The sequence below is a fragment of the Coptis chinensis genome, chromosome 3, assembly GCF_015680905.1.
Source record: "Coptis chinensis isolate HL-2020 chromosome 3, ASM1568090v1, whole genome shotgun sequence".
NCBI classification, from domain to species: domain Eukaryota; kingdom Viridiplantae; phylum Streptophyta; class Magnoliopsida; order Ranunculales; family Ranunculaceae; genus Coptis; species Coptis chinensis.
This window is the reverse complement of record NC_141458.1, coordinates 47,980,476-48,052,564: the sequence shown is the minus strand read 5'-3', so window position 1 is coordinate 48,052,564 and position 72,089 is coordinate 47,980,476. Positions and strand designations below refer to the sequence as shown.

General features: G+C 38.3%; 4 protein-coding genes across 4 annotated transcripts; all 4 read right to left on the bottom strand.

Moving 5' to 3' along the window:
- Positions 1-26,735: 26,735 nt before the first annotated feature.
- On the bottom strand, positions 26,736-27,278 carry LOC147509840 (uncharacterized). Its single transcript, XM_086597932.1, has one exon. It carries the CDS (start codon positions 27,276-27,278, stop codon positions 26,736-26,738), a length of 543 nt encoding a protein of 180 aa, XP_086454058.1.
- Positions 27,279-27,805: 527 nt separating this feature from the next.
- On the bottom strand, positions 27,806-28,858 carry LOC147509839 (uncharacterized). The gene has a single exon (XM_086597931.1). The coding sequence runs from the start codon at positions 28,856-28,858 to the stop codon at positions 27,806-27,808; it is 1,053 nt and encodes a 350-aa protein (XP_086454057.1).
- An 8,033-nt stretch (positions 28,859-36,891) lies between these two features.
- LOC147509838 (uncharacterized) lies at positions 36,892-39,955 on the bottom strand. Its single transcript, XM_086599256.1, has 4 exons — positions 37,812-39,955; positions 37,458-37,696; positions 37,134-37,343; positions 36,892-36,986 (listed from the first exon to the last, which is right to left on the bottom strand). The coding sequence occupies exon 1, from the start codon at positions 39,604-39,606 to the stop codon at positions 38,821-38,823; it is 786 nt and encodes a 261-aa protein (XP_086455382.1). The 5' UTR covers positions 39,607-39,955; the 3' UTR covers positions 36,892-36,986; positions 37,134-37,343; positions 37,458-37,696; positions 37,812-38,820.
- Positions 39,956-56,682: 16,727 nt separating this feature from the next.
- Positions 56,683-57,297, bottom strand: LOC147509837 (uncharacterized). Its single transcript, XM_086597930.1, has one exon. It carries the CDS (start codon positions 57,295-57,297, stop codon positions 56,683-56,685), a length of 615 nt encoding a protein of 204 aa, XP_086454056.1.
- Positions 57,298-72,089: the final 14,792 nt, after the last annotated feature.

Sequence of the window (72,089 nt, the reverse complement as noted above, 5' to 3'; positions counted from 1 at the left end):
TTAGCCTTTCATAAACCGCAAATCCTTTATCCTGTTACAAAAACAAAACAAAATAATAATAATAAAAAAAATCAGCCTACCTATTCTTTGATTGAGTCTGAGAATAGAGATGAAGAATAGAAAAGAGAAAGACCATTGAAATCAGGAATTTTTTAGTCGCTTCAGATAAGAAAAGAAAGTTTCCATCAAAATAAAAATAAAAATAAAATAAATAAATAAAAGAAAATAAAGAGTTAAAACTCCGAAAAATAGAATCAAAGAAGTCAAAAGCCAAAGAAAAAGAAAAAAAATATGTCTAAAGATGGAAACAAAGTGTAGAAGCAAAAGTAAAGAACAAGGCTTTCTGTAGTTACATAATATAAATACTCTATTATCTCAGACTTGTCTTTTTTGAATATCCATTTCCTTCCTTATTAAACCATCTCCTAATCCCCGCAACACCTAATAAAGACCTCTAGCTCAATTAGGAATAGGTTAGGGCGATAGTAAGTGGCATATGTGTTTGATCGACTTCGGTTTTCTTGTGTGTCATTGAGAGTGTAAGGTAAAGTGTGCCCACTGCATACTGGGGTAGCGAAACTTAAGCGAAAAAATCAGAGTGGTTTTTGTCTTGACATTTATGTGAGGACCTACTTAAGGACGCTATTCCGAGTTTTCAGAAATGGACCTGCTAGTGCATTCCATAGTATTACTCATTGTATATATGTTTATTCGTAGATGATTGATTATTATGCATATATTAGTTTAGGTTTCGACTTGATTATTCTGTATTCATTGCTAGTGAGATGTATAGATAGTTGAGGCATAAATAAGGAAACAATAGTTTTATTTCTTAGTCGTTGTAGTATAGATAAAGTTTGTGAGTACCTTCACTAGAAAACTCTCACGAGGCTATAACTCGTCCACTAGGGAATTCTTAGTGATTTAAGGCCTTGTTGCATATGGTCAATGCAATCACACTCGGTGAAACGAGAGTAGTTAGAACTCCATTTTTGGTCACTTATTCTAATTTCTCATATTTGCTTGAGGACAAGCAAAATGCTGTTTGGGGTTGGTTTGATAAGAGCCCAAAATTGTAGTTTTAACCCCTTAACAATAATACTTTTAGACCAATTATGTGAGTAATAAATAAGAGTTAATGATGATTACGTGTTTTTATGTATTTCAGGCATTGAAGTAAGTTATGTGCAAAAATGTGTCGCTTTGGCGAGATAAAGGAGCAAGGGTTGGTTGCTAAGAAGTTCTATGATTAAAGACCAAGATTCAAGGAGAAAAAGCCTTTGTAAACCCTGGTCAAGGCTGAAAAGTCAAAATCAACGCGGGCAGAAACAACACACAAAAGTCAGCAAAAATTCCAAAGATCGTATCTTTGGGCTCAGACTTTGGAATCGGGCCTACCTTATGTCAAAACGACCAGCTTGGAATCAGCTTTCCGATGGTCCAAGACTTGACCCAATCAGAGGAGTAAAAGTGGATGAAAAGCCTATTGAAGTTAGATCTAGTTGTAAAGGGCTTTGTGGACTGAAGAGATTGGGTTCTGGGCTCGATTTTCCAGCCCAAAATATATCGCCTCAGCCCATGCACGAAAATGTGGATCTGGTCTCCTCCATTTCAACACACAAGACTTAGCTCTTAAGAAATAATTAGCTTAGGTAGAAAGTAGCCATTTGAGCATAGGTTTTAGATCTAGATTTAGATTTGAAATTAATTAGTTTTCATTTTACCTTGTTTTAAATTCAGTTATTGAATTATTGTTATTGCTATTCATTAGATCAATAAAGTTAATTAGTTCTTGATAATCTAATTTCATTTTCATTAAATCATTATAGTTTCAATTCATAGATTTAGTTATTTATCATTATTAGTGTCAATTAAATCTAGCAATTTTAGATTTCCATTCGAGTTTAATGACTTTATAATCTTTATATGATGTCTTGTTTAAATTAAATTGGAAATGATAGTTTAATGACTCTAGGCTAAACCTCCATTAGAGGGGGTTGAAGAAGCCTTGATGAAAACTTGATTTCGATTAGCGTAGAATAGTCATGATTTTTCATTCCATTCTAGAAAATGATTAGTTCACCATGAGAATGAGTTTGGTTGTTTCACATGCTAGATGTTAGTTGGTAGAGATTACCATGAACAACTAGGGATTAGAAAGAACCAATTGTTATGCGAAAGTAGTTCAATTCGGATTACGACGATTCTTCGTTAGTAAATTAAGTCGAGTTAAGGCGGAATCAATCCCCCCTAATTCTTTATTTAGATTCAAACCTTAGTATTTCTGTCATTTCATTATTCATATCTTGTTTAATATTTGAATTGACATCGTAGTATAATTTCTTAAAACTCTCATTAACTTTGGATAGATTGATAATCTTAGGAAATACGAATTCTAAAGAACTAGGAGTGGGAGGAATCTTTTACTCCAACTCTATTTCGATAGAATCGAAAATATAAATCTTTGATATACACACTCAAGTCTAGCTTTAGTTTTACTTGTTTATGCATAATTGTATTCGTAGGTAAAACTATCATTATTCGTATTATCACTTAACTGTGCTTTTTGGAATAGAAGTCAATGGGAGCTTAGGATCTCTCCCCACGATGAGTGCAATTCCCTTTCCCTGCCGCCTTACCATACAAAAATCAGATTATGTCCGAGTTGGTGGAGTTTTGGAAGCCTTTGTCAAAGAACACGGCTCAGCTGATCCTGCAACTTTGTTTGTTTTAGTCAATATTATTTATGAACAAAACCATGCATGATCTTTAGAAAACAAAAATATTCTTATTTGTGCTCAACTTTTGCACTTCTTTGCTGAATGCAACTTTGCTCGTGCTCTATGGTTTGGGCTAAACCTCAGCAACGCTAAAAATCATGTTACTCAGGTTGATCCGTGTCTTGCATTCTCTAAGGACAAAGTAATGATACCCCATTTCTAGAGATTTTATTTGCTTCTACATGTGGTATATATGGCTAGAATGAAATAAATATAGGTTCCAGGAAACCTCCTAATTCTATATCTTATCAACTTGAGTTAGAAAGTTACACATTAGTTAATTCATCAGAAAACTACTACTTTTCCAGCTTTATACTACTGCTGTATCCTGGATTTCACCACCTGCTGGCTGCTTAATTCAATCTGGATTGCTCTTCTATTGGCAATCCACGACTTGCTGGCGTGGAGCTCTCAGATATGCTTTTGGACGATTATAACAGGTTTTAATTAACTTTGGCATAGAGGATCGGATCTTCAGTTGCTTCTTTGATTATTCGTACAGTATCTCAACAAATTAAACAACAGGATGTAACTCTTGAACAAGAGTCACAACATATGATTCATCGTGTTAGTAGTCGTTGTTCATGGGAGACCCACTGATATATTTTAAGATAAAAGAGCTTATTCAAATCCAACTTCTCGCGTGCACTGGATATAGCTTGATAGTAAATTGTGTCATTTACGTATTAGCAAAAATTCCGTAATCCAACAGGCAAATGATTCAAAATGGTGGAGGAATCCAAGTTTAAATCGTAATCCAACTTTTCTTATACCCGTTTAGTTGTTATCAATGGGACCTGTAACTCCAAGAACTTTGCCTGCACGCCCATTTCTTTGGGTGAGCTTATCCAAGAAATAGAAACTGTAATACTTTACCATGGCTAGGTAACGACCATCAATTCAGCCAATTTAAGGCTCAATTAAAAGGGAAGTTTCTTGGAAACTAATGAATGGACCATCTAAAGTGATATCATTTTCAGTTGAGAATAGATTGTCTCACTGCTATCAAAAAAATTTGCTTTGTAAAATGGTCTAATCCATCAATTCCCATTAACTTGACTGAAAAATAAGTCTACAAGTAGGCGAGAAACAACAAGAAACAGCAAGACATCATAGAAATCAGGTATAACTGTTTCGCTTCTTCGACTAATCAAACATCCGTGGAAGAGGTCTGACTGCCATGAATGCATCCACAACCTAGAAGGAAGAACAAAAATAAGATAATAAGATGCATGACAAACGTTGTTTCACCTGATTAAGAAAATTAGTACTACAACGAATAATTAGACGAAACTACAACACTAAACTTCCTTCCTTCTTTCACTACCCATCTCTACTTGCACGAGCTGAGGGCCTAATCATTTTGATAATCCAATAGAATGTAACAGTGGCTGTCTATGTCTCTATGAAAGAATTTCGTAATTCCATGGTTACATAACCTAACGACAAAACAAAACAAAACAAAACATACTCATTGTGGATTTATCTATATACTGAGTTACTGACTGTATACTACACAGTGATTGACTGAGTTATGGACTTTTGAATGGATTCCGTAAACGGGTAGGTGTGTTGCACATTCAATTCCAGGGTTTAGGCCAAAGTTTTAAATACAAAGGGTACCGAAAAGTTGGACAACCACTTTCTTTTTGCTCTTCACAAAAAGGGTAAATAGGTAATTTACAGCATTCCCAGGGCTATAAAACTCAACGTCTTCAAAAAACAAACCGAGACACAGTTTTGCGGTTTCCCAATTAAAAAAAAAATAAACAGTTCGTTCGTCTTCTCCGTTCCTGATATTCCCAATTAAAACCCGTTCCGCGAAGAGTGACCAACGAATCATGCTATTGGGAGTGGCTACTTTTTCCCTCTCCATTTTTCTCTTTGTGTAGATCTGTTCTTCTGCACAGGAGGCTTCCAACCAGTAAGATCACGATTCTAAATGTTTTCAGGCCTTTTTGTAGAAAACACGTTCAATTATCTGATTTTCATTTGCAGGTAATCACAGAACAACTTTTGCTTCTTCTTCAAAACATTATTAGTCGATCAGAAAAATTCCGAAACAAGTCGATTATTCAGGTGGCATTCTTTGCTTCGTTATAAATGCAAGTAAGCAAATAAAACTCTTCGATACAATTATCTGTTTCCAATTTGTAGGAAACCACACTAAATTCTTTGCACAGTTTCAACACCGTTTCTAGATTTTACAAAGAAAAATAAATCATCCTCTAATCCCTAACTACTTCTCCCTCTAATTAGTCTCTCCCCCTCCATACTCTCCATTACCTCTGCAACCGCAATGGAAGTAAGGTTCCTATTTCCTAATTTCACTTTTACTTTTAGTCTGAATTTAATCTTAAACAGCTTATTGTATGTTGCCTTCCTCTATTTTATTTTCATGCGTGATTTGAACCATTAATACCGAAAGGACTTCGTATCTACTAATTCTTCATGAATCCCTCTTGCTCCATCTTAATGTTTGATTTCCATAGGATGTGATGAATGACACCATATGAATGCGTTTATCAAAATGCTTATGTGGTTTAGATATAACATTTCATTTTAATTTACCTGTGTCTAAGCATCCCTTTTTTTTTTTCTTTCTAGATAACATTGGAACTTTGATTTTGAAAGTTAAATCACCGGTGTGAAGTTACTTGCTTATACTTTTCTCAACTCAAAGAGATGACCAAAGACTTTACAGTTTACACACACTCTTTTCCATTATGCCCTTCAATCTATTTAAATGTGTTTTCAATGTTTTCTGGGTTTTCCGCAATTGTAGTTTTAGGGATTTCAAAATTCAAGCTTTATAGTAATAAACGTATGTATCTAACCAAGATTTATTGCTATTTAAATGTTAATTTTCTATTACAATCTACAATTTGAATATTTGATTTGCTCTTTCTACCTTATTTTCTTAATTCAGTTTTCTATTTTTTCAACTTAATTTTGTGTCTTCCAAGTATACTTTTGAGTATTTCACAGTGATAACAAATATACTTATTTTTATTTCTTTTTGTTTTCTTGTCTTCATATTTTGGGAATAATCGATTTTATGGTTCCTTATCAACAAAATTATAAGAGTGTTTACTATCATTAAAAAATTGCTTTTGTTAGCTAGCGACAATTTCTTTCTCTGTCCAACCTACTTACTTATTTAAACCGACCAAAATATTTAAAACGACAAAAAAAAAGAGCTGATGGATTCGCTAAATCATTTTGAAGACAATGATAAAAAAAAGGTTATTCTTATTGCATATTTTTTAGATATTTTATTCTCCAGTGTAGAATAATAATTATGTTGCACACCATGATATAATATTCTTATATCTTACAGATAGTATACTCATATGAATCCAACAATGTTCCTCAATCATATATAAATGCTCGACAAGATAATTACACAACAAACAACACAAATGTTGATGAAATACCTATTTTTTTGGTAAATTAGTTTGTGGCATATGCACTAATATTGACTAAATTACAGGCGGTTAAATACCTCTTCAAATATCGGACAAAGAACACAACTAGCGTATTGAAGTGTTATTTTCTTATTGAAGTTTTTTGTCAGACTTTGACCTATATTAATCTAAAACATATTACATAATATATCCATTCAAACAAATGTAATATGTTACTATTCTAATTTACATGCGTTCATTCCTTTGATTTTCTCCACCCCAATTTCCTTTCCTAGAACGTGCAATGCACGTAATAATACTAATACTACCTTAAGAAAAAAAAATACTACCTTAAGAACCGGGTGATCTTGGACACATCCATACAAATACTCCCATACCCCATAACTAGCTTAAGTTTTTGCCATACTGCAATAACTGCTACAATCCAATAATATCTCCCAAATTAATTTGGGGTATTTCCAATAGGGGCAAAAAAGTTAAAAAAAAAAAAAAAAAAATAACAACACCTCTTTTTGGTACCCATCTATTTTGAGTGAAAGTTTCTTTTCACATTCTTCTTCTTCCCCTGCTTTATCTTCTACATGAAGGGGGAAAAAATACCCTTCCGAGCCTTGCAAACACAAATCTAGTCCCATGCTTGAAAAGGAAAAAATAAACTTGAACTTGAACCACCAAGTACTAGCTTCGATCCTATCATTTATTAAACTTGAACTTACTTTTAAATTACGAATTGAAGGCATCTCCTTTAGTGTTTCTAACATTTGTCTTACAGCAACTCTAAAGTGAGAGGCGGTATGTTGTAGTAGTATCACATATTCCTCAAGGTGGTATGTTGTCATGAAACCATGTGGGTGTACTATAGTGAGAGGCGGAACAAGTGCACAATAGTAACATACATGTAATTGATTATTTTGGGTAGCTATAAAACTTAACGGAATGCAGAGTTACGAACTTAATTAAGCACTAAATCTCTCCAACCTTATTCATGCTTCCATAAGTTTTTCTGAGGAATGATGATGCACAAATGCCCTCAAGCTGCTTAGTACTTGTGTCGGCTTTACTGCTTTAGTTTTGGTGAAAAGACTAGAAGTAGCGTGTGCTCTTCTACTACTTTTTGTTATGGCATAAAAAATGGGGAAAAAAGTTTGTACTTTCATTTTCTTTTTTGTTACTCTATTTTTAGTTTTGCCTGATTACATTTATCATATCATCGATCATTGCGTGAGCCAAGCGTAGTATGACAAGTGATTGACAACGCTTTGGGTGGTGGATTAAATACTAAAACCCTGTCCTATTATCCCGATTCCTCGATCCATTTTGAATCATCGTCTTGCTTCTTCTTGATGAACACCCTCTGACCCTCTTCAATTCTATGTATATATGTTTAAGCACGCACACATATAAAAATACCACTCAATAGCTCCTAATCTCCTATTCCCCTTGTCTATGGTGATTAAACTTGAAACTATTCAATTGTCCTCTGTAGAAAGAAAGAGGTAATGTGTATGTGGTGGTTGCGATCAAAGATATTACAGATTATCCTTCTTGTTATTTGCTATATAATGTACTATCCAATTTGACAAAAGAACTTATCCTATAATGAAATAAGCACAGAGTAATTCTTTAGAAACTAATAGTTTATCTACAGAAAACAATTAGTATGTTAAAAAGATAACAACTAAAACTAATCTGGATAAACATATTGTAGGTTTTGCATATTGATTGGAACCGATCCAGCCCATGATCAGCTCCCAAATGTGCATTTATTATTCTTACATTACTACATTACAGCCCTTCTTACGCTTAATGAAAAGTCAACTCATAGCTTTTATTGTCTTTTCCAGGTTACAGAGAAATTCAGACCACTTTTCATAAAAGTTGCGTCTTAGCACCAAATGGAGCCTTAATTACACTTATTATGAAGACTAGAAGCTGCTATGAAAAAGTGTTGAAAAAATCAAAGTCAAAGTCAAAGGTCAAAGGTCAAGGACTCATAACCAAATAGCGAAAACTAAAAGTCCTCAACTCAGAAGACTAGAGATAGATGTCCTTAACTCAAAAGATGGCTTTCTCTAAAACCTATCTTGATCAAGAAGAAATCAAAAAGCAAAAGGAAAAAGCAAAAACATAAATTAAAGGGTGAGGTGTCTCAAATGTAATGGAGAATGGCAAATCAGTCAATTGCATAAAGTAGGGGTATAAGAACTAAAAGTTAAGGAGAGAGAATGCACCTAGATTTATTCTAGTGTCATGTAGGATTTATTTTCTAGTCTTTTTTTTCATTCAAGTCATTTACTTTATTATTATTTATTTCAATATTGTTATTTGCTTTTGTTATTCAATCAATCAATCTTCTTTCTTGTTGTTCTTTCTTTCAATCAATCATTTCAATCCTTTTCTTTCAATTTTGTGTTCTTTCAATCATTAAAACAACTTAAGCTTTTCAATGTTCTTCATAAACTAGTTAATCAATACAAGTGCTAAACTAAGATTCTACCTTCCTTTCTTCTAAAACTCCCGAATCATTTAAGCTCCCAACAATTTATGGTGAACCACATCAACAACTTTGAGATACTCATAACTAGTCTACATCAGCCCACCTACCCAAATTTTCTTTCAAAACCATTTCCCATCACACTGCTACTTTTGGCCATCTAATAGACTGCCAATCTCGCCAAATCGGAGGTAGAGGAGCAATATCCTTTAGCACAACTGGCACAAAATGTCCTTCGTTTATGTGGCAAATGACGATTATCCGGAACATTTCTTCTGGATCTGTCCTCAACAGAAAGTACGTGACAATCGAATTTTAGCGGCATTATGGTGACAAAAATATAATTAAAAGCACTTGCGACTAAAGAACCTATGTTCAGGAGATCAAGCCACTCTTTCTCATTCATTGTAGAAGACTTGGTACACTTTAAGTTTATTTTGTGGTTTTCAAACCCGTCATGGCCGTATAGCTTTGTATAGTAATCTGCATACTACTACATAAACTCTTCCAGCATAAGACCCCTTACAGTCCGCCATGCTAAATCATTTGTATATCCTTAGTAGTGTAGCTATGGATCTATAACCACAATGCCCATCCAGGGTTACCTCAACCAAATCTTCAATCATATTGCAGATCAAAGGATTAAAGTCAGGCAAAATATTTCCCTACTTATGCTCGATTTCTCCATCTTTTAGAATTACCTCCGACCTAGTATTTTTTTTTATGCTTTTCTTCATTTTATTTTTGGGCTCGTTAAGGAGTTCTTGAAAGCTAAACGAGTCAAGGTGAAGTGATCAACTCACTTCAGGATGAATATCTTCATTAAAATCAGGTAGTCTGTGCATATGTTGGTTAAAGAATTGGGACATGCAGCTGCTTCACCAATGTTAGCTAGAATGAACATTTTGGTCGTTGCTTGTGCCTTGAGCAATATTTGTATCACCTTGTTCTTCATAAAAGAAATGAGTATGAAACAAGTTAAAATGTTAGGCAAAAGTGAAATAAGACCATGCCAACTGAAGAAAAGAACAACCCTTCGTCTTAAAAACAGTTTAATATGCAATCCTAACAAGTGAAAATTCAATTCTAGATAGAGAATGTGTATACACATATATCTCAATCCAAGACATCCATCATCAGACACTATGAAGAAACATATTGATATTGATATTAATATTCCTAAATGTATATATACATATATGACAAACCTTTCTTGTTTCTGTTTCTCTTTTTTGAAGTCCCATGTGTTGTGCTTGTGCACTTCTTTTTAGTTTGCTCCTGTACAACCTGCTCAATATCTTACTAAAATTAATTAAACAAGCTTAATTGGGCTTTACAATAGACATAATGTGTTAACCAAAATTCTACCTCCTTTTAATTACAGTTTTTCTCTCTTTTACAACCTCTCTCTCCTTCCTTTCTTCCTTTCTCTCTCCAACTCCCTACTATTTATATCTTTTTCACTTTATTCCTGTCCGACGATCTTCTTTTCAATCCCTCGACTGCTATCCGTCCACCTATCGCTTTATGGTTCGCGGCCTAGATACTGTGCAACATGTTCCTATTATACTATTTTGCATCCCTTTGTATCACCGAAACCCTCCTGGCCCCCAGGTCCATATGGAGTCCATGCCCCTTTATGGTTTCACGGAATGTATCCAGTCCCCCCTCTCCTTTCTATCTAATTCTACCTCAGGCAAGAAGACATGTCATCTTGATGGTTATAGGAATTAGGCTGATACAGATGCCCCCTCTCAGTCCCCGAAACTTCATGGAGAATCCCATTCGGGGCCAAGATACCCTCTGCCAACTTGATCCGCGGTACCCGATCGTTATACCCTTTTCATGCCGGCATGTGCCCTTTCTTGATTGGCACGTGTTCACCCTGACTTAGCTCGCGTGCTTCACCCATCACCACGCATCATGATTACCTGTAGAACCTGACTCCTCCTTTCCTGGCCACCATGCATCACTTATCCTTTGGCCTATCTCCTTTGGCTCTTCAGCTTTCGCACCCTGGAAATTACCCCCGTACCCCTGGCACTTCGAATCCCACTAAAACTCTTCCTTTTCTCTCCAACTCCAGTTCATTTCCTCATTCATTCGAATTTAGCCTCAACCTCTCCTTCATACCTTCTCTATTCCTCTCAATCCTCCCGCTCCTCTCCTCTTTCCCGGTGATATCTCCCCCTACTTCGCTCAAGTTTTCAAAGCCTCCTTCCCCTTTGCCCGCTGCTACACCGAAAGTCAGGTTCATTCTCCTCTTTCTTTTTCTCTTTCCACTCTTTTCTATACACTGTTTGCTATTCTCTGGTGATCTTTGGTTCCTCACACTTGCCTCTTTGGATCCATCACCTTTCGGTGCCCACCTCTCGCACTGTTTGCATTATGTCGGCTTCCGAGTCGGTGAGCTCATCCGCCATCAGATCTGCTAGTTTAGGGACCCCAACTTGTAGGTCTAGTAGCCCCATCGCTGATAGGCCTGAGTTCGCAAACTCAGAGGATAGCCCTTCCACTGTCCCCTCCACCTCAGGGAGACCGTTTAAACTTCCTCCATCTCCCTCCTATTACCACAAACCTAATCTAACTGCGGTCAAGGTGGCATATGGCATCCTTGATGTTGTTGTCCTAGAACATGTGTCAGGAGTTACTCACTTCCCTCACCTTGTCAAGCCTCACGGGAAGTCTGCTTATTACAGTAGGTCAAATAGTGGCTGGCCTGAGCTTTCCCTTGTCACTACTAGATGTGGAGGTATACAATCATTTCAACATTCCGCCATGTCAAAGTATTGGCAATTTATGGCATGTTATGTATGCCGCTAACTTCTATAACAAAACCTACTCCCCCAAAATCTAACTCCGTGACGTAATCGCCCACTATTACATAAAGAAGAGCACCAAGTTTGGGAGTATAGGCTACCAATCCTACTGTAGTGATAAGAGCCCAAAACTGTAGTTTTAACCCTTAATAATTATACTGTTAGACCAATTATGTGAATAATAAGTAAGAGTTAATACTGATTACGTGTTTTTATGCATTTTAGGCTTCAAAGTCCATTATGTGCAGAAATGTGCCACTTTAGCGAGATAAATGAGCAAAAGTCAGCAGAACTTCCGAATACCATATCTTTGGACTCAGACCTCGGATTGAGGCCTACCTTATGTCAAAACGACCGGCTCGGAAAGAGCTTTGCAATGGTCCAAGCCTTGACCCAATCAGAGGAGCAGAAGTGGACGAAAAGTCTGTGGAAGCCAACTGCAGCTGAAGAGGCCTTTTTGGACTGAAAGAATTGGGTTTTGGGCCTGATTCTATGGCCCAAAACATGGCTCCAAGCCCATGCACGATTTTTGGATCTGAATGTATAAGAACAAAAGCTTAACTCATTGTTAATGGCAGTTAGGTTAGGTAGATAGCTTAGAATAGAAAGTAACCATTAAAATAGCTTCTAGATCTAGATTTAATTGTTTTATTTAATTAGTTTCAAATCCTTTATTAGATTAAACCTTTGGATCTTGTTCTTCATTTGATTAGATCAATAAAGTAGTATTTTTTATCAATTTTGATTTTGTCATTTCCATTTCTAGATCTAATTTCAATTCTTGTTCTTATTTCATTTTAGTCATTAATTTAGATTTCATTATTGTTTAAATTAGTAAATTTTAATGCTTATTATTATGTGTAGTTTTAATTTAAATGGAAATGATTGATTGGAATGATTCAAGGCTAAACCTCCATTAGAGGGGTTGAGAAGCCTTGATGAAAGCTTGATTCCGTTTATCGTAGAAAGTCGTCGTAATTTCTATTCCACCCCGGAAATAATTAGTTCACCATGAGAATGGGTTTAATTGTTCACATGCTAGTTATTAATTGGTAGAAATGCCATGTGTAATTAGGGATTAGGAAGAACCGATTGTTCGTGCGTAGCAGTTCAATTCGGATTATTTGACGACTTCGCCGCTAGTGGATTAAGTTGAGTTAAGGTGGAATCAATCCCCTCTAACTCCTTAACATCGAATCAACGTAGCATTCCCATAGTTGTCTGATAATCGACTAGTTGCATCTTGTGGGTAGTTGCACCATAGTTTAGTTGCCCCTTCGTAAAGCTCTCATTGACTTTAAGTAGAGTATTGAGACTAGAAAACAAGCATACGGAAGGACTAAGAGTGGAACGAACTTCCTACTCCACTTTATCTCATAGGATTGAGAGTAGAAGAATTATTGATAATTGAGACTCGTAAAAGTCTAGTTGTAGTTTACTTACGTTGTGAATTCATCGTTCATTTCGTAGGTAGACTATTCATTTTACTTTTATCAAATGGCGCCGCTGCCATCTTAGTTTCACTTTCGTATTGTTTTCATAGTGTTAGTACTGTTTTTAAAGTCCCATTTCACCCACCCACCCTTGTTTGAATCATACTGTGGCTGTCCATTTTAGAGTTGAAAAATTCCGAGCAAAATTTACAGCGATGAAGGCCAAGGCTCCTTGAGTAGCGACCAGCCCTATGTTCTTGGACGAATCGCCGACCGCCCCATGTGGGGAGCGACCACCGCCCTAAAAACACACTGTAAATTGAAAATACCTCGAGGCCTTGGCCCTATCTTGAAATATGGCATACGCGGTTAAATTTTTCGATTTCGGCGGGTTTGATTCAAACTTTGATCTTTCATACTTTTCAGTGTTCTAACCTGCTATATACACTGAACAAGCGTAAACAAGACGCTATTCATAAGCGAAGCAAGGACGCAATCAGGTATTCCTTTCTTCCAAACCTCGCGATCTCTTAGAGTTAGAGGTTTTATACTAGTATATCGAATTGTTTGGAGTGTTGCATGTTTAGTTAAGCTCGACTTAGTCTTGCATGAGATTAAGGTGCGGTAGAACAAAACACCTAACGTAAATACACAACAACAAAGAACAAACAAATCTATCTAGTATACCACACACTACACCTCTAGCTACTATTTTACACACACCACCCGATATAATGGGGAAGAAAGAGAGACTCCTCTCTCGGACTTCTACAAAGCCTTGGCGATAGCCCCAAATCTTGCATCGTTCTAGCAGGACCACCGGGGATTTGAGAATCCCTCCAAATATTTTTAATTTGTTACCCGTTTTTCATGGTTTAGACCATGAAAACCTTATCATTATCGTAGGATTGAACAAGTCTTAACAACATTCCACCATCCTACGGTTGGTGCGGAACAAATTAAATTAAGGGTATTCCCTTTCACCTTAGCCGATAAGGCGGCGTCTTGGTTAGCGCCCAAGCGCCTAATTCTCCGTGGACTCGTGGGCTAAACTTGTTCATTGTTTATGGAACATTTTACCCACCCCCTAAAGACGGATGAGATGCTTTCCAAGATTCATTTCTTTTCGACAAAATCCTCATGAATCATTTTCGGAGGCTTGGAATCGTTTCACCGATCCGCTTATAGGGTGTCCACACCATAACCTAGCAAAAGACACGTTAGTTCGTGCCTTTTCAAAGGACTTCAACATCACCATAAAGAAGTCCTTGACATAATGAATGGGGGTAGTTTCTTAAGTAAAGGAGCCTAGGAGGCTTATAAATTTTAGAGGACCAAACTAAGTTTAAATAATAATTGGGGGTAGTGATAGTATCCCCGCTCCTCTAGTTCTACTAATACAGTTAAGGCCGGCCGGTATGTTTGAAATTAAACACGATTCGAGCTTAAAACTCTAATCGAATCACTCACTAAAAAGGTAGAGGCCATTTACGTACAACAAAAGCCTATCCCCGTCATGAATGTAAATTCAAACCCATGTAGTTTCGTTTGAGTCCCCGAGCATCCCGACTCCCACCGTCCTATAGCCTATGAACATGCTTCTTCCATTAATAGTGAACCTAACGCCTGAGAGACAAAATCCCAACCGGTTGGAGAAATAACCAACAAGTCACACCTCAAGGGTACAATAATCAATATGTAGGTTAGCTAACGCGGCTTTAACCAAGCTCCCACTACGACAAGGCGAGTGGTCGGGTAATTTTAATAATTATAACAACCAAGTGCAACCTCGACAAGGTCAAGCACAAGGTCAAGGTAATTATAATAATTATAATGCTAATAGAGGTATCATTAGGTCAATAATAATTATCAGAATCCACCTATAAATAATTCACACGGAAATAGTTCCATCCACACCACCCGTGACTGACTACTACACCCACACAACCGGATCGCCTTTGACACCTTCATACAAGTGAGCCAAAAACTTTTCCAAACTATGGTTCAATCTAACCAACGGCCTTCTACAATCCGTTAATAATTTAACCCAACAGGTTGGTTCAAGATAAAGCCCAAACCAAAGGTGTGTTGCCAAGTCACGCAATACATAATCCTAAAACAATAAACACAGCCTTTGAGGTAACGGATAATACTAGTAATGAATTTGAAAATGTAGGTGAGATAAATGCCATCACCACTCTCCGTTCTGGCAGAGTGGTTGATAACAAGGTAACTATGCCTATAGTTACCCCACCAGTAGCCCCTACACCTACTACTTTACTAAATACCGACATAGAAACTGAAGAGCCTACCACGGTAGAGGTACCACTTACAACACAACCTAAGAAACAGAAAGCCACGGTTAAACATCCAGGTGATACCATTGCTAAATATAGACAGAAACCACCATTTCCACAAAAATTAGCCATGTTAACTAGGGATACAAATTACGAGGAGATTAGGGACGTTTTCAAGAATCTAACTATAAACCTTCCCTTCCTCGAAGCTATTAAAAGCTACCACATCATGCTAAGTTTCTTAAGGAATTGTGTACTACTAGCTAAAGACAAATATACCAAAAGACGCTTTTTAACGAACAATTCCCAACCTTATCGAACATAATGGAATTGTTAAGTACAAGGACCCCCGGTCGATCCCTCTATCAGACAATGCACCTTAGGAGATTCCTATACGACGACGCGTTATTAGACACGGGGCTAGTGTTAACTTACTCCCATTTTATTTGTATAGACAAATAGGTCTAGACAAGATGCAACCCACTAAAATGGCGTTGCAATTAGGTGATCGGTCTATTAAGTATCCTAAGGGTGTAGTCGAAAATGTGCTAGTAAAAGTTCGGAGATTTCTACTATCCGGCTGATTTTGTAGTCCTCGATACGAAAGTCGCTAAACGACTCTGTCCGATTATTTTAGGCGTCCTTTCACGGCAACCGCCAATGCGCTCATTAATTGCCGTGATGGTTCAATGTCCATGTCTTTTGGCCATCTTCTTTGTTGAAGTCAATGTTTTTAAAACAAGGACACAGTTACCCGATTCGTCTATGGATGGAGAGGTTAGCATGATCGAGAGCTTTGCTCGAGATTATTTCAACAACACGTTCCCTGATAGTCATATGCCCAAAATTCTTTCCTTTGGAAAGTCAGACTCCAACATTTTCATTCCTACACTAGTCGATACACGTATTATTGATGAGGATGGGATAGAGGATTTTCTCAAAGATGTAGAGGACTACCATAGTAATGTGGATATGACCAATCTAGATGAGGAAGTCGATGAGTTTCTTCGAGTAGGTGACAATTCACCCTATCAAGAACTAACTTGCACAACATCCACCTCGATTCCCCTCCTTCCACCCTTTCAAAGGAATCTCGAGTTTGCACTCGATCATTTTGTTTCTCTTGTTCTTCATAATTTTTTAAATCCTCCTAGCAAACAGATACTTCAGAAGGACAAACTATTTGACACCTTCATTTTCAGAATTGAGACAGTCCCTACACACACAATGAATGAGTTCGGTGCTAAAACCACATCCTCATTGTGTACAAGCTGTCTTTCTAGAACTTATCCATATCTACCATATTCTCCACAACCATTCACTTTTCCACACTCATTTACTAGAACACCCACTCATTGAAAAATGAAAAATAAGGTGCATGATAGGTTACACAATAGGGTAATCCAACTTCGCTTTCATTTCACTAGGTTGAGTCATAGGAAAACTTGGCGCTTGATTGTGTTTGGATATGTTTTCTGTGATATTTATTTATGAAATGATCCACAACTATTTCGGTTGTTGATATATGATCAACTGCATGTTCATACATATATTTTAGATAAAGTCTCGAGTATCTGACTATAAACGACTCAACTTCTGTGTTTGGTGCATTTCCTTTCACTTTAATATATTGGTGAGTGCACCATTAAGGTAACCGGGCCCTCCCTATGGAGTGTGTGGCTGTAAGTACCGGATCCTAAGTCCACGGTTCACATAGTTCACGTTTTCCACTCTTGCATGTTTTTCTCGGATTTTTGAGTCATGTTTCTCTATGGTGTGAATTATGTCTTTATTGCTTATCGTTTTTCCTTCTAAAAATAAAATAAAAATAAAAAATAAAAAATAAAAATAAACATAGTAATCTAGGAAGTCTCGGGAATCTGACTTTAAAAGACCCACTACTAAAAACAAATTTTCTAAGCTTCGTTGTAAAAATTTGTTTGGGGGTGGGGTGTTCGTGTTTCCGTACTAAATGTTTATGTCCCATTACAGTTGCTTAGGCCGTTTTATTGTATTACGACTCGGATTGACATAATCTATTAATTTAGAGTTCATTCGTTCGCATAACTTACGTCATGCACGCACTTCGAGGCGTTTTCCACTATCTCGTATGTCATCTGAAGTCGGAATAGAGTGTTTTATGGATCATTGGATAGGAAATTCTCTCCTGATCATTTCCATATCTCATTCGCAAAAATCGGACCGGTAACGAAGCGGGAATTTTGATTTGAAGTTCGCGAAAAAAAAATCGAAAAAATCAAAAATTTCGATTTTTGGCTGGGGCCCAACCCGCCCCGACCGGTAGCTTCAGCGCCCTTTACCTTCTTCAGCAACAGTTCATCGTTTTTTCATCTTCCACCGCCATTAACAAAGCTCCAAACCTAGAAAAATAAAAATTAAAAAGGAAAATACCATAAACCCACGCCAAAAATCAAATCCTAACCCCAAATCTTCTCTAAAACCAAACCACCACAACCCCCACCGATTTAAATAACTAAAAACAACCAAAAATTCAAAAATTTGGTGCTGCGCCGCCACCACTCCACCACCACCACTGTTCTTTCAGTCGGTCAAGTCAAACCACCACCACCACATCATATTTAAACCCTCACTCCATTTCAAACACTAGATGGCTCAACAAGGCCGAATTATACCGGAGCAAGTTTTTCATCGCCGACCATTTCGGCTCCGCTTAACGGTGTGACGAAATGGCTAGTAGAGACTGGAATAGTCTCGGTACTTTCGACCGAAGCCTTCTACCACGAAGACTTGGTCCGACGGTTCTACAACACCGGGGAGTTGGAGGGGAGTAGGATTTTTGTGATGGTAAGGAAGAAGAGAAGCGGAGTTGACTACGGATTGTTATTGAGATTCTAGGCATTCGCCTAGAATCCATCCGAGGCCACCTTTACAGAGCCCCGGTTTTTGACGGGTAGAGCCATTGATGGGCGCATCGGTCATCAATGGGAGCTACAATACACAAACTCCCATTATGTTCGCCCGGGCATCCCCGGGACCAAACCGGTGGCTGAGCCCGATGGATTGGTCGGAATGTCCTAGGGAAGGACAAGGTCGGTGACATCGGTCCGACCTGCCTCCCGTCTTATGGGTACTCCAGAGCGTAAGAAATCACGATTTGTATCACGGAGTTTTTGCCGAAAGCATGATTAGGGGGTCGGAAGGTCTTTGGCACCTCTTCCCGTGTTAATCACCAAGATCATCTTTGAAGATGAAAGCAGCTCCGGCCCGATAGGATTTACATTACCCCGCACCGTAACACGCCGTATCTATAGGGAGTATGTCCAACAAGTTTGGAGGAGGGCTGAGGATAGAGAAGAAGAAGAGGATGGAGGAGCTGAGAATGAAGAGGAGGAGGATGAGGATGCCTCCAGGATGAGGAGGGCGTGACTGCTTTGATGCAGACGCCTTCCGAGGTGTTGGTTCGATGCGCGAACGCATGGCTATGCTTCATAGGGGCATCGCGTTCACTAAACACTATCTGTCACAGACCTCCCGGACTCGACGGTGCGACTATTCATCACAACCGAGATCCGCACCCGCAGAGAGGATGAGAGATGGGAGCAAAGCGAGGGCTGAGATGGAAGCCCTCCGGCCGGTTTAGAGTGGATATGCTTGCACGCTTCCCACCTCATACGGACTCTCTCGAGGACAGGACACAGCTACGAGGCATGAGTCGTCGGCCGAAGGACGGCTATCGCTTTGGACCTTCCGAGCCCGGGAGCCACCACTAGAGAGTGTGCCCTCCGCCACCAGTGGTGAAATTTTTTAGAGAGTCCGAGGATTGATAGTGGTTGTTGTTTTATTTACTTTTGTTGTTTTTATTGTAATATAACTTTTATTTCCGTAATTTGAATTTTGTAGTGGTACTCCGAATGAAATTTTAATATAAGGGCTTATTTTCATTATGCATGGTCGTTTCATATTGATCCCACCTTCCCAACTTGTTTGGGGGTGGTTTTATCAATTCAAGCATGATTTTTGTATAACCCTCGTATTAGAATTAATTGCGGAGTCAAGGTGAAAATATGGTTGTTTAGGCAGAAATAAGATCAAGTATCATTGTAGGATGAAATCTATATTAAATAGGTACATTCTATAATAAAATCAACCTAAAAGATACTGGGTTTGAATTAGAATCCAGGTTATGAGTTGTTTCCGTTTTCGAGTTTGGAAATTTTAGGATTTCCGGAAACTGCCGTAATTAGTTTTGGCAACTTTCCGATCCTTTTAGCAACTTTAAACCTATATAAACTTGATACAAACTATTCTCACAACTCACACTACACCTAAACTCTCCATCACTCACCCTTCACACCCACGATTCCCGTTTCGACTTCATTTTGCAAATCGCAGCTTCGGGAGCGCGCGCCGCTGAAGAGTGGCGCTCGCTTCAGCGCCTACACTACCGACAGAAAATTTTACTCGAAACACGCCCGCGCCCCATAGAAAGCGACGACTTCGTGCTAAAACACTGGAATTCCAAAATACTAAAAGAGCCAGCGCTTCAAGTCAAAAGCGACCACCTCTAGTTCGGAATTCCAAAAAGTCAAAAAGCGACTTCAGCGCCCTAGTTAATGGCCTTCAGCCGACTTCCGTGGACCAGAAATTTTCCAGTTTTCGCCGTAGCGTAGTATCCGGATCTTTCGCAGCTATTCCAAAGCGTAATTTTGAGATGACATCTCCAACATTGATACCGAACAGATCTTCGAAGATTTGTTCCAAAGCACTACTTACGGTGCTTGGTTTTAGCGAGGTGATCACATACGTTGGTGGGAACCTCTTATGGTAAGACCGGCTGAACTTTATTCTCCAAAGACTTGCATCTTATTTTTATTCTGCATTTTCTTTGAGAGACCGGATGGAGAACAAGTGTTCTCCATCAACATTGACGAAGAACCAATGGAAATTACCGTGTTCTTGCTAGCATTTGTTCTTGGACTTGCTATGCCCTTTGAGATACAAGACCCATGGTGCTATTGGGTTGATAATATGCATGTCTACACTTATGAGTTTTTGCACACGAGGCTTATGGGGCAGGCATTTTCCATATTGAGGACCAAGGGGACTATAACGCGTTGCCCTTGGTAGCTTTGTCCATGAACATAGGAACTGTTATGTTTTGGATTATGCTAAACATTTTAGGGGAATGGCGTTTTCTTACGTGAATGGCGCCACTTGCAGCGTTTTCCTTGCTTTAGCCACGGGGCCGCCGGTTCTATGACCTTCCTTAACTTTGATGTCTAGTTTAGCACGAGCCTATACCATGCGGCATAAGTACCTTCTTATGCCTGTTCTAATTTCACGTATTATGCTATGTTTCTTTCTTGTTTTTTGTACACGTTTCACGGATTGGATTAGGGTAGACACGGTGCGACCCACCAATAGTCTTATTCGATCTTTTCGTGCAATGACTTGGCAAGGGTGGCGGATACAACCTCACCAGGTTGCACCCTACACCCCATCAGACCAAGTGGCACTTAATAGGTTAGCAACCATAGATGATAAATGGCGTGAAGCCTGGCAAATTATCATAGCATGGCAGGACGCGAAGGAGCCTCACTTCTTTATAGAAGTGGAGGATGACGAAGATGACGAATAAATGGCGAGTGGAGGTAAGTTTTAGTTTACGTTAGTGTGCGCTTATGTCCCAAGCAATTTCATTCTTTTAACCCCATAATGGGTAGAACTCGTATAGAGTTGAGTCAGTTTTATTTCCTATATTAGTACGTTCTAACCTTCTTTTACAGATGTTCCTGAATTTCACGCGCTTCAATGGTATTTTTCCTACCCATTTTATTTAAATGCTTTGAGGACAAAGCATGCTTCTTGTTTGGGGGCATAGAAACACGTGTAATTAAGACATCTGTTAGGATATAGATAGGTATAATATGCATTTGTTTTCTAGTTAAAATTTCAAAAATTTAAAAATATAAATAAATAAGTTATGCTATACACTTAGGAATATTGGTATTGTTTCTTTCTCCATGCTTTTAACAATCTAGAAGTCTCACATAGCTTTTGCATCAGAATAATTGTTAGAAACTTAGGTTAATATGTAGGTAATAATCTTTGCATCTATCTATAAATATATTACATGAGTATCTATGATTGTTTGTGCAATAAGTTTTGAAATCTAGGCTAGAGTACTTATTCTACAAATCTGTGAGAATATAGCCTAAAGCCTTATATGAGTGAAAGACATTTGAGAAATGACACAAGGGAGAAGTAAAATCCGGATAGAGAAATCACACGTCCACTTGCTTGATCACTAAACCATATCCTAAGCGAGAATTTAGGCCCTTTTTGGATCGATATAGCCGAAATTCAAACCTATGAATTATTTTCCGCTAAGTAGCCCCTTTGAGCCTTTCATTAGCCCCTTCCATAAACCACAATTCCTTTACCACTGTTACAAAACAAAAACAAAAAACATAAATAAAAAAAAATATATATATATATATATATATATATATATATATATATAATAAAATAAATCAACCTACCCAATTTAGAATAAGTCGAGAATAGAATGAATGAAGAAAGAAGAAGAGAAAAACCTGTGTAAAAAAAAAATTAGTTAGTTGCTTGAGAAAATAAAGAAAATAAGTTTCCATCCAAGGAAAAGGAAAAAAAAAAAATAGAAATAAATAAAAACTCCAAAAAAATAGAATAAAAGGGAGTCAAAAGCCAAAGAAAAGAAAAAAAAAAAAAATATGGCTAAGGATGGAAACAAAGTGTAGAAGCAAAAAGTAAATAACAAGGTTTTCTCTAGTTACATAATATGAAGACTCTATTATCTCAGACTTGTCCTTTTAGAATATCCATTTCCTTCCTTCTTAAACCATCTCCTATCCCCCGTAACACCTAATAAAGACCTCTAGCTCAATTAGGAATAGGTTAGTGTGATAGTAAGTGGCAGATGTGTTTGATCGACTCCGACTTCTGGGTGTCATTGAGATTGTAAGGTAAAGTGTGCCCACTGTATTAATGGAATAGCTTAAAACTTGAGTGGAAAAATCAGAGTGTTGTTTCTTGACTATTATTGTGAGAACCTAGTTAAGGACGCTTATTCCGAAGTTCTCAGAAACAAACCTGCTAAACATTTTATAGTACTACTCATTGTGTATATGTTTATTATAGATGATAGATTATTATGCATATATTAGCTTAGGTTTTTGACTTGGTTATTCTTGTTCATAGCTAGTGAGATGTATAGATAATTTGGAGCATGAATAAGGAAACAATAGTTTTATTTTCTTAGTCGTTGTAGTATAGATGAAGTTTGTGAGTACCTTCACTGGAAAACTCTCACGAGGCTATAACTCGTCCACTAGGGAATTCCTAGTGGTTTAAGGCCTTGTTGCATATGGTCAATACAATCGCACTCAGCGAAACGAGATTAGGTAGAACTCCATTTTTGGTCACTTATTCTAATTTCTCATCTTTGCTTGAGGACAAGCAAAATCTTTGTTTGGGGTGGTTTGATAAGAGCCCAAAACTGTAGTTTTAACCCCTTAATAATCATCTTGTTAGACCAATTATGTGAATAATAAGTAAGAGTTAATACTGATTACGTGTTTTTATGCATTTCGGGCTTCAAAGTCCATTATGTGCGAGAAATGTGCCACTTTAGCGAGATAAAGGAGCAAAAAAGTGAGAACTTCGAATGCCATATCTTTGGACTCAGACCTCGGATTGAGGCCTACCTTATGTCAAAACGACCGGCTCGGAAAGAGCTTTGCAATGGTCCAAGCCTTGACCCAATCAGAGGAGCAGAAGTGGACGAAAAGTCTATGGAAGCCAACTGCAGCTGAAGAGGCCTTTTTGGACTGAAAGAATTGGGTTTTGGGCCTGATTCTCTGGCCCAAAACATGGCTCCAAGCCCATGCACGATTTTTGGATCTGAATGTATAAGAACAAAAGCTTAACTCATTGTTAATGGCAGTTAGGTTAGGTAGATAGCTTAGAATAGAAAGTAGCCATTAAAATAGCTTCTAGATCTAGATTTAATTGTTTTATTTAATTAGTTTCAAATCCTTTATTAGATTAAACCTTTGGATCTTGTTCTTCATTTGATTAGATCAATAAAGTAGTATTTTTTATCAATTTTGATTTTGTCATTTCCATTTCTAGATCTAATTTCAATTCTTGTTCTTATTTCATTTTAGTCATTAATTTAGATTTCATTATTGTTTAAATTAGTAAATTTTAATGCTTATTATTATGTGTAGTTTTAATTTAAATGGAAATGATTATGAATGATTCAAGGCTAAACCTCCATTAGAGGGGGTTGAGAAGCCTTGATGAAAGCTTGATTCGTTTTATCGTAGAGTCGCCGTAATTTCTATTCCACGCCAGAAATAATTAGTTCACCATGAGAATGGGTTTAATTGTTCACATGCTAGTTATTAATTGGTAGAAATGCCATGTGTAATTAGGGATTAGGAAGAACCGATTGTTCTGCGTAGCAGTTCAATTCGGATTCTGACGACTTCGTCGCTAGTGGATTAAGTTGAGTTAAGGTGGAATCAATCCCCTCTAACTCCTTAACATCGAATCAACGTAGCATTCCCATAGTTGTCTGATAATCGACTAGTTGCATCTTGTGGGTAGTTGCACCATAGTTTAGTTGCCCCTTCGTAAAGCTCTCATTGACTTTAAGTAGAGTATTGAGACTAGAAAACAAGCATACGGAAGGACTAAGAGTGGAACGAACTTCCTACTCCACTTTATCTCATAGGATTGAGAGTAGAAGAATTATTGATAATTGAGACTCGTAAAAGTCTAGTTGTAGTTTACTTACGTTGTGAATTCATCGTTCATTTCGTAGGTAGACTATTCATTTTACTTTTATCATGTAGCCGTCATCGGAAGAAGTCTTTCATTCTCCACATCACTACTTCCGACAAACTGTGGCACCACTATCCCTTGTATGTGTCCGGGAGCTTTTTGTCGGCGGACATACCTCCTGAAGTTTCTCTAAGGCATTTACATTTTCTCCAGAGTGGTAAGTGTAGTCGATCAGCTTATGCTTCTTCTTACTGTTCTCATTGTTGTCGTGCTTAATTTTCTTTGATACAGGTTGGAGACTGGGCTCGCACTCTTAACTATACACTGGTGTCTCCTCGAAATTTTTCTAGAAGCTCCGCGATTTAGGAAGTGATCAGTGCGAAGTTCTTGGTATCGACCCGGACAAAGGCACTCCTTTCCTCCTGGACCCAACTCTCAAAGACTTCGGCAAGTACCAGAGCCCTTTCTACCGTTTGCCTTCTCCTAAGGAAAGGTTACCCAAAACTTCCCCCCCTAAGACCAAGAAGAGGGGCTACACCAAGAAGAACTCCCATTCGCAATATGCAGCCAAACGAGCCGCGACCTCTCAATCACACCCTACTACCGCGGAACCTTCTTCAGGCATCCCAGAAGGTGCTCCCACCTCTTATTCTTCCCTCACTGATTGGGAAGACGATTTTGAAGTCGCTGGATCCCCTCTGCACTCCCCAGATATGGATGTTACAAAGTTGAAACTGTGGGACAGTGACTCGAAATAGGAGCCCACTGACTCTGGGGCGAAGAGTCCACCCACCAAGAAATGTAAAACTACGGGACTACCGCTGCTCCTTCTGCCCCAGCCGCCATAGTACCGCGGCCAGTGGCTCACCCACGTCGCCCAGGCAAGGATCACATATTTGTTGGGCCCAAAGTCTGGTGTCCTGAATTCAAAGCTAAGGATCGTCTGGTCACCACAAGAGATTCGGCCTTGGACAATGCCGCGGTGGCCGCCACGCTATTCTTCAGCCCCCATCTTCCCCGGGACCAGGCCTACGGTGACTCTGGGACCTTTGCCGTCCACCGTGCTGCTATCTATACTGGCTGGGAAAAGGTGTGCCTCTTTCCCCTCTTGCCCTGGTGCTTTTTGCCTGTAACATATTTAATGGTCCTTTTGTGTTAAGCTGAGCTTGGATATAGGCTACGTCATTCGTGGCCTAACCAACACTCTGGACACCCTGGATACGGTGAAGTAGGAGATCAACGTGCCTGAAGGCTAGAAAGCGAGATATGCCCGCCTGGAGAAAGATCGTGACGATGCTCGTCTCGCAGCTCTAAACTCGCACAAAGCACTCCGGACCGTGGAAGAGACTCTCCGCCAGCAGATGGTTGACCTTTAGGCCAAAGTGGAGAGTGACAAAGCAGCATGTGAGGCCGTTGCTCAGGCCGCATTTGACCAATCGCTGTAGGCCGCCTCTGACCGCTTCTGGGACCTAGACGAAAAGAAAATTACTAGGGAGCTCCAACGTCATCCAGCTGAGCTCACCGCTACTGGGAGACTCCTCCCCTCGCCCTCCTCTGCCTTTATCCCTGCTGCTGACCCATCCACTGCATCTAATCTGCCACCTGAAGAGGACCTCAACACTGTCCTTGTGGTAGATGATGCTGTGGTGGAAATATCTGAGGGCTCGCTCGTAAAGGAAGCGACTGATGATCAGAATCAGAAGGAGACAGCCGACGACCAATAGCTTGGAGTTAATTTCTCTGTTCTTGATTTGAATATGTTTTTCTTTCAAACTTTTGTACGTATACTTTGTGTCCCATATTTCTGGGTGCTCCCAGCGGGAAAGTATATATGTTTTGCTAATTAATCAGTCTGGTCTGATGCAATTTAGCTACTATTTCTTTTGAAACTCTATTTGGCCATTTTGATTAAGGCTTCAGCTAAACCCCTAACTTGTCCCCCTCGATACTAAGTATTTCAATTAGCTGTCAGCCACGAAGCCACTTGGGTGGCAACTCAGTTTGCCCTCATGTTGGACTCAGACCTCCTAGTCCGCGAAGGGCTCAACCCTCCACTGTCTCTCTCAACCGTGAAGCTGGTTGGGGGCAGCTTAGTTTTCCCCCCAGTTAGATGTGGACCTCATCATCCGTGAAGGGCTCAGCTCCCCCGCTGTCTCTCTCAGCCGTGAAGCTGGTTGGGGGTAGCTCAGTTTGCCCCCAAGTTAGATGTGGACCTCATTGTCCATGAAGGGCTCACACTCCCCCCACTGCTGTCTCTCTCAGCCGTGAAGCTGGTTGGGGGCAGCTCAGTTTTCCCCCAAGTTAGATGTGGACCTCATCGTTCACGAAGGGCTCCCCCCTGCTGTCTGCTGTCTCTCTCAGCTATGAAGCTGGTTGGGGGCAGCTCAATTTGTCCCCAAGTTGGATTTGGACCTCCTCATCCGCGAAGGGCTCACTCCCCCCCCCGGCTGTCTCTCTCAGCTGTGAAGCTGGTCGGGGGCAGCTCAGTTTGCCCCCAAGTTAAATTTGGACCTCTGGTCCTCAATTAGATTCTCCATTCATTTGCACCCAATAATGTAATAAACAATTTGGACAAAGTTTGCTCTCTATTCATTGATAAAATATGTAACACAAAACATCACTATAAAACTCGAATAACAATCTCTAGAAGCAGCTGAACTTGTCTTTATTTAACTAACGGTTCATGGCGTCGCTCATGGAACTTCTCAACATTCTGACATTCCAAGGTCTTGCGATGTCTTCTCCCATTGGAGTCTGCAACCGATAGGTTCTGGAGCTTCCCTTTTCAACCACTGTATAGGGCCCCTCCCAGTTGGGCCCCAGTTTTCCATCGCTCTCCTTCCTGGTGGCCGGGGTCACTCGCCTTAGTATGCAGTCACCCACCTGGAACTGTCGCGGCTTTACTCTCTTATCATATTGCCTCTGCAATCTTCTATGGTACTCCTCCAATCTAATGCGCGTTATGTCTCTCCTCTCTTCTGTAAGGTTCAACTCTGCGGCTAGTATGATCTCGTTCACTCCTTCTTCCACAGCCCTGGTCCTGGTGGTGGACACCACCATCTCCACTGGAATCACTGCCTCAACTCCATATGCCATGGCAAATGGCGACTCCCGAGTCGATGTTCGCGGCGTTGTTCGGTACGCCAATAGCACATGGTTCATCTCGTCTGCCCAGGCCCCCTTTCGATCCTCCAATTTTTTCTTCAGGTTATCCATTATAGTTTTATTCAAAGACTCTGCCTAGCCATTCCCCTCAGGATTGAAAGGGGCCGAGAATCCCTGCTTTACTTTGAACGCTTGGAGGAAATCTCGCACCTTACCCCCTGTAAACTGAGTCCCATTATCTGTGATTATCGTATGCGGGAGCCCAAACCTGCATATTATATTCTCCCATAGGAATTTCTTTACCTGTTCTTCCTTAACTTGTTGCAAAGCCACGCCCTCTACTCATTTGGTGAAATAGTCAGTCGCGGCAAGCATGAACTGTCGTTTGCCGCACGCCATAAGTAACCATCCAATGATATCCAGCGCCCACAGGGAGAACGGCCATGGGCTAAACACCTTATGCAGAGGCTCCACTGGAGCATGTATCAGTGTCGAGAATCTTTGGCCTTTCTCGCACCTCTTGGCATACTCGGTTGCATTTCTCTTCATGTGAGGCCAGAAATACCCCTGTGATAACAACTAGTGAGCTGTCGTTCTTCCTGCTGAGTGGCTCCCACAATCCCCCTCATGAATCTCACTCAAACCTTTTGTACCTGCTGCAGCCCCAAACATTTCAAGAGTGGTTCGCTGATATTTCGTCTGTACAGGTCCCCGTGTAGCAAAATGTACCTTTGGGACACCTGTTCCATTCTTCTTTTCTCTCGTTTATCCGTGATCTCTATTCCTGACAGAAATTTTTTTATGGGTTCCATCCACTCTGGCTCGTCCTCAGTGGCTAACCAAACCCCCTCTTCCTCGGCGATACTTGGCTTGCTATGCACCCTGATCTCAATAGATCTGCCTTCGGTCCCTGGCAGGACTGCCACAACATATGCTAATGCGTTAGCGTGTCTATTTTCACCACGGCCTAGATAAGCAAATCTGATCTTAGCAAACTTGTTGGCCTTTCTCTGTAATACCTCTAAATACTTTGCCATCCTAGGGCATCGGGCAACAAATCCTCTGTTCATTTGGCATATCACCAAGTTGGAATCAGAATAAACTATCAGTTCGCTCACACCTAGATTGGTAGCCAAATCTAACCCAACTATCACTGCTTCATACTCTAACACGTTGTTAGAAATGGCGAATCCCAGCTTCATCGATAACTCTAGACGGTTATTCTCTAGTGTAATCAATACTACTCTAATTCCATTACCGGTGTCGGTAGAGGACCCATCTGCGAAAACCCTCCACCCGTTCCGCATATCCCAAGGGTCTAACTGGTCATGGCTGGTGTCACCCTCCTGTTCCATAATCATCTCTTTCCCCCAAGTAGGGTCCTCAGCAGGGAACTCTGTCAGGAACTCCGCCATAGCTTGTGCCTTTTCTTCGGTCCTAATATGATACTCAAGGTCATATGAACTCAACATCACCGCCCATTTCAACATTCTCCCTAACTTGTTAGCCTTCAACGCCTGCTTGAGAGGCAAGTTTGTCACCACAACCACCGAGTGAGCATCGAAGTAGGGTTTTAATTTCAATGTAGAGAAAACCAAACCCAAAGCAAATTTCTCGATCCTCCTATATCTGGTTTCTGCATCTAACATTATTTTACTCTGGAAGTAAACTGGCCTCTCTGCCTTGTCCATGTAGGAACCGTTATTCAAAATGCAAATATTTCTACAAACAGCGAACACCACGCGCAACGGAATTAATGGGTGTCCACGATTTGGATAGAGAACATACCTTTTAGATCCGGTTTAGATAACTCTAAGAATCCAAGTTTTATCAAATCCGAAATCAACCCCTTGATCTTCTGTTGTATTCCTTTAGAACAGATTGGACGTTGTGTGGGCAACGATCTACTAATTCCATTCTTTCTCTCAAGATCAGAAACGAATTTAGATCTACTTTTCTTGCATCTTTTTCAGAATAATGAATAGTGAATTTCAGCCAGAGAGAAAAAGTATTCTATTTATAGGCTACAACAGGGACCATGAGGAGAAATTAGGGTTGGGCCTCCTGACGGGCTTGGGCTTCCCATGTTTGCCCAGAACACACGGCCCAAGTCGGTCAACAAATCGCTTATTCTACTAAAGACCATTGTTGCACTACCGCCCTAATCCCAAATTACTTGTCAGCGTTTATGGGATCCATATTATATGCTCGTTGATCTCCCCGTGTTTAAGATATCGAATGTCCGTTGATTAAGTCAAGTTACTAACAACTACATTAATCAACTTCTTATGTCCTTGAGTAGTACCACTCAACCTCATTGTCATGTCTGAATAAATCCACCTGTAGGGTTTACATGACAATCTTTTTGAGCTCCTCAAGGGGACATCATCAACCCGACTTCTTGCGGGACACGGATTCCTTCTATAATCAACAGCACACCTTACATATAATGTCATTACCCAATCCATCGAGTTTGTTGATTCACATATGAATCTCACTCATTGATGATTTAAAGCAATGTACAATGCATGTAAGTGCCCGTTATTATATCCGGATTAGGAGGACAAGCATCCATAATAACAGAGGCGTTTGTTCTCTTATATAGTCAGTATAAGGAGAAACAACCTCACTTGGTCCTGTTCAATAGACACAAAGTGTACTAGTGTAATCTTATAGTCAAGATAGACTAATACCAGATTATACTACAACCATACCAATGGTTTGTCCAAATCCATCTAGGTTGTGAACGATTACTTATACTTTATAAGGTACTGATGATCTTCTGTGTGTTCACACTATATCATCTACAACATAAAGTATTAGACACATACATATAACTAATAACATATATAATATGCATAACATTTGCCCATATGATTCTCATTCAAAATATAAAGAATTAAAGTTAATACAAAAGTAATGCTTTTAGTATATAACCCTATCAGTCCACCACCCTTATCAACACTGAGCTGATGGCGTACTCCGACACCCCTAAGTACAAATACAACTTCTCCCCTTGCCCGGGTCACGACATGATCAGGGCCTTTCCTAAATATAACTTCAACTCTTGGAAAGCCCTTTCGCATTCCTCGGTCCACTAAAAGTCAGTTGTCTTCCTTAAGAGCAGGTACAACGATCTACACTTGTCCGAAGATTTTGAAATGAATTTGTTGATGCCTGTAATTCTCCCTGCCAACCTCTGAACCTCCTTCACATTTTGCTGTGATTGCATTTCCTGTAAAGCCCTAATCTGATCCGGGTTTGCTTCTATTCCGCGGTATGTGACTATGTAACCCAAGAACTTTCCGGACCTCACCCCAAACGTACATTTCTAAGGATTCAACATCAGCTTGTGTTTCCTTAGTATAGAAAATGCTTCTCTCAGACTCGTCAGATGTTCCTCCTCGGTCATACTATTTTATACCATATCATATATATAGATCTCCATTCCCTTCCTAATCTTGCTCTCAAATATCTTCTCCCTTATTCTCTGAAACGTCGCCCCTGTATTCTTCAGTCCAAAAGGCATTCGGTTATAACAGTAAACTCCCCCTTCTACTATAAACGCGGTCTTCTCCTGGTCAGGCCTTTATACTAACACTTGATTGTACTCCATTGACGCGTCCATGAACGAGAAAATTCTTAACTCGGCGGTTCGATCTACCAACTCATCGATCCATGGCATTGGGTAGCAATCCTTTGTGTACTGCTGGTTGACATTCGTGAAATCGACACACATTCTTACTTTCCTATTTTTCTTCGACACTGCAACTATGTTTGAATTGAGAGCCACTCTATAAACTGGCATTGGTGGATTATTCTTGCCGCTTTCAACTTCTGTACCTTTTCCCTTATTCCTTGCGCATACTGCGGCCTTACACCCCTCATCTTTTGTCGGATGGGTCTGGCACCCTCCCTCATATGCAGCTTGTGACATGCGAACTCCTGATCCAGTCCTACCAGATCCGCTATAGACCAAGCAAAAACGTCGTTGTTCTCTTTCAGCAAGGCCGTCAACTTTGCCTTCCAATCATTCGGTAAATCGGCCCCAACTAATACAAATTTCTCTTCCTCCTCATCCCCTATGTTCATAGTCTCAATCTCATCCATTGTCTTTGCCCCCATGGGTAATTCCTCGTTTGAGATCACAGTCTGTAATTGCTATGCTAGGGACCCATCATTCTCTTGCGTACCCTTCTCGGGTGTGTAGATCAATTCTCTAACCGCCACCTGGTGAATACTTTGAGCCACGACCTGGTCCCCTCTTATCTCGTACATTCCCCCGTTAGTTGGGAAGTGGATTACTTGATAATAAGTGGATGGAATTGCCTTCATCTCATGAATCCATCTTTTTCCCAAGATTGCAGTACATTGTACTGCGAATTGGTGTCCACTATCACGAAGCGAGTGAACACCGTCACTGGTCCTGCAGTTACTGGTAGCACCAACTCCTCTATTGGTTCTGTCATGCTGCTGTTGAATCCAAACAAATTAGTCTGGGGAGGCTTCATCTACTTCCTTTCGATGCACATTTCTTCCATCGCACTCCTAAACAACAAATCCACTGAACTTCCACAATCTATTAAACCATCTTCACCATGTAATTACCCACTGCAATTGTGATCACCAATTCATCTTCGTGAGGTGAGACTACCGCTTCCAGGTCCTTTAATGTGAATTCTATCCACCCGTCCCTCATAGCGGCCCCCGATACTGGCCGCAGAATACTAGAAACCTCATTAATTTGCTGTAAGCTAGCCGTTACTACAAGAAACAGGGTCTTTGGCGACAAAAAAAATTGTCGCTGAAAATCGCATAAACGTCGCTAATACAAATTGGCGACGCTTTTTGGAGTGTCGAGTCAACGTCGCTAATGCTATAGTCGGCAATGATATGCAGCCACGCTATTTTAACGTCGCCAAATAGCCGATATTTATCGACGTTTATTACTGTCGCTATTTCTCTAATTTAAATTAAGCTAACTCATTTTGGTATTCTCATTGCGATAGCGTCGCCAAAAGATGAAATTTTGGCGACATTTTTAAAATCGTCGGTAATAAAGCATTACTACTTAAGCGTTTTTAACGTCAATAAAAGTCTAAAAATTTTGAAAATTTTAGCATTATTAGTGACGCGTTTTAATCATCGCTATAAGTCCAAAAATTAAAAACAAATATCTTATTAGCGGCGTTTTTATTGTCACTAAAAATATTAATAATTTGAAACTTTGGTTATATAAGCGGCGTTGTTATCATCGTTAAAGATCTAAAATATTTGAATTTTGTGTATTTTTAGTGACGTTGTTATCATCGTTAAAGATCTAAAATATTTGAATTTTGTGTATTTTTAGTGACGTTTCTATCGTCGAAAAAGGTAAAACAAATTAAAAAATTAGTGTTATAAGTGGCGTTTTCATCGTAGCTATTGGTTAATTGTAATCATATTCCCACACTACATCGTCACAAAAGACTATTTTGATCACTAATATCGTTTTCGATTGCCCCCCCCCCCCCTCTATTCAACAAATAAACACAACCAGAACATCAATTATCTTAAGCAACAAATTTTCAATAAATAAAAAGTGAGTTAATTCACTCCATTAGAAACAAAAGAGAGTTGCATCATCCCCTTTCATAATTTTTATTTATGAACTCATCTTAAGAAAGGTATTAACTTAAAACAAAACATTTCTAAACATCCCTCAAGTAGCTTGAGAATGAACCATCTTCACAAAATAAAAAATGATAATAAATAACATTTAGATTCCTCTAGTGTCTCTTGCAATTCCAAAACGCCATTTCTTCACAAAACTAATACCAAACCGATCCATTTTGGCATAAGATTATCTGCATACAAAGATATTATCTATTAGACCACAAAAAAAAAATTGAAACAAAAAATATAATAGTTTCATCACGTCAAAATTAAAATCCAGTGAACTATTAACAATTATGTTAAGTTTAAATTGTATCAAAATAATTTATCCATTAGACCTCTACTAGCTAGTATTCATTGAGATAAATCTAAGAACTGAATTATATACAAAACAAGAATTTCATTAATATGAAGAGGCACAAAGGTACAAGGCTAGAGGAGTCTGCAGTACGAAGTTATATACCTCCTTAGCACGGCACTAAGGAAAGCATAGACTCTAAAGACCACGAATATTAAAGAAGAGTCCTAGCCATGTTTCTATGATCTCAATCCGTATATACTTGAATGAATGCTAGAAATGTCCATCAAAATCCTTACTTTTTTTCTAATTAATTTATTCATTCTAATTTTGGAGCATCCAACTCAAAACTAATTGGTCATGAGAGAGCCCGAGGGAACTTATATACTATTATAATACGGACATGGGATTATCTGTGTATATATCTCGACATTTGAATCACATATCATAAAGTTATAGTTAAATATCTATAAGACTAGGAATGTTGTAATTGCAATGGACATGTATTATAGGTCACAACTTCACACAATAGCTCAAATTGTTCAATTAAGACCTAAGAGATACCATGAGCAACATGCTTATCTTAAAGAGTTAGTGAACTGAAAATCACCGGATCAATAGCAGTCTAGCCATCAACTCAACCGACACAAGCCCCTCTCGACGCATCGAAGTTTCAAAAAATGCGCCATCGAGGAACAAATGGTGAAATAAGCTTTTGAGTTGTATATGGACTTATAAGTAAAAGGCTGCCAAGATTATCAAAACCACAAACCGGTTGGAATTATATGTATAATAGTAGCCCTTAAAGGCGATGAGAGTGCTCGCTTCCGACTTCAGTAAAGCATATAATATTCCTTTGCTTTGTTCGTTCTTACTCCCAAGAGCACCCACCAAACCTCCCTTTGCGGTTACTTCAAAGACTTTTGAGAGAAGAAGATAGACTAGTATCCTCTGTATGTCCGCAACACGGGGTGGGAAGGACAACTATGGAAAACCAAAACTGGAGGGGACCTAGGGTAGGGAGAAACACCTGCCTAAAAACCAAAAAAGATAAGATGAAACTAAAAACCCAATTCTACAGAAAAAACAATCTTGAAAGGAACTGTGCTTAGGTCTCCACAGAACAACTTATTCGTCTTGCAAAAAAGACTGACAATAGAAGTTCATAGATTAACATCTAGGGTTCACCAACCCCAATAAAATAGGTCACCTGTCAGATAGTGAAGGTAGAGAGAATAGGCATCAAAATCGAGGGAAAACAGGTTCTATTTCTGCCATCTATAAAAAGATTTGTGAAGAACAAAGATGGGAATCGAAAAAAAAAAAAAAAAAAGATTGGAGAAAGCCGCACTATAACAAGATTTTTGAAGGTGTCATTAAACCAATCGCTAAGCATATAAAGACGATTGCCATCGAGCTTAGGCAGTTGGTCTACAACACTTGGCATATTAGTAGTTAGATCAACTGGATTTTTTGTAGCTCGGCTCTTCTCTTTGTTTCGAACTTGGAAGGTCTTCCGAATACTATTTATTTGTTTCAGCAGTTTATACCGCAGGTTGCTTTCGCCATCTGGGAGTTGTTGTCAATTTCTCTTGTTTATTAACTTAATTTTCTACGCATTATCACTACAAGTCTACAAGGTAAGAGAGTAAGACCAAGTATTCACTTGCATAAGTCGCGGAATCATCTATAAGCCAATTGGACCAATGCCATTTGAAAGTGTTTCCTCACCGACAAGTTAAACCGTTTCTTCTTCAGTTGATATATTGACTTCTCTTTTGGTTAGAGCAAGAGTCATACTCTCTAAACCCCTATAAACTAGACCCTAAGCCTAAACCCTAAACCTCTAGACACTAAACCCTAAACCAACTCATTGCATTTCATAATAGTTGGTGAAACTACTAAATAATAAAATGCATTTTGTGCACAAAATGCATATCATTACAAGCATATATACATTTTAAAATGCATTAGTATTTTAAAATAAGTTTACTATCTTTGGTGGTTTATATTTGTGCATATGCATTTAAAAATGCAAAATAGGTGGTTATAATTGTTTATTTGTAAACTTTTCTAAAAGAGGCTCCCGACAATGGGCTCGATTCAACATCACTCACAACATCCACGTAGTAGTAGCTGTTGGATATTCACTTGTAAATCTAGAGTTAGCTTCAATGGGATCATCATGGTTCATATACACTGGCTCATCTTCATTCGAGCTAGACTCAACAGATAGGGATTTAACCTCGGTAGGCATAGTACTAAAGGAATCGGTTGACCCCTTCCAAAGTAATAGATTCACTAGAAGACTCGAATATGGTGAACTTCTTCGATCAAAAACCCCTTCGATCAATAGATTCACCAGAAGACTCTGTTTATGTGTACTCCACATAAACACATGAATAGGGTGACAAGTTCTATTGAAGATGACAAGTTATCTCCCCAAGTAGCATTGAGATGAATCCGCGGGTTTGGAACCTACCCAAGATCAGTCTAACTAAAGGTTCTGACTCAGACAATATGAAAAAAATAAAAAGCTCTACCTTCCCTCATAACAAAAAGGATTACCCACCTATCATGCTAATCAACCACCAACAGGAAACCCCGCCCCAACACAGCTAACGTGAAACAAATCACCTCAAAATTACATAACATAGTCAAGTAAGGTAGACCTATATATACTGCAAGATACATACTTATAGAATAGAGTTAAATAGAACTAATCAAATCAATACTATGGAAAGTAAATCTAAATTAATTAATTTAAACATAAATAAATAAAGCCACAAACAATAGGGGTGGAAGAATTTAGTGAGGAGCTATGAACTAATAGGTCATCTACTTAAAGTTTATGTCTACCCAAATCTCAAACAATTACATACCTAAGATAAGATATGTGACTTTTATAGTAAAATTTCGAATGAGTCTCCTCTGTATTTTCAACATTTCATAAATACAATAACTTTGTCATAACCTGAAAATCACAATAATATATTTCACAAGACGGTGAAAACCCATATTCCATTTACCAAAACTGAATGGACTATATACAACCTAAAACATGATATGGAGGCTTATTCATTCCGATCAAACAACTATATCCCAATCAAGCAACACCAACACATATCAGAAAACAGTTAAATTCATAAATCATACCACATTGAAGGAGGACCACCAAGCTTCTCCATGAGATAGTCCAACTGGCGTTGTTGTTGTTGAATTTTATACCGGTGTGTTTCTTGTGTCTCTTGAGCCGCTTCCTTCCATCCACGAACTCTTCTAGTTGAGACTCTGCCTCTTACGCCCTTGCTCTCAACCGATCCACATCCGGGTGCTCATATCCACCCACACGTTTACGGGATGGGGGTGCCTCGCCATGTCCAAGACCACGTTTATAACCCAGGTCTTCGCCCAAGACTTCATCAAAAATCTCTTCTTCACCAAAGGGTTAGAACCTTCTAGTGTAGGTTGATTTTGTAATTCCACCATTCTCTCCCTGAAAAGAAAACAAATAGATATAACTATCTCACAAAAGTACGATTTAGCTAAGTTAAAGGGTAAGTAATGAAGTTAATTACATAATTATTTTCTCGGGAGAAACCCAGCCTTTTTCTCACTAAAATGAGTCTTACGATATAGTGCGATCATCCCAGCCTCTTGTTGAGTCTCGGGATCAACCGGCTGTGTCATTTTAAAAGACAGACAAAATTCCAAAGTTAGTACTAAAAAGAAAACTATTTATAATATCTAAAATTAATCAATTAAGTGTACCATGTCAAAGACGGATCCAAGACAAAAGATTTTGAACCAGAGACAATGGTTGACGACAAGGCATGGCGGCTGTATTGGTTATGCGTACTAACATCCTGGGTTAAAACAAATAAACAATGCATCATAAAAAGAACTATTATAATGTGTATAAGTACAACAACCAACCCTTTAGCACTACCACTTCCCACATTGAATTTGGCCGCCATAACCTCTTCTTTAAAAAGAGGAGTAAACTCACTTACCTTGAACTTATCTGTTTCCCACAGATCGCACCATCTCTCCCACGACTCTTGTGATACACCATCAAATGGGTGTTGACGTTTGTTCACATTATTTGGAATGCTCACGTAGTACTTGTGAAGGGCACACCTATGATCTCTGAAACGATCCCTAATATAATTATTAACAGTAGTTTCGACATGTGGTAGATGGATGTCCATGTCAAACTTTTCCTACAAAAACAAATAAAATAAAATACGCGAGAGATATCATAAAGGCGTAATTTTCAAGCACGATGCTTTAAAGAGTTTAGTAAAAGAAACAATTAATAAACAAACATCAATTACCAAAACAAGCTTGTGAAGACTTTTCCTTTGATCATCATCCACGTCTTTCCATTAATGGGCAAAAGGCGGTATTCTAAACCTAGCAATGACGCCAAGCTCAGTGATCCACTGTTGGCTCCAATTGCATACAGGCCTATCTTTCCCAATAGCAATCTCTATCCTCGGTTTTCCACCCCCTCGTGCTAAGTGGTTCTTAAGAATTAGGTTTTGGGTCTTCTTTCTAGGCTCCCATTTTTTGGCTTTCATAATTATTTAGAAGACAAAATATTTGTTAGTAAGTATTGTACCAACACTAGCAGAACCATAAAAGATTAGTATGAAGAAGAATAGTACAAAATTAAGAAAGAATTATACCAACACTAGAACCATCTTGCGCGGGCTGAGTGGCCTGAGACTGTGATGTAACACGAGTATGCAGTGGACGACCAGGTGCCATAGCTACACCAAAGAAAATTAAATAGTAATACTTTTAAACAAAAAGCAATAAAAGAAGAATAAAAAGAGTACAATATCAAAAGGCAATAGAAGAAAAGGTTCCCGAAAGTTTGAACCTGTTTAATATTTACTTCAAGCAAAGAGTAAATCACACCTATAATCAGATCATATTCATGATTCAAAGTTAATATCAAATATTAATGAATCTCTATAGAAAGGATAATCAACATGAACCCTCGAGGGTTTAAGAAGTAACTAGCAACCTACAATGTCTTTGTGAGTAATGAAAACTTCAAGTCACATCTTAACCTTTACATGTGTAAGTAATACCACACATGTTAGCACGATACAACCTCCAAATACTTGCATTAGGACAGACAAGGTCCTATCCAAATCAAGACGTGTCTTTGATTGAAAACCATGGGAGGGCATGAAATTCGACTCTATTCATCGGGGGTCAAGACACTAAAAGACGACCTGTTCCACAGCAAGTACTATATAAAGGAAAAAGGAGAATACTAATAAGAAGAGCTACTAGTAAAAAACATCAACAGAAGTAAGACAACACATAATGTTAGAACCATTATAGCTTTAACGGACTAGTCGGTGAAAGACAAAAAAAAATGACAACTAAACGAAACACAAAAATGTAGAGATACCATAACAAAGAGAGAAGCAGGTTATGAACCATCAAATGTGGCCATTAACACATGGTTAAGAACTGACAACTAGCACGAAACACAAAGTGGACACTAGAGAGTACAATACTTTTAAACAAAAGGCAATAAAAGAAGAGTAAGAAGAGTACAATATCAAAAGGCAATAAAAACGAAGCCTACAAGTATGAATGTGTGATATACATTTATAAGTATTTGAGAAATATATATTTTTATAGAAGAAAAATAACAAGCTTTTACATTGATTATGATCAATCAATATCAGTATCATTATCACTCGAAAGAATCTCCTCTTCAGTACAATATTCTATCAATGTATCATCTTCTTCAATGTCATAGTCATTGGTCATAATTGTATCGTCAGTCTGGTTAGCGTCCACAATATTGTTAAAGACCTCATTTGCATCAACCTCTTCAGCCTCATCTAGGTTCACATCATCTCTATTCATTTGCACAAGCATAACTTCATCACTTAGAATTTCATCAACTATGAGTTGCTCCTCTTGTTGATAAGTCTCAGCATTTTGATGTACTCCAATTTCTTCCTCTTTCTCTAGAACATCAAACGTGTTCCTATGAACTATCTTCTGTGCAACTTGCCAATCACCACACAATTTGGTGTCTGCCACATAGAATACTTGACTTGTTTGTGTGGCCAACACAAACGGATCATCTTTATACCACTTCCTAGACACATTAACACTAATGAAATATCTATCTACATGGATTCCTGTTTTTTTGTTACTAACATCCCACCAATCACACTTGAAAAGCCAAACTCGTTTCCCAAATATATATTCTAACTCTATAACATCCGCCAGGACACCATAAAAGTCGATATCATTTGATTGGTCATCCCCTTTAACAACCACACCACTATTTTGAGTCCGTAGAGTTTTCTCACGATCCTTGGTATGAAACCTAATTCCATTGATAATGCAACCACTATATCGAGTCACACGATGATCGAGACCGCATGATAGTGAATATAAATCATCGGTTGCCTTGGGAGATTTCTCATAGTACAGTTGTTCCATCTATCAAATGGGAAAAAAAATTAATAATAATTTAAGATCTTTTGTAATCGAGTGAACCTAACTACATGTCAACTTAATTTAACACTTACGCGAGCTCGGAACCATTCAGCAAAATGTTGTTCCTGCCTTTTTCCAAATCACGAGAGAGCTGTGCTTTTGTAGCTCAACCATATGCTCACCGCAAAATGAGTATTATTATCTTTTCGTGGATTGATTTAACACAATCTACATAACGACACATCTAATCAGAAAAGACACTTACTCTAAATATGATGATATTTCTTCTGAATTGTTTAACACATAATATCGAGCCTTGTTGAAATCCTTTGAACTCATTGTTATATAATTCGAGCTCCCAATGGTCTAACATTATGTGAGAAAACATGCAACCCCTTGGTTTGTTTCACTTGACCACCGTCGAGTTACGATCTTCACGGTTGAACCGGCGTTTCAATTCCTTGGAGATACATTGAACAAAAAGTGAGACATTCAGAGTCAATGTAAGCTTCTCGCAATGGAACCTTACGGGTGTGCCCTATTACTTAACATATTGTTTGAGAGTTTTGAGAAATCTGCGATAAAGTGTTATATAAGTAAAGTTAGATGATGAGGTATCAAAGTATGATAGTATTTTAGCACCAAAATGAGTAGAATATAGTTTATGAACATCACCTCTCAATTGGATACATCCACCGGTATTGTACAGTCCACCAACTATTGCCTCACGAGGCAAGTGGATCGCCAAGTGGACCATGACATCAAAGAATGCTGGTGGAAAAATCAATTCGAGCTTACAAAGTATCACTGCAATGTCCTTTTCCAATTTCTCGAGTAATTCTACTTTTAACGTTTTTGCAGAAAGCTCTCTAAAGAAGAATCCTAGTTCAATTAGAGCGTAAGATACGTCACTAGCCAAAACCACGGCGCAACTGGGAGAACTTCGTTGTAAAAGTACATGACAATCATGACTCTTCAGTCCATGTACTTTGTACCAGTAACATTTACACATCGAGAAATGTTTGATGCATAACCATCCGGAAACTTCACCGTTTTCAACCACTTTCAAAAAATCCTTCTTTCAGAAGAGACAATGTATAACATGCAGGAGGTACAACAAATTTATTACCCCTTGGAATTAGATGCAACTCTTGTCTAATACCCAATTCGCCAAATCCAACCGAAGCTTTTTTGAATCTTTTGTCTTCCCATCTAGGTTCAACAATGTCCCTAAAACACTTTCACAAATATTCTTCTCAGGTGCATAACATCAATGTTGTGGGGTAATTTAAGGGTACGCCAATAGGGTAATCGAAAAAATATGCTATGCTTTGTCCAGTTCAACTCAGTCTCAGTACGCTTCCTCTTCTTGTATTATGGATGCTTTCCATACCTTTGTTCCTCAACATGTTCTAACTGCTTTAACACATCTTCCCCAGTCAACTTGTTAGGAGGCAACCTGCTCCAATTGTTTCCACTGAATAACTGCCTAGCACGCTTTGTCAAAGGATGTCGTGGCTGCAAAAACCTACAATGGTTCATATAACATAACTTCCTGCCATTTTTCAAGTACATAGAACATGTATCCTTGTTGCAAGTTGGACATGCTAGTTTGCCTTTTGTAGACCAACCAGATAAATTAGCAAATGCAGGAAAGTCATTTATAGTCCATAGTAATGCAGCGTGCAACCGAAATGTTTGTTTCGTTACGACATCGTATGTATCCACACCATGTACCCACAGCTCTTTCAGTTCCTCTATTAATGGCTGTAAATACACATCAATGTCATTTCCAGGAGCTTTAGGCCCAGGGATAAGGAGAGACATGAAAATGAACGGCTCCTTCATACATTTCCAAGGGGGCATATTATATGGCATAAGCAGATACTGCTCATGTCAGAAAAAGGGTTGAACCCGTCACTTGCTAGGCCAAGACGGACATTGCGGGGATCACTAGAAAACCACTCATGTTCCTTGTCAAACTCTTTCCAAGCTTCAGAATCAGCAGGATGCCGAAGTATATTCTCCTCCCCAACTCGCTTCTCCTTGTGCCATCTCATGTCCTCAGCGGTCATCCTCGACATAAATAACCGTTGAAGTCTTGGCTTAAGTGGAAAATACCGTAATACTTTCACTGGTACTTTTTTAGTCTTACCTTCATTAATTTTATACCTCGATGCATTGCAAACAGGGCAATTTTCAAGATCCTTGTTCTCTGTCCCCCAGAAGAGCACACAATCATATTGGCATGCATGTATTGAGATATAACCTAGGCCCAAATCCCGCAGTAATTGCTTAGCCTCATAGTGAGATTTTGGGAGCCTCTCACCTGCAGGTAGTGCTGACTTAACCAACGCAAGGACCATGTCAAAAGATTTGTTGCTCCAACGATTAATTATCTTCAAATGGAACATCTTCATGAGAAAATCCAACGTGCTATATTTCTCACACCCCGGATAGAGAGGTTGGCGCGCTTCGTTTAAGAGTCTATCAAATGACATTGTATTTCCATCACTCGTATTATGATGGCCATAAATGCACCCCGTCGGGTTGCATCGGGTATGTAACTACTGCTAGCTTCCCCATGTTGGATGCCCGACGCCTGATTGTCTCTATGTGTTGATTGTCTCACATCTTCAAGCATGTCATCCAAACCATCATAGCGTACACCTTCACCACCTAAATCAGTATCATCATCGTCGTCATCACTTGTGACGCCTAAAGGTTCTCCATGGTATATCCAAGAAGTATAATCTTTATCAAAACCATTATCATACAAATGATCTTTTACTTCTTGGAAGTGTCGGTACATCCTATTATTGCATTTCTTGCATGGACAACGGCCCTACCTGCACCGCCTAAATGATTGCTAGCAAGAGCAATAAAATCCCTAATACCTTGGGCATATTGAATAGGCCTATGTGGCATATTCAACCAACTCTTATCCATATTTCTTCCTATTAAAAATTCATAAGACAATGATCATTTAACTAATAAATAATAAATAAACAGCAAACACCATGCATTTCACAACATTTTCCACATTAACCATATTTGTCTCCTTATGACTCGAGGATTTAAATGTGTGAGCCTATTTAACATATCACATTCTAAATTAAACGTAAGGTCGTGTTTGTTGGTATTTCTCACCTATTGATTTTCTAGTATGTTACAAGGTTCTAAAAGCAGGGTGTGGGACTAAAAACAAGCTATTTCCCTCTCACTACATGCCAAATATATAGGAAGCAAAAACGAGGCTGCTACGACATGTACTTCAAGGCATTGGATTCAAACTCCATTACTGAACTCATTTAAGAATAACAAATACTAGGATGCTACCAGACCTCAGATAAACTTGCAATAACTTGTTACTAATCAGACTATTACGAAACTAATTCTTAGGTGCCTACAGAAGAAAATGGGTCAATATAATCTTGTTAAGTTATGTAATGTCTTGACAATTCAGATTAACTAAAGAGACTCACAAATCCATTAAGCATATATATCTAACGAATTAATTTATCATACCCAGTAATTAAAAATGAATCCTAGTATATAATCATACATGCAAAAATCAAAACTACAAGAAATAATTTATCTTTCAACATATAAATTATGTCACAAACATAAAACATGCTTACCCCTTTCAATAGTAATCATTGAGCAAGACAAACTAAAAAAACTTTGTAAAAATATTTAAGAACAATCAAGAAAGCAATAAAAGGTGAAAGCAAAAATAAGACTTGCAAAAATTTAAGAAAAAAAAAAATCAACTCTATAAAATGTAGGCTTTTGACCAAGAACTAGAATGTTCTTTCCAAAATTGAGAACATAAAATTATGAGGGGTATGAAACCATAAAAATCAATTAAATCAAGTAGGAGATGCAACCATCGACTATGTATCAACCAAGCTAATGAAATCTACTTGATCCAAACCTATTATGTTCTTCTATCCCTAACCAAATCAATGATTTTCACTCTTGTACAAGTATGAAGTGGCTATCATATAATATTAAATTCTATTTTATAGTGATAATAAAAAGGAAATATAATAGGTGAAGAAAGTGGGTGCTATTACATGAAAATGAACTTAATTGACAATTAAAGTAGTTGATATACAACCCTTACAAGCAACTTTATAATTTAGAAATATAAACTCTTGAAGTTGTCCAAGTTTATATGCTTTAAATTCTGAAAAGCTATTCGTGACTCATTCGTAGGAACTACATGTGTAACTACTATATGTTAGTATAACAATTATATGATAAAATTTCATTTGCCCTTGGAATGCCTATGGTTGTACTCGATGATTTAATGTATGGTTGAAATTTTGTTTTATCCATAAGAAAAGGTTGCCTCATCCTTCTTTTGTCAGGGAGTTGAAAGTTTGTGATCTCCAAGAATTACGAGTGAAGTCTGCTTACAAATTTCGTGGGAATGGTTAGTTTTCACTTGTGTATCAAAACTGATCGTGATGCACAGAAAAGGGGTAGTTTGTAGGTTATTCATCAATATTATATTTTTAACAAGCTTATTATGCCTTCCTAAAACAGATTACTTCTGAATTTTTTTTCCAAACATGTAGTGAAGTTTATTTTCTTGGAGAAGTACACAAGCAAATGCTTATGTTGTGCTTCAAAATCGAGAGACAGGGAAAGGTAGAGGTTTGAGAAGCTTGGCCAATCAGACGGGAATTTGATGTCATGTGCATGAATATCGATGCAAAGTTTAGGAGATAAATGTGATCTTGCATAATCTCATTGTCTCGGGGTGTTATTAACCTTATAATCTTTCTTTGCCATTATACTTTTAGTTCTTGTAGGATGAGAGATTATTCCTAATCAGCAAACAGTGAACTGGCTCGTGCAAAGGCACCACCAGGGGAATCAAGTCACCATAGAAATACGTTCTTTCCCTGTTGTAACATGCTTGGTGACAGTCCACTTTATCTCATTCAAATTAAAACATTCCGGAGTAACTCCTTTTGCCTGTTCCTTGCAGATGACTCTATTTCTTTCTCTGTCTAAACTCGTTTTCTCCCCTATTTCTTTCTCTATCTAAAGTCTTGTACTTACTGAAGTCTTTATCTTGCAGATGACTCACGGATGCTCTCGCGATATTTTCGAGCTCAACGACGCTTTTTGTTTAAAATGAAAAGATGGTGGTGGAATTCGGGGATCCGCGACCGACCAGTCTGCGGTCCAAATATGATGACGTATGCGGGCAACTCAAAGATGCACATGCTGAGATCGACACTTTAAAGTCCAATCTCGACGCTCTGGGAAAATCCCAAGCCGCAGACTTGAAGAAACGAGTGGCTGAGAAAGAAAAGGAACTCCACACCTGCTTTATCGGTTGAAGTCTATCGTTTCTCAGAGAAATGGCAGTAGTCTGTCACTCTATCGTTTGAAGTCCATATATCTAGTTGCTTGTCCAGACACAGTTCAGTTATGCACAGATATCCTTTTACCTCTAACAAGTTTGCCGACTTTGTAAGAGGATTAATCATAGATGGAGCTTTTGTCATTCTGAATTTCTCTTTTACAACATCCATGGAGTAAATTACTGGCTCAGTTCGAAAACATGGTGCATCTAGAACATAATGACGAAATGCATGCAAACTTTGTGGTTTGTTGATGTAAAGGTTTGCACGAGAAACATATGATTGATTCTCTACGTTAAGTTTTATCTAACAGAGACATTACTGTCAAGATTCTGACCGAAAAATGATACATTCCATCGTGCGAGATCAAACCCTGTAGGGATAGGGGTGGTGAGATAGAGCAGGAAACGGTTACCAAGTTCCGTTAGCCGTGTAGTTAGCAAGCGGTACTCGGGGAATAGGCTTAGTCAGAGATTCAAAGAGTTGGGTTAGCAATCCTCCAACACCGAAGTCGGAAAGGGATAGATAAACAGAGTCGGGTCATAGTACTTTAATCGAGCCGGTGAAATGGAAGCCCTTAAATGGTATAAGCATGGAAGAAGACCTTATCTTTAGAGATTAAATCCCGCCATTCATTCAGTTGGGGTAGAGGGATTTTTCCCAACCTTGAGGTTGAGCAGTTTCCGATGAAGAAGAAAAGAACTCGACTTTGCCAAAGACATATGAGGCATACTCGGATGAGTCTTCACCAAACCGATCCTCCCTTCCATGCCATGTCTCTTTTCTCGAGATAACGATAACGAAGATAGGGAGTTGGAAAAGCTGCTAAGGGACCCACCAACACAGGAATTTAAAGAGGTGCAGGAGCCGCGTAAAAAGCCACTCGACTATCGGCTTAGAGCATGGAATGGGGTTATCTTTTTCGAGGGGAAAAGTCTTCACCGAACCGACTGGCCCACTTTCTTTCCCTACGCCAACCGCCCCGCGGGGAACGAAAGCGGGTGCAGAGCTTCGATGGGGAGAAGCATTAGCGCCCCCAAGCCCAACGGAAAAAAACAAATGGATTCCTAGGCGGGCAACTGGAATTCATTCAACAATGGGCGACGGGTAAGATTGAGCTACCCGAGGATGGGAATGAAAGAAGGGCAGCTTTCTCGGACTCCTCGAGGCCACCGAGAGACTACTGAGATAGACCAAGATCTATCACCACTTGTCCAGCGGATCGGTCAATAAAGAGGAAAAGGGCGCACCTCATCTCGACCGGCGGCCGGGAAGACTCGACTTCGAACCGGCGCGCTTAGCCCCTTTCATTGATTCGGGGACAAGTATAATTCATCAACAACTGGGCTTACCGACTCTACTTCAACCGCACTTCCCTTCGGGCAGATGGAAGTACGCCCAGATGAAGAAGTCCCGGTTCCGCCATTCCTTCAGTGGAAAGGTAGTTCGCTGAAAGGAATCGGAGACAAAAGAGCTCGCTCCAAAGAACTTTGAGTTCAACCGCTGCCCCAGCTTAAAGAGGTAAAGGAGTGGAAAGGGGCAACGCCAATGAACCGCATCTAATTGAATGGATTCTTTATAACTTGCTTCGCTTTAACCAACCCATCCTACATGAATCAAGCAAGACAAGTGGCACCGACCATCTTGATGGAGTAGCAAGAAGAATTCCTACTAGGACGAGGAAGGGAAGCCTACGCCCTAAGAGAATGGGCTCAACAGATTATTAGACCTACACCTAGGAGATACTAACCTTTTGTTTCATAAATCTTTACCATGCCAATTCAATACTCTAGGATCAAAGACTAACATATAATCCCCCGGGTGAAAAAAAGACTTCAAGTTCTTAAAAAATGTGTTCCTTGAGCGACCCGCAACTAGTGAATATAAATTTCTATAAAGCATTTTATCAAACAAGAAGGAAAGGATGTCAAACTAACACAATAATACAAAACTAGTCAAGCCTCTCTTCATAAAACAGTTCATAGGTTAATTTAAGGTTTCTAGAAGATGAACGAGAGTGTAAAGTGTACCAATTGATAATGAAGTTTGATTTACGCTGCCAATGTACAGGGAAGTTAATGCTCTCCACCTTTTGTTAGCGCAAAGGCTAATCTGAGAACTCCTATCTTTGTGTAAGAACCTGCGAAACAATGTTTTATCAGATAACCAATATTAAGGTAAGGTGGGTTCTGGTAGTTGGGATTGAAATAACCTCGATCACCTTTAGCCACCTCAAGCCAAAGGTTGGTGTATTGATTCGTATGGTTGCCGCGATTCAATATTGAGAAAGATGAGTGTGGGAGAAGGGGAGGAAAGTCGGGTTTTAAACTTGGTTATTTTCTATTTTGGAGACTTAGGTTTCCTATTTAATTTTTTCTTTGTGTTTTCAGTTTTCTTAAAACAATGGGGCGGCAACAGCTAAAAATATAGCGGGCTCGACCGAAAAAATATAGCGCCATATATAAAAAAATTTTTGTCACTAAACTAATTAGATATAAACTAAATTATAAAGTGAATTAGCGACGATATATTTTACGTGGTTGAAATCCCATTAGTAGCAATGGTTCGAAAAAACGTCGGTAATGAAATACAATCACCAACGCTAAAAAAACGTAGCTAAATAGAAAAATCAATTTACGTCGTTGACTTCGTCACCAAAATTCTATTTTCGTTCTACAAATAATGATTGCCACTTTTGGCTACGCTAAAAACGTCGACAAAAATATTTTTCAAAAGCAAGTTAGAATAGTATGGGCAACGATTAAAAACGTCGCCAAAAGTGACCATTGGCTACGATATACTGTCGTCGCTAAAACTTTTGTCGCCAAAGACCCTGTTTCTTGTAGTGCGTCCTCCTTACTTTGTCCCTGTGAGCATTCCTCCCCAATGTCTATCCACTAAAGATGACATTGATTGTTCTTAGGATCCTGGCTGCTACCGACACTCTTTCAACTAGGTGTACCTCTTTGACAAACTCCATCAGCATTCCCTTCTCTATCATTCTCTCCACCAGCCATTGCAACGCAAAAAACTCATTGGTGGTATGGTTCCTGATTTGGTGGTATGCGCAAAACTGCTTCCCTTCCAACTCCCTAGGCATGCTCCGCCGACCTTCATAATACTGCAACCCTTTTATCAGCAGCAAGATTTCCTCCAGCGGTTTGTTCAAAGGTGTGGACTCTATGTTGCGGTATGGTTTTCTTTCACGGATGTCCCTCCTAACCTGATCTATGCCTCTCTCTGCTTTGTGTGTCTATTCCCAATACGATCCCCCCTCTCTTACTGCAGCCTTGCCTCTATCTTTTCAGTCATCCTGGCCTACATTCTGTATTGATTTTTCTGACTTCCTGGGTTCCTTTGTATTTCTCTGCAACATGTCCTCGTAGTGTATGTACTTTTGACCTTCGGATACAAGGCATGCAACGTCGTGACTTTGATCTTGGACACAGATTCGTGGACTCTAGATCCTTGCTTCAACCCATGCTGGAAAGCTATGACCGCGGTATGCTTATCTAGGTTTTCCACCCTCAGCATCTCTTCCTTGAACCTACACAGAAATTCCCTAAGAGTCTCGCTGGATCTTTGTTTGACGTTAAAGAGATCCGCAATGTTGACTACCCTCCTCTTCTGGTGGATGAAATGGTCCACGAATGCTTGTTCCAACTCCTCGAACCTGCTTTTACTTCGCGACCCTAATTGATAATACCAGTCCGAAGCTCCCCCTTTCAGACTGGCAGGAAACATCATACATCGGAGTCCATCATATTTATTCTCTTGCAACAGCGGCATCTGCTGCCTGAATGGTGCAAGTAGTCTGCAGGATCACCCTTTCCGTCGTATCTCTCGAACCTTGGTTACGTAAACCTCTTAAGTACCTCAGAGTTCTAGACGGAGTCTGCTAGCGGATTCTGATTAAGCCCTGCCACCACTTTCTTCACCGCCCCTTGGTTCTCCCTTTCCATCGCACGATTTGCTTCTCGATCTTTTTCAATCATGGCTTGGACCATCTCCAGGGTAATGCCTCCCCTAGACTTGCTCCTGGTCCATGAGGGGCTTCCTCATGCTGGCCCTCCACCTCGCTATTTTCTGGCTCTCCTGTCTCCTCCTCTCCTTGTGTGGTTTCCCGTTCCCTTCTCAGACCATCATTTTTATCTCTCAGCCTCACTACCTTTTCCTGTAAGAGTCTGGTTGCTTCCGCCGCCGCATCCTGGACTTCCTTACAGCTTTTCTCTATTTTACAGCCTCTCTCTCCTTCTTTTCTTCCTTTCTCTCTCCAACCCACTACTATTTATATCTTTTTCACTTTCTTTCCTATCCGACGATCTTCTTTTCAATCCCTTGACTGCTCTCCATCTACCTGTCGCTTTAGGGTTCACGGCCTAGATACTGTGCAACATGTTCCTATTCGACTATTCTACGTCCCTTTGGGTCACCGAAACCCTCCTAGTCCCCAATTCCATATGGAGTCCTCCCCCTTTAGGGTTTCGCGGAATGTATCTAGTGCCCCCTCTCCCTTCTATCTTATTCTACCTCGGGCCAGAAGACATGTCATCTCGATGGTCAGGAATTAGGCTGATACACATAATTTAACAAACTCAAATCAAGGACCAAAAATTCTTCCACCCAAGTCCGGCCTATAATTTTTTTATTTTATTTACCTTCCTATCCTAGTCAGCAAGTTTTTCTTAAACCTTTGCTATCCACAAGTCAACAATGCCCAAGTAGGGTAGACTATAGTAACCTGATATAACTGGTGGCAAGGGAGCATCACACTAAATCTAAGTGGCACATAATGTATGCCATTATTTATATGAGCAACTGAGATAATGAGAGTATGCTCCAAGTCTGGTGGAGTTCTCAAAGGAAGGTAAGTTAACACTTGCTTCGGCGCTAGGGTGACAAGCACACAATTATAAGCACAAGCAGTTAACCAACCCATGTTAGGAAGTTCAAACCACTCAGTTGGGTTCATCATCATCGACCTTTTACACTTTAAATTTTGAATTAATTGTTCGAAAATGGTGAATCTTATCCATTCAATGTACTATTCTGCATATTCCATCAACTCGATCAACAACCTCTTCCTCACTGTAAGCCATCCAGTCCGTCACCATAGTTCAATAATCTTGCTATAGACCTGTATCCACAGTGTCCGTCCCCAAGGACATCCTCACATGAAACAATAAAGTTAAGCAATATATTTAATTCTTCTAGCAAATATGTTTGAACTGACTTCTTAGGTTGTCGACCACTTTTTTTAGGTACTTCTTCAATTGCTTGCGTTTCTCCCTGGTTCAGTCGACCTCTTTTTTTAGGTACTACTTCAATTTCTTTTCTCCCTGGTTCTTATGTGGTCTGCCTCTCATTTTAGGTACTTTTTCAATTGCTTTATTCTCCCCTTGATTCTTACGAGGCCTACCCTTCATCTTCATAACTTGTTCACTTGTTTCTTTCTCCTTTTGCGTTTGTGCATACTAAAAAACAGATCGTTTTTTTCTTGTATCATTCTGATCTTGAGTTGATACTTTCACATGTTTTTTCGAAAATGATGGTCTACTTTTGACATTGAGTTTTTCTTGAGGCTCTTGCATGTGTGTAGTTTTTGGATCAGCAAGCTCTAAACATTTCTTCATCAACATCAGTTTTTGGTGTTATGGTAGGCAGTTGAATTTCTTCTTAATTCCTTCCACCTCAGGTGAAATGTCCAACAACCCTCTTGGAAGTTCCATTGGCTCAAAATCAAGTTGCCGCCAACGACGATCTATGGACCTCAAAGGTATGTAACCATCACCAAGTTTTACCATATGTACCAATTCATGAGCACATGGAAGACCACAAGTATGCCTCAAAACACATCCACATTCCTTTTGTTTGAACGTACAAGTTCTTTTGACAACATATCAATTGCCTCCCTAGAGATAAATCCCCTAATTTCACTGTATGCCTTGTCTCGACAATAATGATGCATAATGTTGCGACTAATATTAAATGATGCTTGTATACCATTGAGCTGATTTTCAAAGAGGTTATCAATCCCATCCAAATGCTTGTATTCTCACTCTTCAAAGATGAATGTTAAGATTCTACTCTATTGCTGGTGTGAGTGCCGAAGTGCATCACTTTCAACCCAAGCCGCCACAAATTGTTCCTTGTACTTGTTCAACAACTCTTCGACGTATTGTACCACACATGTCATATGTGCATATTCATTTCTAAACACAACCATATTGTCATAATAGACATCTTTAGTAGGTGAACTGAATAAATCACCAACCATTTTGTAGAACTTTTGAAACTCCTTGCATTCTTTAGAAGAAGGTTTACAGTTAGTAATCACATTGGTTTGAATGTGCCAACGACAAAGGAGGTGTTTAGCCATGGTAAATACACGCGCAACAACATTCATCAACTCCAAGTCTCTGTCAGTCATAATGACCTTCCCACTAGATGCCTTCCCTTCTAAAACACTGTATAACATGTCCAAAGCCCAAACAAAGTTATCTTCCTTCTCTGAATCTAAGTATGCAAAAACAATAGCAAATGTCTTCATCGTAGACGTAAACCCAACACTTCTGAAAAACACATAGCCAACTTAATTGATCTCGAATAAGCAAAAAAGAGATCCTTGCCTTTTCTTGTAATCAAGTTCTCTCTATGAGACTCATAGTAATCGCGATCGTCCAACATTTTCAATAATTGTTGCATCTGTGATCTCCCTTGCAATTTTGTAAGGAGATGTTTTGCTCAAAAATTGTAGATGGTACTTAGGGTTGACAAATTCTTTAGGTCTTTCCTTTTCAAAGCATTCAAAATATCTCTTGGTTTAACTCTAGCCTCAGACATCTCGATCACAAACATTTCTTCATCTGGTGTTAGCCTTCCCACAAAAGAATGGCTTGTAAGATTTTCAGCAAGATGGTGATTATGAGTTACACAAACTAGTACCACTTCCCATCCACCTTGATTACATTGATAACCTTTTAACTTAAATGGACGCGTGCACTTTTTTATCCCTGTCTGTCGAGGGAGTTTCATGGATAGTTTGTATCAATATGTCTTCTTTGGTTTTTGAGGTCTAAAAGTATCGCCGTGCCTCTCTCACAAGTTAAAAACACCCTAGGTCTTCAACCATTTTCAATGCTATCCGACTTTGCAATGATAACCACAAAACCAATTTCCCTCCCTACCTCTCTGCACCAATCAACAAGGTCTTTTTCGGTTTTCAAATACCTGCAATCATTTTGTTATAGATTGTATTACATCACGATTCGGCAAAACAATATACTAAATTTATAAAAGTGTCTTCAAGTTCTTACTATTGCAGTTGTACATGCGTCGGTCGTATCCGGACAAACAACATTAGAGTTTTCTGTCGGGCTTTCTTACTCTTCATTTTCTGATTCATAATTTAGTAGAAGTAAAGACAATGCATTTGGAGATGCACTAATAGGATGAGGCTATTCAAAGTAAAATTTTACAAAAAAAAAATAATGGTTTAGGGTCGATATCTAAGGATAAATGCACAACCCAAGATTAAATATAGGTATGGGGAAAACATAGCTTCAAATGGTATCAACCATCAGATTCAACAAGTTCTGAAATAGGTTTCTTATGCTCAGTATACACCCAAAAGAGTTTGGAAAAGAATAATATTATAACAAGGACATCAACAGGTTGCATCACATAATATTTAAAGATGCATATCATGCTCATATAAACAAAGAGTAGGTTGGGCTTGTTATATCATTTTTGTAAAAAGTATAAAACCAGGGAAAGATCACTTGAGGCATATAAAATGATATTGACATAAATGATAAGATATTTATATCCATATCTAGTATGAGTTCAATAAAAGAATCATAATGGTATGCATATTGATCATATCCCAAATGTGTGTTTTATTACTTTTATAATGCTTCAAATATGTCCTTCTTATGCTTAATAAACAAACAACTCATAGCTTTTGCTACTCTAGCTTTGCAGGTTACAGACCTTTTCAGAGTACTTATTGTAAAAGAAGCACTTTAGCGCCAAAAGAAGCTCTATTAACGCTACTTAGGAAGAATCGAGCTTACATGAGGAAATGCGTCAAAGTCAAAGTCAAAGTCAATGGTCAAGGACTCAAACCCAAAAGACTAAAGATTATGGCTTTGTCTCAAAAGTAGTCTTGCTTAACCAAAGTTTGCTCCAGAAGAAAACCAAAAGCAAAAAGCATAAAGCATAAAGAAAAAAAAAACTTATGAGGTGTTTTGCATCTAGTAGAAAACATAAAGCAAACTCATAAAGTGGTTTGAATCTAAGGGAGGAGGGAAAATCTATAATTTGTAAAAGGTGGAGTATATAAACAGAAAGTGAGAAAAGAGAGAGGCACCTAGAATTAATCTATGGTCATTAGGAGTAGTGTAGAATTTTAATTCAAGTCTTTTATTTTCAAGTCTTTTATTTGCTTTATTTCATTTGTTGTTTATCAAGTTCTTAAATCTAAAGTTGTTTATCAAGTTCTTCATTCCAAGTTTTAATCAAGATCTCTATACTTTGCAAGTTCTTAATCAATGTTTTCATTCAACTCAAGTTTTCATCTCAAGTTTTTATGTTTGTTTTCATTTCAACTCTTCTCTAAACATTTCATTTCATTGTTTTCATTTTAAGTTAAGTCATCTTCTTCTTGCAAAACCAAATCAAAGTAGGAACTTAAAAATATTAAACACATTGAAACTACCTTTCCTCCTTCTCTAAAAAACACTCCATTCATTCTCTTTAGACATTGATAAAAGTAAAAACGATAGTTTTACCTATGAATAAGCAACGAAACTCAAACACAAGTAAAACTAAAACTAGTTTCTGCTTAATTATCAAAGTTCTCTACTCTCGATGCTATTGCAATATAGTTGGAATAGAAAGTTCGTTCCACTCCTAGTTCTTTAGAATTCACGTTAACTAAGATTATCAGTTCTATTAAAGTCAATGAGAGTACGGATTATGTAATTATGCTAACAACGATGGAAATGACGTAATCGAAATGTTCTAAATACTAAGATGGCAATTTAAAATACTAAGGTTCGAATCTGGATAAAGAATTAGGGGAATTTGATTCCACCTTAACTCGACTTAATTTACTAACGGAGAATTGTCGTAATCTGAATTGCAATGCTTTCGCATAGCAATTGGGTCTTTCTAATCCCTAATTGTTCATGGTAATCTCTACCAACTAACAACTAGCATGTGAAGCAATCAAACCCATTCTCATGGTGAACTAATTACTTTCTAGAATGGAATTGAATATTATAATCTATTCTACGCTAATCGAAATCAAGTTTCATCAAGGCTTCCTCAAACCCCTCTAATGGAGGTTTTAGCCTGGAATCATTACACTATCATTTCTAACACAAGAACACATAGAACAACCCATTATTGAATAAAGGATTAAACTTATAAATATAATTGAACAATAATAATAATGATTCCAAACGAATTAAAATAAGATTTAATACTAATTTAGAACTAAGATGATGATTAACTAATTATCAAATGAAGAAAAACTAAAACTAAATAAGAATTGAGTCAATAACTAAATGGAATGAAAAACTAATAATTTATTATAAAACTAAATCTTATTCTAAATTATATTCATCATTTGTTCTAAAACTAATTCTCATTGATGTGGAAAACTAATTCTATGAAGTAAAAACTAGATCTAAAACAAGTTATTGGATAATGGCTAAGTAAAAAAAACTAGATGCTTAAGAGCTAAGTCTTGTGTCTTCAAATGGAGGAGACAAGATCCACTTTTTCGTGCATAAGTTGAGGAGCCATGTTTTGGGCTGAAAAATCGAGCCCAAAACCCAATTTCTTCAGTCCACAAAGGGGTTTTCGGCTAGATTTGACTTCAACAGCTTTTTTGTCCACTTATACTCCTCTGATTGAGTCAAGGCTTAGACCATTAGAAAGCTCATTCCGAGCCAGTCGTTTTGACATAAGGTAGGTCTAATTCCGAGGTCTGAGCCCAAAGATACGGCTTCCGGAAGTTCTACTGACTTTTGTGCACTATTTCTACCCGCGTTGACTTTGACTTTTTAGCTTTGACTGGGCTTTAAATGGGCTTTTTCTCCTTGGATCTTGGCCTTTAATCAAAGAAATTCTTAACAACCAACCCTTGCTCTATTATCTCGCAAAAAGGACGCATTTCTGCACATATTCAACTCCAATGCCTGAAATACATAAGAACACGATAACAGTACTAACTCTTACTTATTAATCACATAATTGGTCAAAAAGTAATATTGTTAAAGGGTTAAAACTACAGTTTTGGGTTCTTATCAAACCACCCCCAAATAGCATTTTACTTGTCCTCAAGCAAATATGAGAAATTAGAATAAGTGACAAAACATGGAGTTCTAACTAATCTCGATTCACCGAGTGCGATTGCTTTGACCATATGCAACAAGTCTTTAAACCACTAGAAATTCCCTAGTGGATGAGTTATAGCCTCTTGAGCGTTTTCCAGTGAAGGTACTCACAAACTTCATCGTTACTACAACGACTAAGAAAAAAACTATTATTTCCTTATTTATGTCTCAATTATCTATATATCTCACTAGCAATGAATATAGAATAATCAAGTCGAAACCTAAGCTAATATATGCATAATAATCAATCATCTACGAATAAACATATATACAATGAGTAATACTATGAAATGCACTAACAGGTCCGTTTCTGAAACTTTGGAATAACATCCTTAATTAGGTCCTCACATAAATGTCAAGACAAAAACACTCTGATTTTTCCGCTCAAGTTTTGCTACTCCAGTGTGCAGTGGGCACACTTTACCTTACAATCTCAATGACACACAAGGAAGTCGAAGTCGATTAAACACATCTGTCACTTACTATCACACTAACCTATTCCTAATTGAGTTAGAGGTCTTATTTAGGTGTTGCGGGTTAAGAATGAAGGAAATGGATATTAAAAAAGAACCAGTCTGAGATAATAGAGTCCCAACTAGAGAAACCTTGTTTTTTACTTTTGCTTCTACACTTTGTTTCCATCCTTAGTCATTTTTTTTTTTTCTTTGGCTTTTGACTCATTTGATTATGTTTTTGGAGTTCTATCTCTTTATATATATATTTTTTTGGATGGAAACTTTTGGATGGAAACTTTCTTTTCTAATTTGAAGCAACTAACAAATTCTTGATTTCAAAGGTTTTTCCCTTTTCTATTCTTCATCTCTATTCTCAGACTCATTCAAAGAGTGGGTAGGTTGATTTTTATTTTTATTTTGTTTTGTAAAACGGTAAAGGATTTGCAGTTTATAAAAGACTAAAGAAAGGCTTAGAGGGGCGACTAGTGGCAAATAATTTCATAAGGTTTGAATTTCTGACTATATTGATTCAAAGAGGGCCTAAATTCTCACTTAGGATATGGTATAGTGATCAAGCAAGTGGACGTGTGATTTCTCTATCCGGATTTTACTTCTCCCTTGTGTCATTTCTCAAATGTTTCACTCATATAAGGCTTTAGGCTATATTCTCACAGGATTTGTAGAATAAGTACTCTAGCCAAGATTTCAGAAACTTACTGCCAATAAAACATAGATACTCATGCAATATGTTTATAGAAAGATGCAACGATTATTATTTTTTTTGAATAGATTTGATGTTGTGGCATGACCTCTACCTGCAGTCTTAACTAACAATCAAAATCTTAAGTACACAGTTTCATTTTTGTCCTCCTCAACAATAGACATAAGCACTGAAGTAAGAGGAGGAACAAAATATTCCACTTCATGGTCCATTGCTAAAGAAGCCAGGTGATCGGCAGCGTGATTTGTTTCCTTAAATACATGGACAAAACTGACGCTAACAAACTCTCTCAGAAGCTTCTTTATAGCTGCTGTAACTTCTGCACATTGCCAAGGTGGACTCTCCTTTCCCTTCAAAATATTCACTGCTCTCAATGAATTAGAAGCTACTACTTGAATCCTTGAGCTTTGGATCTTTAGGCTGCCCTTTAAACCACATAATATAGCTTTCAATTCTTGGAATAATACACTTCGAAGCCCACCAGAACCAGTAAAAGCTAGTTGCACTTCCCCATTTGAGTCTCTAATAGTACCTCCAATACCACATCTACTCTCTGACATAGCTCCGTCTGTGTTCAGTTTAGCTATACCCTCCTCTGGCTTCTTCCAGATGCATTGAATAGGCTCCTTCCTGACAAACTCCACTATAAGACCTAGTCTCTCTAGTAAAACCCTCACCTGACTTGTGTCCTTTACCATCTTGAGTTGGCTTTGCAAATAAACTCCCATATCTATAATCAGCCTCTATTTCACAGTTTGCCATTCTTGTGACGTATTCCTGAACCTTTGATAATTTCTTTCCCTCTAGATGTAACTGATAACAACGCATATATACACCTTATACACCTCTGCCTCACATGAATTCCTCTGACATATCCATATCAGCTGCATCCACTCTCTATTAATGTTCTGAGCTTGTATAACCAGCCCAATGTGTTGTTTAACACTACCCCATAAGGCTTTACTAAAAGAACATTAAAAAAAGAGATGTTTTGAATTCTCTCTAACATCGTTACACAAACAACATCTTGATCCCTACAACACTTTCCTTTTTATCAGCCTATCCTGCGTGGGTAAGCTACCCGTAAACAACTACCATGCCGTGAAAGAGTGTTTAGGCACTACTAGCTTCCCCATACCATATTGTACCATTGCATAGTCTCCCTAGGAATTTTGAGTGTAGAGTAATCAGATTTTGAAGTATAGACTCCATTAGGGTGGGGGACCCAAATGGTTCTATCCTCAGTCTTGTTGTTACATACCTCAGTCTGCAGGATGTTTTCCTTCAGAGTTCCCTATGGGAGATCGTGAACTAGAGCATTCCATCTCCCTTAAGTAAATCACTCACCGTAGCATCTAGAGGCAGGTAAAAAAGGTTCTTGGCTTCCTGATCTTCTAACAGTGGAGAACTCTTGCACCATATATCATGCCATAGTAAAGTGCTCTTACTTGTAGCTATACTGTAGGTGATATACTACTTTGCAATGGGTCTCATCTCAAGGATACCTCTCCAAACCCAGGAGCAATCTTTTGGGATCCTCATAGTCCAGAAGAACTTGTTCTTAAAGTTTTGCTTCCATATCCATTGCACCCATAAGCTTTCCCCTTTTGAAATCACTTTAAATACTAGTCCACAATAGGCTGCAATATTCCACAACTTCAAATCAATTATACCCAGCCCTCCTTCCTTTAATGTGAGGCTAGTACACTTCTTACTTGCATGATGCATCTTATTCTTCATATCTGGACCACTCCACAAGAATTTTATGCACACTTTTGCTACTTGTTGCAACACAGTAAAGGGGAGTATAAAGGTTTTAGCCCAATACACGTGGAAGGTTGAGAGAACTGAGTGAATAAGCTGTAACTTCCCTGCATAAGAAATAACTCTCAATTTCCAATTTTGTATCCTCTTTGTAACCTTCTCCACTAGTGGTTGGCACTCAGATATACCCATCCTAGAGGTCACTAGTGGTAGCCCAAGGTAAGAGATTGGTGGAGTTACCAATTTGACACCAATAGTATCTGTTAGAAGTTGACCTTCTCCTTGATTCAACCCTGCCACTATTAAGGTAGTCTTTTGGCTGTTAAACCTCAACCCCGTAGCTAGTGCAAACTCCTCCAGAACCCCTTTGACTGCTTTTATCGAGGTACTATCCCCCTTGAATAATAGCATTAAATCATCTGCAAAGCATAAATTAACCACCTCTGTTCTCTTACACATTGGATAAGGAGCTATAGTTTTATTCATGAATCCTTGTTTAAGCATACAACTTAACACCTCCATGATCATAACAAATAGGTAAGGAGAGATGGGATCCCCCTGCCTCAATCCTCTTTTACCTTGGAAGTAGTCTTCTGTAGAACCATTAATAAGTAATGAATAGCTTGGTGTTGTATAACACATTTGAATCAATTTCTTCATTTTATCTGGAAAGCAGAACTTGCATAACATAGCATCAACAACCTCCCAACTCACTGTATCATATGCTTTACTTATATCAACGTTAAGTGAGCATCTAGATGACACATACTTCCTTTTATAATTTCTAAGGAGTTCATGAGATAAGAGCAAGTTGTCTTGTATGGACCTACTAGGCACAAATGCCAACTGGTTCATAGAAATCAAGAGAGACATTGCTGCTTTCATTCTAGTAGTAAGAACCTTGGAGATACATTTTTAGGTGATATTGCAACATGAAATAGGTCTGAAATCTGTAACCTTGGTAGGATTAGGGACTTTAGGAACCAAACATATGAAGGTAGAGTTAAACCCTCTCGGCATAACACTATTAAGGAAGACATACCCCATTGCATTTACAAAGTCCACTCCTACTATCGACCAACATACCTTGTAAAAGCATGCATTAAACCCATCAGGTCCTGGAGCTTTAATCATCTATGCCAAATAGAGCTTCTTTTATCTCTGGTTCAGTAATATCAGTTGTCATAGATACGGCTAGCTCATGATCAATGGTGGCTGACTTGCAAAGAGTTATAAAACCCAGAAGGTATATCATCCCTTATAGTAGCTCCCAGCAAGTTCCTATAGTGATTGGTGAATATATTAACAACCTCCTTTTGATTATTTTGCTTATTCCTAGACTCATCTGTGACCAACCAAATCTTATTTCTGCCCTTCCTTTCTTTAACCACATTGTGAAAATAAGTAGTGCATCTGTCCCCTAGCAAGTACCAAGTACAACCTGACCTTTGTTTGATCTCTTCGTATTCCATTGTCAGCAGATCACTATACACTTTTCTAACTTGTTTTTCTAGATAAATCAGACTAAAATCTCCAGGTGACATCTGTAAGTCTCTCTTTGCACCTTAAACATCTCTACTCTAGCCTCCTCAGTTCTTTCTCGACAGGTGGGAAAAATATTCCTTATACTAAGTCTTTAGAACATGTTTCAATCTCTTTAACTTACAGGTCAAAATAAAAACTGGATTACCTAGGCACTGTTCCTGCCAATTGTTACTAACAGTATCCTTAAACTCAGGATGTAGGGCCCATGCATTGCAGAATCGAAATGGATAAATTTTCTTTGAATCCAAATACCAAGACAATATCATTGGTGTTTGATCAGACACTCCTTTAGGAATAAACTCTGCTTCTGAGGCTAGGAAGGCAGTAACCCACATGTTGTTCACTAGGCATCTGTCGATCTTAGAGTATTTACCTGAGTTATTTGTCTAAGTAAACAAACTACCCATGAACTTTAGATCAGATAGCTCAGTACTCCCTACACAATCCATGAATTCAGCTAGCTCACTTGGGTTAGAAGGTTCACATCCCAATTTTTCATAAGAGTACAAAGTACTATTAAAGTCACCACATATAGTCCACAGTAGAATGATAGAACTGTGCAACATCTTCAGGTCAGACCATAAGACGAGCCTATCCTGTCTTGAATTTTTTGCATACACACATGTGAGCTCAAAAAATTGACCAGTAGGCAGCACTTGGACTTCACAATGTAACAACTGGGAAGTTTCCTTCATCATCTTGACTTGTACAAAATTATGATCCCAACAAATCCAAATTCTACCATCTCTATCACTATCATAGTTACTCAAGTGAGACCAAAAGGGGCAACAAATACTTCTCATAGTATCAAACTTTTCCTTCTTAACCTTAGTTTCTAACACTACTAAAAAAAGGGCTTTTTATGACGACTATTTTTTTTCTACCTTGACGACGTCCGTATAACCCGTCATTATTTCTAACTCACCATTAATTTTATGACGCTTGATGTCAAATGTTGACGGTTATAGGTCAAATGTCATAAACATATGTGACATTTTTTATCAATGTGTCAAGTTAGTGACTAACAATTGTATACTTACCGTTCACTTTATGACGCATGATGTTAATGTTGACTGTTATAGGCTAGCCGTCATAAATATATTTGGCATTTTTTTATTAATGTGTCAAGTTTGGTGTCTAATTTATGAGTTCATTCTCACAAACGTCAAGTAAAAAAATGTCTAACTTTTTCCTTAGCTTCTAGCATGTTTAATTAATTGTCTAACCATTTCCAAGAAATTAAAAATGAACCCCTTGTAACTGACTGGTCGAGTGAACCGTGAATAAGAATAATTGGGTTAAGTCTTGGGTCAGTAATAGTATACCCAATTCTTTCTTAATAACCAAACTTCTTTTTTTTTTGGTAACTCAATAACCAAACTTCCCAAATAACCAAAACCCTGAATCCCTATCTAATACCGAAGGTAATAAAATCGATATGGAGAAAAGATTTCCCTCCTCAACAGATATACAGCGCGCACTTTCTAATATAATTCCTGGATTCTCCTAAACCCTAACAGTTTATTATCGTAAGTTATCAAATTGGGATTGGAGATTGGTTGCCGCGCGAAAGAGGTAAATATTCCCCTTCACTCTATTCTTAGGGATTCGCTTTGGAAACCCTAGCATAGTATCTCAATTATATATAAATTTAAATGTCTGCGTCTTTTATCTCATCTTGCATTTCAGAATCGTAGCAGTGTTCTTTTAGTGTCGAACTTGGAGTGGAGTGTGTTGCTTTTGCCAAGGAAATGATTTCTTATTAGCAAGTAAGATTTTACTTTCGTTTTTTTGTTATCTGTTATGCATTCTACAAAGGTTTTATAATGCTGTTTTGATTTAAAATTTCATTAAATAGAGTGTTTGGAATTTTTCTAAAGGTATTATCTATATTCTGTTGGTTTGTTATCTGATGTTTTTTTTTCTGTTGGTTTGTTTGTAAAACTCTTCTGAACCATGCCATAGTTTCCGAGGGATGTTTTAACATTATATTTTTAAGTGAACTTAGTTCTCCTTAATGAGTTTGATTTGAACTTATATTCTTCCACATTTGTGTGTATATATATATATAGCAGATCAAGTAGTAAGAAATATGTCATCAAAAAATACACTATGAACACTCATACTTCTGAAGGTTGAACAGATTGGCCAGCAATTTTGGTCACACTAGCCTTCTCTGAGTTAAAAGCTTGTTTAGAACCATTAACCTTTGCATCACCTGTGGGGGTAGCAAGTTTGGCCAGGTTGGGCTTCTTCGCTTGTTTAGAACCACTAATCTTAGCATCACCAAAAGGAACAGTAGTACCAGAAAGTTCTTTTGGTTTATTCTTATTTGCCACCTGCTTATTTTTCCCCTAAGCTTGGGTCTTTTTTATATTGCCAACCCTTAGCTGGAGTTGAAATGGCTACTTCCACCTTCACCTCCTTCTCTCCATCTTTGGGCTTTGCCACATTAATTTTTTTCTGCACTGATTTGGTAGTAGCATCTGAAACACTCTTTTTGATAGACCCTGCAACGTGCTCATTAGAACTGCTGCTACAAACAATAAATGCCTTTGTCGGCTTACGAAATATACCAAACCAGGTTAGCAGTGCACTCTTCACTCCATTACTATCATTTCTTGGTCGGTTTAACTGAAAAGAACCTCCTACCAATACATTCTTGTGAACCAAAATTGAATCTCACAGTACTCTCTAGATGAGTATATGTTGTGATCATACAAGTGTCCCCTGCTTTTCTAAACTTAAGGTGTGAACTACATATACTATAGTTAACACTATTACCGAATGGAGAATATTGTAAACAACTCCCAGAATAATTCTACAGTGTCCTGCATTGCGACTGTCGAGAAAAACCACAAATAAGTCTAAATAATAATAATAATAATAATAATAATAAAATGAATAAAATTAGAGTGTGAAAAGTTAGAATAAATAATTATTATCATGATTGGTAAACGAGATGAAGTAGAAAACTTCCCGGGTAAAGAACCGAATACAAAGAGTCTATTAAGATGAAACGCCATTTAGAGATAATGATTATAATAATATGTTGGAATGATAATTTGTTTAGCAGTCAAACAATCCATTTAGAGTGGAGTATGTTCATTGCGTGAAAAATGAGAGAGAGAGAGAGAGTCATAGAGTAGTGTCTCCTTTTATATATAGAAGAAGTGTGAATAGTGTGTTACCGACTTATAGTGAATAGTAATCAAATTGAGATTGTTAGTAAGTAAATTAATTTGCTCCACTGCAAATGCCTACTGGAAAGTAGTAGTGAAACAAAAATTAGAGCACTTTTATGGTGCCTATGAGAATACATAGTAATAGAGAAGAATAAAATCACTAACAGATTTAATGATCTTAAAGTGATTATTTTTATTTTTATTTTCTTAACTAAAAGAGTGCAAAATTTGGGTGTTTTCAGGATTTTTGTGTCATACTTGATTCGAAATGGACAAATTGTGGATGTCCAAGGATAGGCTAATAGATGAATATATTCTAGGGGTTAAGAATTTTCTTCTGTTTGCAAATCCAACAGAGAGTGAGACTATTCTCATAAGATGTCCATGCAAACACTGTGTGAATCTTTGTGAGTTTACTCAAAAGGAGGTTAGAAACCACCTTTTTGAATATGGTATCCTCCAACACTATACTAGCTGGATATATCATTGGGAGAAAAGTCATAATGGAGCCCCTTCTAGTGTCGATAGAAATGGAGACCATCAAGAGTATTACAATATGGAAACTCCAGAAGATGCAGCAAGTACGAAAAACTTGCTAGATGCTGGACGTGACCAATTCACCGGTGATCTTGTAGAGTTTGAACAATTGCTCCAAGATGCTGAGAAACCATTATATGAAGGGTGTACAAAGTTTACCAAGTTATCAATGGTGGTTAAACTATTTAATCTAAAAGCCAAAGGTGGGTGGTCAAACAAGACTTTTTCAGAGTTACTGAAATTGTTTGGAGAGGTGCTTCCGGAAGGTCATTTACTACCGTCCTCATTGAATAAGGTCAAGAAGACATTGTCCATCTATGGAATGAAGTATGAAAAGATACATGCATGTCCTAATGACTGAATCCTGTACAGAGGTGACAAGTATAAAGATCTTACCGTGTGTCCTACTTGTGGAGCGCCAAGATATAAGGAGAATAAAAATATGACCGAGACAAGTAAAGGTGTTCCTGCAAAAGTTTTGTGGTATTTTCCACCCATCCCAAGGTTCAAAAAGATGTTTTAGTCTGTGCAAACAGTGAAAGATTTGACATGGCATGTTGATGCAAGAGAAGTTGATGACAAATTGCGTCACCCAACATATTCCTCAGCATGGAAGGCTGTAGATTGCATGTGGCCAGAGTTTGCAGCAGATTCACGAAATCTGCATCTCGCACTCTCCGCAGATGGTGTCAATCCACACGGTTCTATGAGTAGTAGGTATAATTGTTGGCCAGTTATGTTGATCACTTACAACCTTCCACCATGGTTGTGCGTGAAGAGAAAGTTTATGATGCTTACATCGTTGATATCAGATCCATGACAACCAGGGAACGATATTAATCTGTACTTGAGGCCCTTGATTGATGACTTAAAAATTTTATAGAATACTAGGGTCGATGCTTACCGACATGAATTCTTTACATTAAGAGTTGTGCTAATGTGGACAATAAATGATTTTCCCGCGCTTGGTAACTTATCTGGCTGTTGCGTTAAAGGATATTATGCTTGTCCAATATGCGGGGAGAATACACCTTCGCTCAGATTGAAGCATTCTAAGAAGATTGTATACATGTCCACCAGAAGATTCCTCCCAAAGAACCACCCTTACAGAAAGCAGAAGAAGATGTTTAATGGTAAACAAGAGTTTCAATCACAACCAGAACCCTTAACCGGTGAGAAAGTAAAAGAAAAGGTTAAACAGCTTAATATTTCTTGGGGGAAAGAAGTTAAGAATGTAATTGCAAAGAATTTAGCAAAACAAAAGGGTGGAAAGAAGTTACGAAACAAAAATTGAAGAAGTCAATGGGTAAAAGGAAGCGACAGGGTGCAGAGAAAAAGGTAAAGACGGCAACCATGAGCAAGGGTTGATGCTGGAGTCGATGATATTATGAAATGTTGGAAAAAGTCGTCAATATTTTTTGAATTGGACTATTGGGAGTATTTGCCTGTTAGAAATAACTTGGATGTCATGTATATTGAGAAGAATGTTTGTGACAATATTATTGGTACATTGCTTAACATTCCTTTCAAAACAAAGGATACTGTTAACGGTCGTCTTGATCTCGAGGAGATGGGAAGGGCGGAGTTGGCACCAAAGATAGGTAAAAGTAAAACTTTCCTACCCCCAGCTTGTTTTACATTATCTAGAGATGAAAAAAGAAGAGTTTGCCAAACATTGCATGAGCTGAAAGTCCCCGAAGGTACTCTTCTAATTTCAAGCCCCGTGTTTCAATGGATGATCTAAAATTACAAGGGCTGAAATCGCACAATTGCCACGTTTTGATGCAGCAGTTGCTTCCTGTGGCAATACGATCTGTCTTGCCAAAGCATGTGAGATATGCAATTGTCAGGTTGTGCTTCTTCTTCAGTGCACTTTGTGCAAAAGTAATAGATGTGCAGCAGTTAAGTCAAATTCAAAGGTATGTTGTTGTCACCGTATGTATGCTGGAAAAATACTTTCCCTTATCATTCTTTGACATCATGGTTCATCTCACGATTCATCTTGTTAGAGAGGTGGAGCTTTGTGGTCCATTTTTCTTCCGATGGATGTACTCATTTGAGAGGTAAACCACTTACTGAGCTTTCCTATATCCTTGGTTCGTATGACATAGTAAGCATCATTGTACCATTTTCCAATTGAAATGTCTTAGGTACATGGTGGTGTTATGTATGAAACCGCAATCATCTAGAAGGTTGCATTGCTGAAAATTATATTGCAGAGGAAGCAATTGATTTTTAAAGTGAATTCTTATCTGACTTGGATGCAATTGGAGTTCCTCCCAATTGTAAAATCACTCATGATGATATGCTGGTGGAGGGAGTTACCCCTGTAGGGGGTTCTGCTACTGAAGTTGATAGTACTGCCTTGGAGCAAGCGCATCTTTATGTGTTGCACAACACAGGAGTTGTTGAACCTTACATAGGGTAAAATATGTTGATAGTTTACTTCCATTCTTCCAATGGTTTAGAATTTCTATAGCTAAATGTGAGATTGCTTTCGGTAACTAAATAGGGAGCACATGGACTACCTGAAGAAAATCCACCCCCTTCAGTCAAAGAAACCAACATGGTTACAAGAAGAACATAATCATACCTTTAGTGATTGGCTTAAAGAAAGGGTACAATTAAGCAATTCTAAAGTACCATTTCTTCTGTAAACTCCATTTAATTGTTACTAACCCTTAAAAGAACACAGGTTTCACAAGAGCGACGCATCACCAATAACAAAGTCTTGGATACCTTAATGTGGATATCTCAAGGGCCTCGGATGCATGTATTAAATTATGAGAGCTATATCATCAATGGTTATCGGTTTTCCACAAAAAATCGGGATGCTTCACGTGTCACTCAAAATAGTGGTGTGAGCTTGGTGGCCGCATCAATACAAGTTGCAAGTGCGAAGGATAAGAAGCCAGCCTTTTCTGATGTCTTTTTATGGAGTTATTGTTGAAATATGGCTGCTTGATTATTTTAATTTTCACGTTCCAGTGTTCAGGTGTGATTGGGTTGATAGTAGGAATGGTATTGATAAAAGTGATTTTACGTATTCTAACTATCTATGCGTAAACACAAATAATCAATTTACGTAAATACGTGTTTATATCAATATTCCTACTCTTAATAACGAAGTAATATAAGAGAGTCAGGATTCGTTCCACTCTTAAACCTCAAGACTTAAACAAATTCAACTAATCAAACTCAAAAGGAACAATGGTGAGAGTAATGATTTGATGTGAAATTTCTATTCTACCATTCCCAACAATTGAATCTAAACAAGACATAATATAAAGATTTGAACTTTATTTGTTTAAACTCAATTCGAAACTACTCATGCAATAATTGAATTAAACTAATAATGACAAATAAGTAAATCTAAGGATTTAAGCTAATAAATAAATGAAAATGAAACTAGATTATGGAGAACTAATTAACTTTATTTATCTAATAGAACAATAAGAACAAGATATGATTGAATGAATAACAACTATTTTATTTATCTAATGTGTGTGTGCATATTTTAGAAAATAAATATGTAACACGTGACAACATCTTCTTAAACGCTTGGGTATGGTCTTAGTGTGGGTAGGAAGTATCATAACACACTTTAAGTCCAGGTCCTGACTAACTCACCTCATAGGTTCAGGAGTGAAATAAGAAAAGAAAAGGAGGTTCGGAACCGGTTGGAGTAGTAGGCTCGGAGAACTGGAGGTTCGGAATTGGTTAGAGTAGTAGGCTCGGAAAACTGGAGGTTCGGATCTAGTTCGAGTAGTAGGCTCGGAGAACTGGAGGTTCAGAACCGGTTAGAGTAGTAGGCTCGGAAAACTGGAGGTTCGGATCTAGTTCGAGTGGTAGGCTCGGAGACCCAACTCCTGACTAGGAACACCAAATTCGGAACTACTAAGTTTGAAACTCCAACTCCCAATCCGAACCTAAAACATGTTTTTCTGTTGTTTAAGTCAATAAAGGGACCTATTTGACTTGGGAAACATAGGGCTTCTAGAAGAGTCAAGATGAGACTTAACAAGAGACGGTCTCCTAGTTAAACACTAATTGGGAAATCTCATCTCTTCATTAAGATGATACTTAACAAGAGACGGTCTCCTAGTTAAACACTAATTGGGAAACCTCATCTATTCTTATAAATAGAATAGTTGAACTACGCTTTGAGTTTGATTCCTATACACGGATAATGAGGCTGACCATTAAAGAACGTGGTTCAACTCATCATCTTCTAAATCTCTTCTTCTTATTGATTCAATACTTCTAGTTGTTCTTTGATTATCAACAAAATATTTATGTTTCTTGATTAGGAAAAATCATCAAACATAATGAATGATATTCAATGATTTAAATAACTAATCTAAAACAAAGAATGAAACTAATTAATGGAATGAAAACTAAGTAATTAACTAATCTAGATCTAACTATCTTTTTCTAACCCTAAACTCCATTAACATTAGCTTCCTAACCTGACTGCCATTAACAAAGAGTCAAGCTTTTGTTTTTATACTTTCAGATCCAAAAATCGTGCATGGGCTTGGAGCCATGTTTTGGGTCAAAAAATTGGGCCCAAAACCCAATTTCTTTAGTCCAAAATGGGCTCTTCAGCTGTAGTTGGCTTCGACAGATGTTTTGTCCACTTTTGCTCATCTGATTGGGCCAAATCTTGGACCATTGGAAAGCTCTTTCCGAGCCGGTCGTTTTGACATAAGATACTCCCAATTCCGAGGTCTGAGTCCAAAGATACGGCCGGAAGTTCTCTTGACTTCGTCTATTTTATTTCTGCCCGTGTTGACTTTTCAGCTTTTGACCGGGCTTTACAAAGGCTTTGTCTCCTTGAATCTTGGCCTTTATTCATAGAACTCCTTAGCAACCGACCTTTGCTCCTTTATCTCACTAAAGTGGCACATTTCTGCACATAATAGACTTTGAAGCTGAAAATACATAAAACACGAATCGGTATTAACTCTTAATTATTACTCACATAATTGGTCTAAAAGTATGATTGCTAAGGGGTTAAAACTACAGTTTTGGGCTCTTATCAAACCACCCCCAAACAGCATTTTGCTTGTCCTCAAGCAAAGATGAGAAATTAGAATAAGTGACCAAAAATGGAGTTCTATCTACTTTCGTTTATTTGAGCGATTGCATTGACCATATGCAACAAGGCCTTAAACCACTAGGAATTCCCTAGTAGGCGAAGTTATAGCCTCGCGGAGAGTTTTCCAGTGAAGGTACTCACAAACTTCATCTATACTACAACGACTAAGAAATAAAACTATTGTTTCCTCATTCATGTCTCAACTATCTATACATCTCACTAGCAATTGAATAAGAATAACCAAGTCAAAACCTAAACTAATATATGCATAATAATCAATCATCTATGATACAAATATATATACTATGAGTAATACTATGAAACGCCTAGCAGGTTCGTTTATGAAAACTCGGAATAACGTCCTTAAGTAGGTCCTCACATAAATGTCAAGACAAAAACCACTCTGATTTTTCCTCTCAAGTTTTGCTACAAAGGTGCACTTTGGGCACACTTTACCTTACAATCTCAATGACAAACAAGGAAGCCGGAGTCGATCAAACACATCTGCCACTTACTATCACATTAACCTATTCCTAATTGAGCTAGAGGTCTTTATTAGGTGTTGCGGGGATTAGGAGATGGTTGAAGAAGGAAGGAAATGGATATTCAAAAGGACAAGTTTGAGATAATAGAGTTTTCATATTATGTAACTTAGAGAAAACCTTGTTATTTTCTTTTTCTTCTATACTTTGTTTCCATCCTTAGCCATATTTTTCTTTTTCTTTTCTTTGGCTTTTGACTCCCTTTTATTCTATTTTTGGAGTTTTTATTTATTTTTATTTTTTTTCTTTTCCTTGGATGGAAACTTTTTTTTTTCTGAAACAACTAACTAATTTTTGTTTACACTGGTTTTTCTCTTCTTCTTTCTTCACTCATTCTATTCTCAGACTTATTCTAGATTGGGTAAGTTGAATTTTTTATTTTGTTTTATTTTTGTAATAGGGTAAAGGAATTGTGGTTTATGGAAGGCTAAAGAAAGGCTCAGAGGGGCGACTAGCGGAAAATAATTCATAGGTTTGAATTTCTGGCTATATCGATCCAAAGAGGGCCTAAATTTCTCTTTTAGGATATGGCATAGTGATCAAGCAAGTGGACGTGTGATTTCTCTATCCGGATTTTGCTTCTCCCTTGTGTCATTTCTCAAATGTTTCGGCTCATATAAGGCTTTAGGCTATATTCTCACAGGATTTGTAGAATAAGTACTCTAGCCTAGATTTCAGAAACTTATTTGCTAACAATCATAGATACTCATGTAATATATTTATAGATAGATGCAAAGATTATTACCTATATATTAACCTAAGTTTCTAACAATTATTCGATGCAAAAGCTACATTGAGACTTCTAGATTGTTAAGAGCATAGAGAAAGAAAACAATACCAATATTCCTAAGTGTATAGCATAAACTTATTTATTTATATTTTTGAAATTTTTAACTTGAAAAAAAATGCATATTATACATATCTATATCCTAACAGATGCCTTAATTACACGTGTTTCAATGCCCCCAAAGAAGAAGCATGCTTTGTCCTCAAAGCATTTAAATAAAGAGGGTAGAAAAATACCATGGAAACGCGTGAAATTCTGAAACATCTGCAAAACAAGGTTAGAACATACTAATATAGAAAATAAAAAAACTGACGCAACTCTATAAGAGTTCCACCCATTATGGGGTAACAGAATTAAATTGCTTGGGACATAAGCAGACACTAACTGAAACTAAAAACTTACCTCCACTCCAACATTTACTCGTCATCCTTCTCTTCTATAAAGAAGTGAGGTTCCTTCGCATCCTGCCATGCCATTATAATTTGCCAAGCTTGCCGCCATTTATCATCTACGGATGCTAACCTGTTAAGCGCCACTTGGTCGGATGGGGTGTAAGGTGCAACCTGATGAGGTTGTATCCTCCACCCTTGCCAAGTCATTGCACGGAAAGATCGGATAATACAATTGGTGGGTCTCACAATTTCGACCCCAACCCAATCCATTAAACGGGCACAAAAAATTGGGAAGAAACATAGCATAATACGGCAAACTAAAACAGGAATAAGAAGATACTTATGCCTCATGCTATGGGCTCATGCTAAACTAGACATCAAGGTTCTGGGAAGGTCATGGCACATACGTCCCGTGGCTAAAGCAAGGAAGACGCGCAAGTGGCATCATTCACGTAAGAAAAATGCCATTCCCTAAAATGTTTAGCATGATCCAAAACATAACAGTTCATATGTTCATGGACAGGGCTACCAAGGCGACGTTATATTCGCCTTGGTCCTCGATCTGAAAATGCCCGCCCCATAAGCCTCATGCAAAAGTCATAAGTGTAGACATGCATATTATCTACCCAATAGCATCATGGGTCTTGTATTTCAGTGGGCATGGCAAGTCCAAGAACAAATGCTAGCAAGAACCATAAAGCGGTTCCCCTACGTGTGTGATCACCCTCATGAACCCAAGCACCATAAGTAGTGCTTTGAAACAAATCTTCGAAAGACTGTTCCAGTATTATTGTAGGAGATGTCATCTCAACACTACGCTCTGGAACAGCTGCAAATCACCCGGGAACAACCCGCAGAAAACTGGAATTTTTCGTGTTCACAGAAGGCAGGAGTCGCGGTGCGCTTCCACTGAAGCTGGTCGGCGCTCGAGGTTTTGAGTTACAGTGTTTGGGCGAGTCGTGTTTCTCAAGTTGGGGCGGTCGCTCGAGGGTTTTGGAGTTACAATGTCTGGGCGCAAGTCGCGCTCAAGTTGGGGGCGGGTCGCGCTCTGAGGTTTTTGGAGTTACAGTGTTTGGGCTCGAGTCGCGCTCAAGTTGGGGGCGGGTCGCGCTCTGAGTAAACTTTCTGAAATTGTCTAGGGCGCAGGTGCGCTCGTAAGTGTTGAAGCAGAAATTTAAGAGGAAAAAGAAGGGAAAGCTTGGAGTGAAAGGTGAGAGATGATGGTGGGGTGTAGTGTGGGTTGTGAGTGTAGAATGAAGGAAGTTTAAATAGGTTATGAGCTTCCAAAATGAATCGGGAAGTTTCCAAATTGTTTAAGGCAATTTCCGGAAATAGAAAATTTCCAAACCCGAAAATGGAAACAAACCATATTTTTGATTTTATAACAACCCTGGTATCTTTTATACTGGATTTAGAATAGTAACTTCTAAACTCTCTTAGATTTTATCCTACCACCACATCTAATCATAGGTATGCCAATTACGACAATATTCTCAACCTTCACTCCAAAACAAACTCTAAAATGGAGGATCTTCTACAAATCATGATAGAATAAATAATACCACCCCCAAACAATTCGGGAAGGTGGGATTAACAATAAAATCCATGCACAATTTGAAAAGAACAACATTATATTAAAATTGAAATTCAAACAACATTTAACTACC

Excerpts from the sequence above, each read along its gene's own strand:
- LOC147509838 (XM_086599256.1), bottom strand. The coding sequence starts at position 39,606 with ATGGAACAACTGTACTATGAGAAATCTCCCAAGGCAACCGATGATTTA.
- LOC147509837 (XM_086597930.1), bottom strand. The coding sequence starts at position 57,297 with ATGGGAGTTTATTTGCAAAGCCAACTCAAGATGGTAAAGGACACAAGT.
- LOC147509840 (XM_086597932.1), bottom strand. The coding sequence starts at position 27,278 with ATGGATAACCTGAAGAAAAAATTGGAGGATCGAAAGGGGGCCTGGGCA.
- LOC147509839 (XM_086597931.1), bottom strand. The coding sequence starts at position 28,858 with ATGGACAAGGCAGAGAGGCCAGTTTACTTCCAGAGTAAAATAATGTTA.